Raw genomic sequence first — 72,089 nt, 5'->3', positions numbered from 1 at the left:
GTAGGTGGCATAATTATCTCTGGATGTTCTAACATACTTTCTTTAGTGTTATCATAGTCCAGTCCATTTAGTTCTATTGTAGCATTTCCATAAGTTGTTATCACCGATCCGTTTATGCAGGTCTCATTGCCTTCTGGTGTTTTTACTTTAGTTTCCTTCGCATTAAAGATAAAGATGTATCCCGTTTCTGGTTCAAATATATCTATGACCATGCCTGTATTCTGCATGTCACAATTACTGTGATTATTCTTTAGTAGATTCTGGATACATAATTCGTTTGTTGGTAATGTTTTAATGATTTCTATGTCATAAATGGATTTGTTGGCATTTGAAAGGTGTACAATTTTATAGTCGTTGTTGCTATAAACTTAGTCGCTATTATAAAAAATGTTTTGTTGAGTGGTAATGGTATAATTCTAGCAATTTTATAATTTTGTTTTTTAAATATAGGTATCATAATGTCAAATACTATTTTATTTTGTGTATTATATGTATTTAGTTTAATTAATTTGTATATCTCTTGTTTTGTTTTCTTATGATCTCTTTTGAATCTAGTATTAGCTTAGGTATTATTTTTATTTTAGCCATTATTATACTCTCTGATAGATAATTTAAATGATTTACAAGCCGATCTATATTATATATTATTCTATTAATGTATTGTAATTTATTAATTTGGTCCTGTTCTTTCGATAGTTCTTTAAAAATTTTATTTTGAGATGTTTCTAAAAATCGACTTATCATAGCTTGCTCTTGGTAAATACTTTTTGCTATATCTTGGAATCTTATTTGTATCTCATTTTTAAATGCTTATTGATCCAGTAACGCATTTGTTAAGTTTCTTTCTTTTTCTTTTAATAAGTCTTTTTTTTCTTCTATCTCTTGGCCATCATTGGCGTCCATATTACCGATTATTGATTTTACGATACTTCCTAATCCGTCAACTAAGCCCCGTTTTTGTTTTCCCGAGGGTGTAAGTATTTCTATCTTTTTCCGCAATTGGATTACCAATTACCCTCTAGGATATAACCTGGGTCAATGTGCGTTTCATATTGCTGTATCAAATTTAGTGTACTAATAAATTGTTCTACACAGCTTTCATATTCCTGTAGGTCTATTATATGTTTAATATTTTTAAAGGTTTGGATTATTAAACATTCTCCTAATTCTATTTTGGCGATGGGATTAGTGGACAAATTAATATCTTGGATCGATATGAATTGTGCCGAAACTAGCACGAATCCAAAAAAAGAAAGAGAGAAGGTCGAGAGCTTTAGTTATCTTCTTGTTTTTTTGTAGTCTTTCTGATTTTAGAAATGTGTATCTTTTGACCTTTGCCTGTTTTAAATGTAGGTCCATGTACCCTTGACACTTTATGGATTGTAAATCGTCTATTAGCTTTCAAAGCGAACGGTCGTGTTTTTTTTTGCGCCCCGGTTTTTATTTTGTGTTTGTCAAACCAGCCGTGGTTTTTAAATAATCTTCTTTAATTATCATATTTTTAAACATAATTATTAAAGATCCGTTAGCTTCGCGAGTGATTCTTTTGTGATTTGTGCAGTAGTTTAAACAAATATACAAAGTAGCATTTTTCGTCTCTGTGTTTTGTTTACTCTCCCTTTTTTTGTTCGCAGTGGTGTTTGGTGTTGTTTTTTGCATGCACATAAACTGCACTTTTCGCTCTCACTCTCTCTCTCTCTTTCGCTCTCCCACACAAAATCTAAATTTCTCAGCGTGCAGACTGCTCTAGTGCGGTTCTTTTAACAGCTCGCTTGAAAGTTTTGGTCTTGTGTTTTCGTGCACAGTGGTCTGATTTCAGTTAAACATGGAAACCGTAAATGTTGTCTGCTTTTATAAAAATTGTTGCCAGGTTATAAAACCTGAGCAGCCAAAAATGACTTGTTGACTATGTGATAGAGTGGTGCATACTAAGTGCGCTGGTTTTAATGAACGTACAAGTGATGACCTAGCAAAGGGTAAAAATCTAAATTACTGTTGTGATGCTTGCCTTGTGGTTGCAAACGAGATGAAATCGTTTATGCGCCGAACTAAAGGTGGCTTTAAAGAACTCATCAACAGTTTTGGCGTAGCTAGAGATCGTTTTCGTCGAGCCGATGAACTTCTTTCCGCGCTTAATGCACAGTTTAATGGCCTTAACCTATTAGATGAATCTCCAAAGCGCAAAAAAACCGCTGGTGGTAAGCTGCCTAAGGCCACGCAACCACGGGCAAATGATCAACAGGACTCCACAACTGATCAGCTGTCAATCGCAGCAAATCCACATATGCTGCTAAGATCGGCAGCTAAAAAAGATTCGGAGCAATCCGATCAATCAGCTGTGGATGGACCCCACCCTGTGATTGCTAAAAATTCCGAATTGTCTGCACTGGTTTCTCAACCAATGATTCCACCTGTCTCGATTAGTTTACCACCACAAGGGAACATTGAGTCCGGACTACCGGCACAAGTTGGCGCTTCAGAAATACAATCTGCAGGGCCAAAACCCCTCGCGGTGGTTCCACTAAAGAAACAAATTTTCGTTTCTCGGCTTTTCCCTGATCAAACATCGTCGGATGTATTGTCTTATATACAAGACAAAACAAAAGCCGATAATATAAAAGTGGAAAAATTTAACTTCTCTTACGCTAGGGACCTATCATCTTTCAAGAGCTCTTTTCGACCATATGTTCGGGTGATTTTGGTAAAAGAGTTTGAAGCCAAGATCAAAAATAGGAAAAAAGGGGAATTAAACTTCCCTCACTTGGCCAGACCACTGCACCATCCGCCTCTTCATCTTCTTCCTCTACAAAAAACAAACAACGAATCTTACTATCTCCTATCAAAATATTAGAGGCTTACGTAGCCAATTAATCAAATTGTATTGTGATAGTCTTTCATTTGCATCCCATATTATAGTGCTCACAGAGACTTGGTTAAAGCCGGAGATACTTAACTCCGAAGTCTTCCCAGGTATGAACACTATATATAGGTTTGACCGTCCCTCCAGACGGGGAGGTGGAGTCTTAATTGCGGTTAGATCTACCTTGCGTCGGAGGAGTTACTTTTGGACGAGTCCCGTAACTCAGAATTCATGTGCGTAAAGCAGTCATTTTCCGACAGATCATTTAGGTGCTCCTATATTCCGCGATGTTCTGTTTTTGCCAGATTACAGATTTCACATTCATTGATAATATTTTGAATTAGCTTTTGACTATCAGGGTAATAGTATTTTTCTTTAAACCAATTAAAGGTTTTTTCAATACCTGGAAGTAGAAGTTCCTTATGTTTCTTTAGGATTAAGTCCTTGAATTCCGCATAAGTATGTCAATTAGCTTGGTGGTACATCTCAATAGTTTTGTGAAATTGTTAGGGCTTATGATTTCAGTAAATGCCCTCTGGAAAATCAGAAAATCTTCATCATTAGGGAAGTAAATTGCACTTTTCTTGGTGCATACATATTCCTTAATGAGGTTTTTGGCGAATTCAAGTGTCATCTCTTTATAGATTATATTAATCTTTAATTTTTGGAAGAAGTGACTTACACTTGTTGTGTCACTCTCGCCTTTTTCTATCTCTATTTGTCTAGAGAAGAAATTGATTGGTATCTCCGTTATGGATATATAATTCAAATTATCTTCATTGGCACTATGTATAGTTGCGTCTGCGCTGTTTGCGACTTGGCTAACCATGACTTCTTCTATCTTTGTGCGGGAAAGAGCATCCGCGACAAAATTTTCTTTGCCTGGAAGATATTTTATTATATAATCAAATTCATTAAGTTTGATATTCCACCTTTGTAATTTCATGTTCGGCTCTTTGATATTATTGAGCCATACCAATGACTTGTGATCACTTATTATTTCAAATGGCCTGCCGAATAAGTATGACCTGAAATATTTTGTCGCCCAAACTAAAGCTAACAATTCTTTTCCAATAGTAGCATAGTTGATTTCGTGTTCGTTCAGCGTTCTGCTGGCATAACAAACGGGCTTATGGTTCTGTGATAGCACTGCACCAATAGCTACATTACTTGCGTCAGTTGTTAGAGAAAAGGGCTTTGAGAAATCAAGGTAGATTAATATCGGGTCTGATGTTATCAAAGCCTTTAGTCTTTCAAATGATTCGATGTAGTCTTTGCATTTCATATCTCTATTACAGCACCTTTCTTTAGTTTGAGGTCACGGGCAAAGATAGGAATGAACTTGCGATAGAACCTACATAATCCCAAAAATTATTTTATTATATATAGTATTGTATATATAGTATATAGTATATTCATAGTGCCCATGTTTAGTGGAAAAAGCAGTTTTTGCAATAGAATTTTCATCCATCTGGATTTGGTGAAAACCTTTAGCTAGATCTATTGTTGTAAAATATTGGCATCTACCCAATTTGTCCAATATCTCATCCATTCGGGGAATGTGAAATTTGTCATTAACAGTTATCTCATTTAGATTCCTGTAATCGACTACCAACCTGAATTTTTGTTTCCCAGAGGCGTCTGCCTTCCTGGGGACCACCCAAATAGGAGAACAGTAAGGGGATTTTGATTTGCGAACAATCCCTTGATCTATCATTTCTTTGATTTGTTTGTTGACATCTTGGTCAACGCTTTGGGGGTACTTGCAGGGTTTACAGTATATTGGATCTTCATGTTGAGTCTGTATGACATGTTTAATAGTACTTGAGAAGGTCAAATTTTCGCCCTCTTTGTAATGAATGTCTCTATATTCTTATAGGACCTTCTTTAAACATTCAACTTCCTCTAAATTTAAGTGTTCGAGGGTATACTCGTCACATTCGCGTAACTCATTGTTAATCGCGAAGTTGACTATATCGTCGTCAACGGACATGGGATCGAGATGTGTTACATCATTGTCCACTGTGTCACTAACAACATTTGAAATGAGGCATTTTGATGATGCGGTCTCCTTCTTTTGTTGTTGATGCATTGGTTTAAGGCCCTTAGGTGTGGTCTTAACCTTTTTCATCTTTTGATTAATTTTCTCCACTGGAGCAAAATCATTCTTTTGCTGTGGGTCGAGGCACTTGGATGCGGTCTCGCCATTCTTTTCTCCATACAAAAATTTAAATGTGTTTGAACCTAGAATTACTGTATTATTATCAAATTTTATCATAGCTTTTGTATCCTTTATATACTTTCGACCTAACAGGAAATCATAATTGTCGGAAAATTTGTGGACATCGAATTTTTGAACAGACGGACAGACCGAAGTGGGTTTTATTATTATACTTTTTTTTAGTTTAATTGGCCCTTTAATAGTGTACACTGTTAGATTCTCTTATTTTTCTTAAAATTTTTCAAAATTTTCTCTTATGATGTTTATTGATGATCCTGTGTCGATCACTCCTTTGTAAATTTTATTATGATAACTTATTTCTACATAGGGAGTTGTACGTCCTTCTGTGTCACTTAAGTGTTTACATCCATTCTGCATTGGCCACTTTGACTCTCTAGTTGTCTTTTTACCGGTCTTTGAGTATTAAGATTATTTGAAGTCGAGGGTTGGAAGTTAAGGGGATTATTAAGCGGGTTATTTTATTGGGCTTGTGTTAAATCCATTCTACATGTGTAATAATTTCCTCTTAGATGATTTTGTATGGTTCGAATTTTGAGGTGGTTGTGTATTATTGTTCTGATTCATGCCAGGATAATAATTATTATAATTGTGATTTTTATATTTGATTATTATTTTGATTATAGTTTCCCCTGTTCCTACGTTTGTTCACTTCTGATCTATGTGGACAGCAGTTTTCTGGACTAGCATCATAAAGGCCTAGCTCCATTGATGCTTGTTTTAATTTATAAATAGTGTCAATATCTTTACGTGCCAATGACATATAAATTCTATCCGGCAGTTTTCGATCTATTACAGATTTGACAGTCCTATTCAACATTTCTGTATAATTCGATTTATCAACGGGATCATTTTCTAGTTCTAACTTATTAAACATAATCCAATACTGCATTTCTAGTTTCTCTATAAACTTACAGATGCTTCCTGGGTATGATGTGTCTTCTAATTGCCTTATGAGTGTTATATATGGTCTGTGGTCCTTGAATGCCATTGCCAGTGCTTTCTTCATGTCTAGCCATGTTGTCGTTCTTTCCTGGGTTGCGACTACCAATGCTGAATCCACTAGTAAATGCTTCACTGCGCAATATATGACGTGTGCTTGTCTCGCATCTTGGGTTGGGTATAGATTGAGTAATTGTTCCACTTGATTAACGAATCCAGAAAGTCTGCCAGGTGTGCCATCATAGTAATTTAATTCTTTTATATGATTTAGTTGTTGTTTTAAATGGGTTTCCGAAAGTTGTGAAACTGCATGGTTTATTTGTTTTTGTACAAGGGATTTATTCGGTTTTAAATTTTAAGTTGAGTTTATTAAATTACGGAAATAAAAGTTTCAATTAACTTTGTTTCCGACCGCACGGGATTTTTATTTAAATTCCACTTTCACGTAGATTCTTTTGCGGATCTCAAAAATAATTTTTAGAATCACTGTTTTAATTCGCTGATCTTGGATAGCTAGTTGTATAGCATATCCTTCAGTTGATGTGTACCGTACTAAAAGGACTCTTTATTTTATGATGATCCTACCGACTGCGCCAATTAAATGTTTGCAATACTCATATGTGAAAAAAAATATAATTTTATTTCACTAAATGATTGAGGTACCTGGTTCGTTTCGCCTAAGCGGTGTGTGTATATCAAGAACCTTGTGCCCGATCTTTTCCAGCTCATCCTTGATTTGGTGATGTAGCGTACTACACGCATACCCTGAAAGGCCTGTCCTCTTTAAGCTGGTAGCAGTGGAACTCGTACTCTTCGCTCTCGGGCCAGTTCACTATGGTGCGAAATGTATTAGCGTCAGCCGCGTAAAGCCTTAGGACACCGCTCAATTGACGCCCTAGCCTCAACCTTTTTTAGGTCTACTATGTTTTCGATGCTCTGCATCATCAGGCATACGTCGTCCACTCCCTCCATTACTATAGGAGGTGGTTTGGACTGTGCCTTTTTGGCTGAGCTAGTGGTACCAGCGGAGGCTGCATCCCGCTTAGCGGCAGCAATAGCAGCTTGATGACTGGTACTGGGCTGGTCATACAGATCGCCAATTTCATTGCCTACTTGTTTGTCGGCTGTGAGATTCGCAAGTAAACCAAATCGGTTTGAATTGCCGCCATATCTAGGTTCTTTAGTCGAAGGGTTTTCCCCATGTTTGCCTATGCTTGATTTTGATTTCTTGCTTTCAGTCTCCGGAGAAGCACGAGACTTTCGCTTTATTTTTTGAAAGCGCTGCGGGGCAGCACATTGGGGGCTCGAGAGAAACGCAATATCCAATGGTTCATCAGCAGCAGCGGTTTCACTTAAAGAGTTCATATTGAAGTATGCACGAAATCACCAGGGTTCTAGCCAAAACTTGAACTCTGGGATAGAAAAGCTTTAAGCTCGCAAACAGCTGTTTGTGCGATCGCGTGGCAGCTGGGCAGCGCTGCAGCGGAGCCGCAGTTTGAATAACTTAACTTTGTCGCCAGTCAACATGTTCTTCCTAAATATTGCTGCTGTGGCAAACAATAAGGTGATCCTGGCGGTAAAGGCACTATGTCATATGAGAGTACTTATTGAGCCTCTCCGCAAGTGTAATGCTATTGTCCAGTGCCATCGTTGTTAGCAGTTTGGCCACACAGCCAAATACTGCCGTAAGACCCACATTTGTGTGAAATGTGCTGGCGAACACCCAGCCAAGGACTGTACCAGGCCACGCATCGAGCTGTGCACTTGCTACAACTGTGGCGGTCAGCATCCTGCAAACTATAAAGGTTGCAGCAAGCTACAAGCGTTCCTGCAGCGATCCAGACCCAGAAGTGGAGTGGCTGGAAGTACAGAAGTAAGCGAGCGACCACCTTCACGGCGCTTAGCTGGAGCTAAGGAGATCCCCTCTTCTCGAGGCGGAATATCTTATGCAGATGTGGCTAGAGGGTCCGTTCACCACAAGCAACCACTGAGCCAACAACAGAAGCAACAGCAACAGCCCAATGATGGAAGTCCCAGTCGTCAAAGGAGCCGCAGCCAGACAAGGGGTACACTTCAGCGCTCGACGGATGCTAGCAGCAGCATTGAAGCCATCCTGCAGACGCTTAACGAAAACATTAATTCTTTGCGCTCGATTCAAGAGAAGCAGATGGAATTAATGATGATGATGATGAAGCAACATCAACAACAGTCACAGCAGCAGGGGCAGATTATCAATCTGCTCACTGCTCTCCAAGCGCTTCAAGCGCCATAATGATGCCGCTGCGCATCCTAGTGTGGAACGCCGACGGCGTATCCACGAAGTTGCCTGAAGTAGAGTGCTTCGTGCGACGTCACGAAATCGATGTATTACTGCTCAGCGAGACACACTGCAAGGGGGCAGAGACTCCTAAGCTATTCGGATTTGTAGCCTACACTGCCAATGATCCGAGAGGTGGCAACGCCAAAGGCGGCGCAGCTATCTTAATTAAATCTAGCCTTGCCCACTTTCCGCTAACACCAATAGCCACTGCCAAGGTGCAACTTGCGCCGCCGGTTATTGAAACGGCACTTGGTCCTATAAGCTTTGGAGCGGTCTACTGCCCACCGAGATTTGCATGGACTACGGACGAGTTTAAGGACATTTTGGAAGAGTACCAGACGAAATTCATTGTTGCAGGCGATTGGAACGCGTCCCACTGGCTCTGGGGTGCGGGTAGGAGCAACCAAAGAGGCATTGCATTAGCGAATCTCGTCCTAAATTCGGAGGTGGACTCGCTAGCAACTGGAGGACCAACAAGATACCCGTACGGCAGTAGAGGCTCACCAGGGTACATCGATTTTGCACTGACAAAGGGTGTGCTGGGCATCCACGCTAACATAAGTGCGGTTGTTGAGCTTAGCTCCGACCACCTGCCTCTGGTAATAACGCTGGACGCGGGGGCAATATCCTACCCTAAGATGGAGCGGCTTATCACTAGGCGTACTAACCTGGAGGTATTCCAATCGCAACTGGAGTCCACACTGCCCCTCAACACTGCCTTAAACTCTGGACAGGACGTTGATGATGCTATCGAACTGCTCACCAACAATATCAAGGCAGCAGCTAGATTGGCAACTCGCAGAATATCTCGGCAGCCCGCGGCAGATCGAATCCTAATACCCAGGGAGATCCTGATGCTTATAGCTGAGAAGAGGCGCTTACGCACTAGGTGGATGAGGTCTCGTCACCCGTTGGACAAAACGGAATGGAATCGAGCGCTGAGTAGGCTCCGATGCGCGTTGGTGATGCACAAAGCCGCATGGTTCGACGAAAGGCTTGCCAATACTGGAGTCGAAAGCGAAGCGGCGCATTCTCTGTGGAAGGCCACGCGTGCAGTCAAAAGGCGTTGCACGAGGAAGGCGCCTCTAGTCGATAGCAACGGGACATGGTGTCGGACCGACTTGGGACAAGCGGAGGTATTCGCTGCGCACCTCGCCGAGCGATTTCAACCATTCAAGCTTGCCAGCCTGCAACAGGTTGAAGAAACTCAGGACCAGCTGAACCAAGCGCTTCAAATGGATATACCAATCACGCCGTTTGAACCCTGCGAGGTATCCGAAGTCATTGTGCGCCAGAGTAACAACAAAGCACCAGGACATGACGTCATCTGCAACGCCACATTGAAGGCCCTGCCCAGACAAGCGATCCTCTACATACCGTTGGTTTTCAACGCTATTGTGAGGTTGCAATACTTCCCTTATCAGTGGAAGCTCGGGATAATCTCCATGATCCACAAACCTGGCAAGCCGGAAAGGGAGCCCGCCTCCTACCGGCCGATCAGTCTCCTCCCTTCAATTTCGAAGGTGTTTGAGAGACTGATTGCTGTCCGGATTGTAAGGATTATGGAAGCCCAGGGGATTATCCCTGAGCACCATTTCGGTTTCCGTGCTGGCCACTGTACTGTCGAGCAGCTCCAGTAAGGAATATTGTAACAGCCTCTTCTTGGACACTCGAGAAGCGTTTGATCGAGTGTGGCACATTGGACTTCAACTGAAAATCAAGCAGACGCTACCTGCTCCATATTTTGGGTTGCTAAAATCGTACCTGGAAGGAAGGAGGTTCGCTGTGCGCTTTCATTCAGCAATTTCCACCAAGCACAACGTGGCAGCTGGTGTTCCACAAGGTAGTGTCCTCGGCCCCCTGCTCTACTGCCTGTATAGCTACGACATGCTGCAGCCGGATGTAAGCCTTTACAGGAAATCTATGCTGGCCACATTTGCCGATGACGTGTGCGTCACCTACAGGTCCCGATGCGAGCACGACGCAGCCGATGGTATCCAGGACTTTGCATACCGGTTCTCGGAATGGCAAGACGTTGGAACATTGGCATCAATAGCACTAAATCCAACAACGTCTGCTTTACTTTAAAGCGGAGAACGCCACCGCCCGTCTACATCGAGGAAGCCCCCGTACCACAGCCGAACGCAGCAAAGTACCTTGGAGTGCTTCTGGATCAAAGACTCACATTTTCCAAGCATGTGACCGACATCAGAACGCGCCTACGTGCTAAGGTGGCGAAGCACTACTGGCTACTTTGTTCGCGCAGTAAATTGTCGCTATCCAACAAGCTGACAATTTACAAACAGATCTTAGCACCAAACTGGAAGTATGGGTGCCAGATCTGGGGCTTGGCATGCGATAGCCAAATCAAAAGAATCCAGGCTATTCAAAATAAGGTAGCAAGACTCATCACCGGATGCGAGTGGTTTGTTCGAAACACCACTTTGCACAGAGACCTGAAACTAGCAACGGTATTTGACGAAATAAACAAGCACTCGAGCAGATACCATGACAGGCTGGAGCGCCACAGAAATCGACTGGCCAGCGCTCTAAACAGATCTCGCCCACCAAGGAGGCTCAATAGAAGGCAACCGAGGGATCTCATTACCCGATCTCCTTTGACAAGGGTCCGCAGAAGCCGACGCTTATCTTAAATCCTATTTGTTATATGTGATTGTTATGTAATTGTAGAAACTACTGTAAAATTGGAAAAGCTAACTATAGTTAGCCGGCGAGCCCAAATGGGCTGAATTAATAGATAAGAAGAACACAAAGGGGCTTCAAGACTTCCCCGTATGACTTAATAAATAAATTAATAAAAACAAAAAAAAAAAAAAAACTGAATGATTACAAAATTTTATTTGTTGAAGAACACCGACCGATTACAATTAGGTCTCAAGCTGAACTCATCTAATTATTCTGATTTGATTGACGTTCAAGCCTCGGTATCGAGCTTTTCTGATATGGGCTTTAGACTTTAGGGCTCTGATCAAGTGAAGAGAAAGAGCTTTGCAGTTGCTGACTTTAATTGTCTTTAGATTTCTCTTGGATTCAACTGCATTTGCTCTTGGATACTAGTGCTCTTAGATTCTTCTAGTTTTGTTTATTGAAATCTAATACTTTTGTTCTCGGGATTGCGGGTCCGAGCTTTGAACGTGGGGACATGACGATGGGGTGAGGGCTTAGGCAAGGAATGTTTAAATTAGGGGACGGATGTTTAGTCTACCAGTGGGTGACATATTTTATTATTTGGAGTTGGGATTTTTCCACTCAACCCAGTCTTGAGGATTATATTACATCCGGAGTAGTGTAGGGTGTATTTGGGTGTACATGTTGTATGTGTATTAGTGTGTAGGTATGCGCTTAAGTCTTAGGGACTTATGGATATGTCACTATATATGTGTGTAATTTTGAAAAAAATTGTTATTTTGTGCAAATAAGTGTAAGTTTTGCGTGTTCTTCTTCTTCCCACTTTCGTTCATTTCCTGCGTTTGTGTCATTTTTGTTCTCTTCTCTTTTCTTCCTTCATTGTGAGTAAAAAGGAAGGGGAGGAGAGAGACAAGCGACAAGGCAGCGAGGTGTGAGTTAATGAGAGCGATTGGTGAGTGGTGGAGAGAGTAACATAAAAAAAGTTCTAAGCACAGACAGTGTTGGCACACATAACTTTTGCGAAAAAAAAACTGACAGCGTAGGCATACAAATTTTTGAAAAAAAATAAAGCGAACTTTAAGTCACTGCCAGTACTTCTAGTACAGGGATTATTCATAATTCAAGCAAGGGACGGTTTGCGCCTCGCGTTCACTTGGGAGCCTTAACCTCGTCTTCGTCACTCAAAAGATCTCAGCTTACTGAAACTTTTGTTTCTTGCCGTGCTGTACTCTCGCTCCCCGCTGCACATGATAACGTACCGATTTTAAAACTTGCATCAGCTTAGAAAAACAAATCGTCCGCTTGTGTTACCGGAATAGGTTTATCTAGTTTTGAGACAGATGGTTTGTCAGTTAACTTAACAATTCGATCTCAAGCCTCGACTTCTATCACTGCTGTTATTGCTTCCAATATAACTGAACATCAGCCCAACTTTAACATCGACATTTACAACTGGAACATACCCCATCCTCGCGGATCTGGAGTTTAATCGCCCCAGCGCGCTATGGTCCGGAATTCGTTTTTTTGGCATAAAGTCAAAATTTTTATGTCAATATATCGTCCTTTAGCAATTATTTTCTAATAGAAAATTAATCATATAAATAAAAACCAAAAACAAAATTGACCGAAAGCTTTACTAAATCGTTTTATGAGCTTTTAAAGGTGAAGTGTTAAACAGCTGATTGAGAGAATGCAATTTCCGAAAAATTACTTGCTTACTTTTGCATGTGGTATGATCGTTAATACGCATCCATAAATTATAGTAAAATATGGAAAATAAATGCCAAGGTATGATGTTTTTAACGTATGTAGGTAATATATGTGTAGTTGTACTGTTTTTGTGTTGTGTGTGTTGTGCAATCAACAACAATAATCTGGAGTTGAAAAAAACAGAAGAGGTTGACAAAAAAATAGTACAATTTGAATTAAAACTGCCCGAGTGTAACAGACAACTAGACCGATTTACTTCCAAAGATACCAAGTGGATGGCGTCTAAGATAAGAATTCTTGTTAGTGATTTTGAAAACTCCAAGACACCCAAGCAAATGAGACGCCGAAACTTATCTTACCAATATGCAGGAGAAAGATTAAAAAGGAAACTGAAAATGCGAGTGAAGACCGGAATAAACTTTACAAAAAGGACCGACTATCACATGCAAGGAAAAATAGTCAGATCAATAGGATGAGTGATATTTTCCACAGAGCGATTGATTCCTCGGACCAACTATTATCAACAATTTGTTTAAAAGAAAGAGAAAGAAAAAATAGGAAAAACCACTTCCGAAGGCAGTAATAAGTCTTTTGGAAATACAGTCTAATTCTAAACCTGATCCATGATGCTATGCGTTTAACAATTCAGACTTCTGCCGGGATTGCCTCTTATTGAAAAGTCTCGCTTAGACTGGGTTGTTTCCGGAGGCTGCAGTCGCTCCAATGGCAAGGCTTTAATATCATCATGCGCAGGTGTTCCGCCCAAGGAGGAAACGACTTGAGGTGCTACTTCGGCGGTTTTGGTAGGTGAAGAGTTGCGCCGAGCCCTTTGTTTGTGCTACTATAGAATACATCGACTGTGAAGCGCATTTCGTTAAACACTTTGCTCGCTGGCCGGCTGGAGATTATTCTGCTCGATGGCCAGCCAAGTTCAGTTTAGATCTGTTGGCGGAATCATACCAGCAAGATCAGCAGAGATTCATATTTTTTAAGAGAAAACTAGAGCATCGCCCAGTCTTTAAGGACCAATACTAGGCTTTTATTGAGACGTACTTGCAAATGGCACATCGCATCCAGTTGCAATCACAGGAGATATCTGTAAAATGTGAATAAAATAAAATGTAAATATGAAATTACGCGTTCGCACTAGCTGAGTAACGGCTATCAGATAGTCGGTAAAGTCGACTGTAGCATTCTCTCTTGTTTTTTAATTATAATTTTTATTTTATAGACTTATATTTAGTTCATTTCATCTGAGACACCTAATAAGTGATTTATACAATTATTCCTATGGCCCAGCAAACTTTAAAATTCAACGAAGCTTTTCATTTATGTTTATCGATAAGTTAAGCTTCTTATCCTTTAACATTTGCTGTGAGGCTTTTGAAGAGTAAATCTTTTTAAAATTTAGGTTTAATGTCACTATATATATATAATTTATTGAGGTAGATGAATAAATCCAAAAAAGCTATGTTCTATGCTATGTTGTCTTAATCATGGAAAAATAATTACTAAAAGATATAATGTTGATGATTGATATACAAATTGATGTAGATACATTTTTTCTAATGCTTGAAAAATAGGCCGGTATATACAAAATCAGTCAATTTAAAGTGCCACCGTGGGAAAATATCTTTGATTACGTTTCAATTGCTCATTTAAAAAAAATGGGCAACAGTGCATTGAGAAAAGTAAGATAATAGCTAGTAATTACCGAAAATGAAGCAATTTTGTCTACGCTAGATGACGATCCAATACAGGAAGTACGAACAGGCATTTAAAATACCTTGTCTTAGATCAAAAGACATTACTATTGGAAAGCTATGTCTAAACAAATAAAAGAATACACAGAAAAATGTCAAAAATGCCAAAAAACTAAAGTCACATTGAAATTTAGATTCAGTAGTCGTCTCCGAATAGTAACGTCGCTGATACTAATACTCACAAAACTGTTATCCAAGAATTATTTAGACTAGCTAAAGTGGCACTTTTCTTAGTTAATAATATTGAATTATAACTGAAGTATGAAACGTTCGATCGAAGTGTCTGGATTCTAGGGATCTGTATTTTCGGTGCACAGTGTCGGGTCCAGCACTAGCTAATCGTCTTCAAGTGTTAGAGATCTCAATCAGGCCTTCGCGCTAACTATACAATATTAAAAAAGACTTGAGTGCTACATAAAAAAAAAAAAAACAAAAAATTTATTAAAAGAATTATAGGATGCAGAATTAAGATTTAGGAAATGGAAAAAAAAAAAGATAAAAGAACAGCGGAAAATCTACCTTTAGCAAAGCCACAAATGTTGTTGTGCTCGCCTGTCTCTAGAGCATGGCTCTGGGATCCCTTTGAAAGTTATGGGGCTGCTCAGAAAGAGCGGTCCATGAGTCCACAAAGAGGAGTCGTTAAGCTAGCTGGGAAGAGCTCTTACTGCCCTTTTTAAAGCAGTGTGAATGTAGCGCCATTCCATTTCACCACTCCTGAATTGCAGCCACTCGGTTTGGTACAAATGAAGAAAGATATTAGACTTTGTGATTTGTGATCGTAGAACCGAGAGATTGCGGATAAAACTGAACGTCGGCATGGCCTTGCTGTTGATTGAAGTGATGAATATGAGAATATGGGAACAGCTGATCAGACAGACCCGTGTGTTTGTAAAATCGCCTCCATCATGAAACTTCAAAAATACTCCTTATCATCTTCCGGAACTTCTTCCAAAACATCCGGTACATTTGAGCACCACTTCCTTAGTTTAAAAGTGGCTCTGGACAAGTGCGCGGACGTCTGATGTATTATGTTGATTTCTTCTTTTTTGGAGCTGGCGCTAGATATCAAATAATCAACATAAAAGTCACATCGAAGAATCTCAACTCCCACTGAAATGCCGCCTCCTTATCCATAGACAATTGATGAATCGACCTCACAGCTAGGTAGGAAGCAGGCTTCGTGCCATACTTAAGAGCTTCCAGCTTTAACACGCTCAGATCATATTGAGGAAAATCTCTCCACACAAGGCACTGCATGTAGCTATCCTCAGGGGAATCCCTGATACACCGGTACATTTTACAGATATCTCCTGTGATTGCAACTGGATGCGATGTGCCATTTGCAAGTACGTCTCAATAAAAGCCTAGTATTGGTCCTTAAAGACTGGGCGATGCTCTAGTTTTCTCTTAAAAAATATGAATCTCTGCTGATCTTGCTGGTATGATTCCGCCAACAGATCTAAACTGAACTTGGCTGGCCATCGAGCAGAATAATCTCCAGCCGGCCAGCGAGCAAAGTGTTTAACGAAATGCGCTTCACAGTCGATGTATTCTATAGTAGCACAAACAAAGGGCTCGGCGCAACTCTTCACCTACCAAAACCGCCGAAGTAGCACCTCAAGTCGTTTCCTCCTTGGGCGGAACACCTGCGCATGATGATATTAAAGCCTTGCCATTGGAGCGACTGCAGCCTCCGGAAACAACCCAGTCTAAGCGAGACTTTTCAATAAGAGGCAATCCCGGCAGAAGTCTGAATTGTTAAACGCATAGCATCATGGATCAGGTTTAGAATTAGACTGTATTTCCAAAAGACTTATTACTGCCTTCGGAAGTGGTTTTTCCTATTTTTTCTTTCTCTTTCTTTTAAACAAATTGTTGATAATAGTGGGTCCGAGGAATCAATCGCTCTGTGGAAAATATCACTCATCCTATTGATCTGACTATTTTTCCTTGCATGTGATAGTCGGTCCTTTTTGTAAAGTTTATTCCGGTCTTCACTCGCATTTTCAGTTTCCTTTTTAATCTTTCTCCTGCATATTGGTAAGATAAGTTTCGGCGTCTCATTTGCTTGGGTGTCTTGGAGTTTTCAAAATCACTAACAAGAATTCTTATCTTAGACGCCATCCACTTGGTATCTTTGGAAGTAAATCGGTCTAGTTGTCTGTTACACTCGGGCAGTTTTAATTCAAATTGTACTATTTTTTTGTCAACCTCTTCTGTCTTTTTCAATTCCAGATTATTGTTGTTGATTGCGGAATAAACGTTACGCCTCCAACGTTACGCCTCCAAATGTCCAAGAGGTCGCTATGTCTGAACTCGAACTTGCCTATATAAAATCAAATTTTTAAGAAAACGAGCAAAAATGGGCAAAAGATATAACTTTACCGTCAAAGACAATAGTTAAAGGTAAAAACTGACGTTTTTAACTTTTGTCAGAAATTGTCAGAAAATTAGTTATACTCCACGAAACACAGGGGACACGTTAGATTTTTCTGTTAAAATACACATAAATTGGACGTTACACAACACAAAAACAGTACAACTACACATATATTACCTACATACGGTAAAAACATCATACCTTGGCATTTATTTTCCATATTTTACTATAATTTATGGATGCGTATTAACGATCATACCACATGCAAAAGTAAGCAAGTAATTTTTCGGAAATTGCATTCTCTCAATCAGCTGTTTAACACTTCACCTTTAAAAGCTCATAAAACGATTTAGTAAAGCTTTCGGTCAATTTTGTTTTTGGTTTTTATTTATATGATTAATTTTCTATTAGAAAATAATTGCTAAAGGACGATATATTGACACAAAAATTTTGACTTTATGCCAAAAAAACGAATTCCGGACCATAGCGCGCTGGGGCGATTAAACTCCAGATCCGCGAGGATGGGGTATGTTCCAGTTGTAAATGTCGATGTTAAAGTTGGGCTGATGTTCAGTTATATTGGAAGCAATAACAGCAGTGATAGAAGTCGAGGCTTGAGATCGAATTGTTAAGTTAACTGACAAACCATCTGTCTCAAAACTAGATAAACCTATTCCGGTAACACAAGCGGACGATTTGTTTTTCTAAGCTGATGCAAGTTTTAAAATCGGTACGTTATCATGTGCAGCGGGGAGCGAGAGTACAGCACGGCAAGAAACAAAAGTTTCAGTAAGCTGAGATCTTTTGAGTGACGAAGACGAGGTTAAGGCTCCCAAGTGAACGCGAGGCGCAAACCGTCCCTTGCTTGAATTATGAATAATCCCTGTACTAGAAGTACTGGCAGTGACTTAAAGTTCGCTTTATTTTTTTTCAAAAATTTGTATGCCTACGCTGTCAGTTTTTTTTTCGCAAAAGTTATGTGTGCCAACACTGTCTGTGCTTAGAACTTTTTTTATGTTACTCTCTCCACCACTCACCAATCGCTCTCATTAACTCACACCTCGCTGCCTTGTCGCTTGTCTCTCTCCTCCCCTTCCTTTTTACTCACAATGAAGGAAGAAAAGAGAAGAGAACAAAAATGACACAAACGCAGGAAATGAACGAAAGTGGGAAGAAGAAGAACACGCAAAACTTACACTTATTTGCACAAAATAACAATTTTTTTCAAAATTACACACATATACCATATAGTGACATATCCATAAGTCCCTAAGACTTAAGCACATACCTACACACTAATACACATACAACATGTACACCCAAATACACCCTACACTACTCCGGATGTAATATAATCCTCAAGACTGGGTTGAGTGGAAAAATCCCAACTCCAAATAATAAAATATGTCACCCACTGGTAGACTAAACATCCGTCCCCTAATTTAAACATTCCTTGCCTAAGCCCTCACCCCATCGTCATGTCCCCACGTTCAAAGCTCGGACCCGCAATCCCGAGAACAAAAGTATTAGATTTCAATAAACAAAACTAGAAGAATCTAAGAGCACTAGTATCCAAGAGCAAATGCAGTTGAATCCAAGAGAAATCTAAAGACAATTAAAGTCAGCAACTGCAAAGCTCTTTCTCTTCACTTGATCAGAGCCCTAAAGTCTAAAGCCCATATCAGAAAAGCTCGATACCGAGGCTTGAACGTCAATCAAATCAGAATAATTAGATGAGTTCAGCTTGAGACCTAATTGTAATCGGTCGGTGTTCTTCAACAAATAAAATTTTGTAATCATTCAGTTTTTTTTTTTTTTTTTGTTTTTATTAATTTATTTATTAAGTCATACGGGGAAGTCTTGAAGCCCCTTTGTGTTCTTCTTATCTATTAATTCAGCCCATTTGGGCTCGCCGGCTAACTATAGTTAGCTTTTCCAATTTTACAGTAGTTTCTACAATTACATAACAATCACATATAACAAATAGGATTTAAGATAAGCGTCGGCTTCTGCGGACCCTTGTCAAAGGAGATCGGGTAATGAGATCCCTCGGTTGCCTTCTATTGAGCCTCCTTGGTGGGCGAGATCTGTTTAGAGCGCTGGCCAGTCGATTTCTGTGGCGCTCCAGCCTGTCATGGTATCTGCTCGAGTGCTTGTTTATTTCGTCAAATACCGTTGCTAGTTTCAGGTCTCTGTGCAAAGTGGTGTTTCGAACAAACCACTCGCATCCGGTGATGAGTCTTGCTACCTTATTTTGAATAGCCTGGATTCTTTTGATTTGGCTATCGCATGCCAAGCCCCAGATCTGGCACCCATACTTCCAGTTTGGTGCTAAGATCTGTTTGTAAATTGTCAGCTTGTTGGATAGCGACAATTTACTGCGCGAACAAAGTAGCCAGTAGTGCTTCGCCACCTTAGCACGTAGGCGCGTTCTGATGTCGGTCACATGCTTGGAAAATGTGAGTCTTTGATCCAGAAGCACTCCAAGGTACTTTGCTGCGTTCGGCTGTGGTACGGGGGCTTCCTCGATGTAGACGGGCGGTGGCGTTCTCCGCTTTAAAGTAAAGCAGACGTTGTTGGATTTAGGGCTATTGATGCCAATGTTCCAACGTCTTGCCCATTCCGAGAACCGGTATGCAAAGTCCTGGATACCATCGGCTGCGTCGTGCTCGCATCGGGACCTGTAGGTGACGCACACGTCATCGGCAAATGTGGCCAGCATAGATTTCCTGTAAAGGCTTACATCCGGCTGCAGCATGTCGTAGCTATACAGGCAGTAGAGCAGGGGGCCGAGGGCACTACCTTGTGGAACACCAGCTGCCACGTTGTGCTTGGTGGAAATTGCTGAATGAAAGCGCACAGCGAACCTCCTTCCTTCCAGGTACGATTTTAGCAACCCAAAATATGGAGCAGGTAGCGTCTGCTTGATTTTCAGTTGAAGTCCAATGTGCCACACTCGATCAAACGCTTCTCGAGTGTCCAAGAAGAGGCTGTTACAATATTCCTTACTGGAGCTGCTCGACAGTACAGTGGCCAGCACGGAAACCGAAATGGTGCTCAGGGATAATCCCCTGGGCTTCCATAATCCTTACAATCCGGACAGCAATCAGTCTCTCAAACACCTTCGAAATTGAAGGGAGGAGACTGATCGGCCGGTAGGAGGCGGGCTCCCTTTCCGGCTTGCCAGGTTTGTGGATCATGGAGATTATCCCGAGCTTCCACTGATAAGGGAAGTATTGCAACCTCACAATAGCGTTGAAAACCAACGGTATGTAGAGGATCGCTTGTCTGGGCAGGGCCTTCAATGTGGCGTTGCAGATGACGTCATGTCCTGGTGCTTTGTTGTTACTCTGGCGCACAATGACTTCGGATACCTCGCAGGGTTCAAACGGCGTGATTGGTATATCCATTTGAAGCGCTTGGTTCAGCTGGTCCTGAGTTTCTTCAACCTGTTGCAGGCTGGCAAGCTTGAATGGTTGAAATCGCTCGGCGAGGTGCGCAGCGAATACCTCCGCTTGTCCCAAGTCGGTCCGACACCATGTCCCGTTGCTATCGACTAGAGGCGCCTTCCTCGTGCAACGCCTTTTGACTGCACGCGTGGCCTTCCACAGAGAATGCGCCGCTTCGCTTTCGACTCCAGTATTGGCAAGCCTTTCGTCGAACCATGCGGCTTTGTGCATCACCAACGCGCATCGGAGCCTACTCAGCGCTCGATTCCATTCCGTTTTGTCCAACGGGTGACGAGACCTCATCCACCTAGTGCGTAAGCGCCTCTTCTCAGCTATAAGCATCAGGATCTCCCTGGGTATTAGGATTCGATCTGCCGCGGGCTGCCGAGATATTCTGCGAGTTGCCAATCTAGCTGCTGCCTTGATATTGTTGGTGAGCAGTTCGATAGCATCATCAACGTCCTGTCCAGAGTTTAAGGCAGTGTTGAGGGGCAGTGTGGACTCCAGTTGCGATTGGAATACCTCCAGGTTAGTACGCCTAGTGATAAGCCGCTCCATCTTAGGGTAGGATATTGCCCCCGCGTCCAGCGTTATTACCAGAGGCAGGTGGTCGGAGCTAAGCTCAACAACCGCACTTATGTTAGCGTGGATGCCCAGCACACCCTTTGTCAGTGCAAAATCGATGTACCCTGGTGAGCCTCTACTGCCGTACGGGTATCTTGTTGGTCCTCCAGTTGCTAGCGAGTCCACCTCCGAATTTAGGACGAGATTCGCTAATGCAATGCCTCTTTGGTTGCTCCTACCCGCACCCCAGAGCCAGTGGGACGCGTTCCAATCGCCTGCAACAATGAATTTCGTCTGGTACTCTTCCAAAATGTCCTTAAACTCGTCCGTAGTCCATGCAAATCTCGGTGGGCAGTAGACCGCTCCAAAGCTTATAGGACCAAGTGCCGTTTCAATAACCGGCGGCGCAAGTTGCACCTTGGCAGTGGCTATTGGTGTTAGCGGAAAGTGGGCAAGGCTAGATTTAATTAAGATAGCTGCGCCGCCTTTGGCGTTGCCACCTCTCGGATCATTGGCAGTGTAGGCTACAAATCCGAATAGCTTAGGAGTCTCTGCCCCCTTGCAGTGTGTCTCGCTGAGCAGTAATACATCGATTTCGTGACGTCGCACGAAGCACTCTACTTCAGGCAACTTCGTGGATACGCCGTCGGCGTTCCACACTAGGATGCGCAGCGGCATCATTATGGCGCTTGAAGCGCTTGGAGAGCAGTGAGCAGATTGATAATCTGCCCCTGCTGCTGTGACTGTTGTTGCTGTTGCTTTATCATCATCATCATTAATTCCATCTGCTTCTCTTGAATCGAGCGCAAAGAATTAATGTTTTCGTTAAGCGTCTGCAGGATGGCTTCAATGCTGCTGCTAGCATCCGTCGAGCGCTGAAGTGTACCCCTTGTCTGGCTGCGGCTCCTTTGACGACTGGGACTTCCATCATTGGGCTGTTGCTGTTGCTTCTGTTGTTGGCTCAGTGGTTGCTTGTGGTGAACGGACCCTCTAGCCACATCTGCATAAGATATTCCGCCTCGAGAAGAGGGGATCTCCTTAGCTCCAGCTAAGCCCCGTGGAGTTGGTCGCTCGCTTACTTCTGTTCTTCCAGCCACTCCACTTCTGGGTCTGGATCGCTGCAGGAACGCTTGTAGCTTGCTGCAGCCTTTATAGTTTGCAGGATGCTGACCGCCACAGTTGTAGCAAGTGCACAGCTCGATGCGTGGCCTAGTACAGTCCTTGGCTGGGTGTTCGCCAGCACATTTCACACAAATGTGGGCCTTACGGCAGTATTTGGCTGTGTGGCCAAACTGCTGACAACGATGGCACTGGACAATAGCATTACGCTTGCGGAGAGGCTCAATAAGTACTCTCATATGACATAGTGACTTTACCGCCAGGATCTCCTTATTGTTTGCCGCAGCAGCAATATTTAGGAAGAACATGTTGACTGGCGACGCTTTTGAGGTACCTGGTTCGTTTCGGCTAAGCGGTGTGTGTATATCAAGAACCTTGTGCCCGATCTTTTCCAGCTTATCCTTGATTTGGTGATGCAGCGTACTATGGTGCAGGCCTTTCACGCATACCTTGTAAGGCCTGTCCTCTTTAAGCTGGTAGCAGTGGAACTCGTACTCTTCGATTTCGAGCCAGTTCACTATGGTGCGAAATGTATTAGCTTCAGCCGCGTAAAGCCTTAGGACACCGCTCATTGACACCCTAGCCTCAACCTTTTCTAGGTCTACTATGTTTTCGATGCTCTGCATCATCAGGCATACGTCGTCCACTCCCTCCATTACTATAGGAGGTGGTTTGGACTGTGCCTTTTTGGCTGAGCTAGTGGTACCAGCGGAGGCTGCATTCCGCTTAGCGGCAGCAATAGCAGCTTGATGACTGGTACTGGGCTGGTCATACAGATCGCCAATTTCATTGCCTACTTGTTTGTCGGCTGTGAGATGCGCAAGTAAACCAAATCGGTTTGAATTGCCGCCATATCTAGGTTCTGTAGTCGAAGGGTTTTCCCCATGTGTGCCGATGCTTGATTTCGATTTTTTCCTTTCAGTCTCCGGAGAAGCACGAGATTTTCGCTTTATTTTTTGAAAGCGCTGCGGGGCAGCACATTGGGGGCTCGAGAGAAACGCAGTGGTTCATCAGCCGCAGCGGTTTCACTTAAAGAGTTCATATTGAAGTGTGCACGAAATCACCAGGGTTCTAGCCAAAACTTGAACCCTCGGATAGAAAAGCTTTAAGCTCGCAAACAGCTGTTTGTGCGATCGCGTGGCAGCTGGGCAGCGCTGCAGCGGAGCCGCAGTTTGAGCAACTTAACTTTGTATTTTTGAATGAAAATGTTTTCGTTTCACTATTATTTCACTGTTAGTGACTTGGGGGGTCACTATTTTCGATATGTGCCAGTATTCTGGACTTGTCCATAAGTTTATTACCGCGAAAACTAATTTCACTTTATCCACTATGTCAGGTGCGTATTGTTAGACACGAACCTAAGCGAAAATGGTGCAGAAAGTGTCGCGAAGTTTGCGACGAATTTCCTGTACCATCCGCACAATCCCATGAAACTGGGGAAGCCTTTCAAACTTTTAGGCAATGGAAAATCGGTAATCGCGGCCAACTTTTTCAGGGTCTGTGCGAATTCTACCGTCTCCGATAATGTGGCCCAAATAGCGTACTCGTCGCATACAAAAGTGACTTTTGGCGACGTTTAGCGTTAAGCCCGCGCGCTTTATCTGCAGGGCTAACTCCCTCAGTACATTCAAATGGCTCTCAAAACAAGAAGATACTATCAGTAGGTCGTCTAAATAGATAAAAACCTCGTTTCTCAAATGAGCCGGCACTACTTTGTCCATTAACCGTGACATAGTGCTCGTGGCGTTACACAACCCGAAAGGCATGACTCCAATACAACTAATCGATGCGCCTGAATCCAACAATCCATAGACCAGGCGATTCAATAAGCGAATCGGTAAGAACGGTCGAGGGTCTCGAGGTCCTGTCGGAATAGAACTGATGTAATCCAAACTGGCTTTAAATTTTTTGACATTCTTCCAGAACAATTTCAAGCGTCGAGCACTACGAGATTTTCGGTTAAGAATTGCAGAAGTTTTTCTGGAATCCGAAATGCAGACGTTCCGTAATTCCGAAATTTTGCTGTGAAGCAGTCTAATAGCCGGTTTAATTGGTACGTCAGGGAGGGGTAGAGACACACTTTTATCGGTGTTCTCTACTGATCGGTCATTGTTGACTGATTCCGTGTTGATTCATTCGAAGTCTTCGGTTTGACTGGCAACTTCGACATGCCGACCTTGAAATTTTTTGAGCATTTTCTACAACTTGGTTTGTAGGTGTTTGCTGCACCACACCCGTAACAAAACACTCGTCTTTCAGCTATACATTCTTGGTATCGGTGTCCTTCGACTCGGCAATTCCAACACACTAGGGAAAAAGCTTCGTATCGTTCTCAGCTCCGTATGTTGACCTCGCCTCATCTTCACTCTCCTGACAGACCTCGGAGATCTCACGTTTAAACGGAGTATCTTTCTCGTAGTTACTACATCATCTGACGTCAGCCAGGAATGCCTCCCTTCGCTTACAAATCTCTCTCAACTCCGACACCGTTCGGACATCTAAGTTTAGAATTTCGTGGCGAATCTCAGGACGAAGGTTACTTCTTAGCACGCGGACAAGTTTGTTGGCTGTCCAAGGCTGTTCTAGCTGGTCGACTAACTCGTATACCGTGTCGTAGAAACTATCAAAAGTTTCATTTGGTTTTTGTTTGGTATTCCTGATCAGTTCTTCTATGTCCCCATCGTCGCGACTCTGTCGAAATTACAGTCGTAGGGCTGTACAAAACCTCTCCCACTGAATTTCACCGTTGGCTTTATGATAGCGCCAAAAGAAGTCGTTAGCCTTGCCTTCAAACAATACACTTATGTTCCTACATAACAAGTTGAAATTTCCATTCAACGTCTGCCTTGTAAGCGCTTCGACTCTGTATATAAAGTTGTCCACTGACACTCCTACACCAGAATATTTTATTTTCCAACCATTTAATATGTGGACGACTTTATCTGGCCGATCGAACAAATCGGAAGAAGCGCTTCGTGGAGTAGGAACTGGATTTGGCGATGCTAAATACTGCCTCTCATAGGAATTTGGGTGATCAGCGGACATTTCACTGGCTGTAACGAGTACAGCTGGACTCGGAGTGGGCATTATTCGCTGCATGCTTGAGGTGATAGCGTTTTGTACTAAATCAGCCATCTTCTCTGACAACGTTGCTAGAACACTACGCTCCATGGCTAACAAAGCTACTGCATTAGCACTTACAGCGCTTGAACTAGCTTCATTTGCGTTAGCACCGCTGGCTGATGTCGAAGGACCCCCGTCTACTGTTGCGGGTGGAAGATTTTTAGTTTTACTACGAGTTTCTCTCCCTACCCTTTCGGTCGCTTCGGCTGGAGGCCTACAGATTAGTTTGCACCTCGGACAGATCTCACTTTTTTTAAAATGATTGCCAATGCACTCCCTGTGAAATTCATGGTGACAGGATGTCACGTACAAATCTTGTGTGCTGATCTCGGCTGCACATAATTTACAAACAGGGTTTGAGACACTAGGAGATTTCCTAGTTGGTGATCGGTCTAACCCCATCATACTTCCGAAAAATTACAGGTTCAAAATGGCGAGCAAACAAAAATAGAATAAACCTATACGTAAAAATATCAACGATAAGGTGCGAAAAGATAATAAAACTGAACTCTTGGCTTGATGTTCTCCTTTCGTAGGGCTGTCTATTATTTTGGCTCAAAATTCTCACGAAGGCGTAGAAGGAGTTTCGTTAAAATAAGATATTCCATTTGTTAGACTAAATTTCAACACCACCAGTAGGTGTATCAGTGAAGTCTTGGATCGTGCCTCTTCCTTGGCACGAATATTCCAACCTAGAGGAAACTCTATCTTATTTAAGACGAATAGTAAAAAAAAAGGAAAATCGTCAACTATATGAGGATCTTGCATTTCTCTTGAGTAACGCAAAGATTTTCCGTCATGTTACGTTAATGATCTTTTTTTTTTAGAATAGCGTTTAGTTAGCTCAAGGAAGTAGATAAAACCGGGACAGAAACCTAACCGAAGTTACTGTTACTCTGTTTTCCTCAGCAAAATCCACATTTCCTTTTGCTACACTTAGGAAAATTTTTGGGATCAGTCTTAGTTATGGCCAGTCAGCAATATTAGTATTGACTTAACGTGTACACCACAACCAATTCTAAACACAAAAATTTTTGGAAGTGAGACGGAAAATGTAAAGAAAGGATTGAAGATATTAATTCGCGAGTCTTAATGAATTTAAAAAAAAACTCACTAAGGCCCCACACGTTGGGCGCCACTTTATCTTATTTATTATTATACTTAACTAAACTGTAACATGTAACGAATTAAACTGACGGTTGACTGGAGTACCTGTACTTGCGGGCGCACGCTTTAGAGGCCGGCTCTAGCTCATGGCGTTGGGTGTGGTGGTCTTGCTTGTACAGATATCTTTTCGTTACAGGCAATAGTGAATAAGACCAAGAAATTGAGCGTGCTTACAACAACAACAAAATGAAGGAGCTAGTATACAAAATCGGAGGAAGCAAATTAATACTTTCGGAAGCGGACAGTTCTAGAATGGGGGGAAAGTTTGAGAATTTTGTCGCCTGCGAAGCACAGGTGGAATCGTGTTCGCGTATTGCCCTACCCTACCTAAGACCACTTTCCTTAAGAGCATAGCTCTAGTGGCCCCTTTAGTACCCTACGTCCGGAGAAACATCAGCCGAGTCAGTATTTAAGTTTTAAGAAATTCATATTTTCAATATTAATAGTTACTTAATAATTAATAATAATATTTATATCTAAAAAATAAGTACATACTAAAGGAATCAAGTAAATATGGAAATACAAACTAGAGTAACTCAAAAGAATCTAAAGCAAGGTTTTTCTTAGTTGCGAGATCAGAAAAAGAAGGTTTATGTCGATATTCGAGACCGTTACAATTAAAGAGTTAAAGTTACTAGCGGCTAAATATATTTAAGGGAAGGAACAAAGCATTCATTTAAATCTTCCATAATTTTTAGAGTTCTCTCTATAATCTTGTTTCATGAATTATTATTTTTTTTGGGTTTTATCGTTATAAAGAATCCTTAACGAGAAGAAAAATTAATTTTGTTTAAGAGTGAGCCGCGAGTAAATTCGGTTAGATTTTCTCCTTTCTTTTTTTTCTTTATATTTCAAACGGCTGCTCTCGCCACTCCATTAGTATTAATTGTTTATTAGTAGTGTGTATGAAATATATGATACTTGGCACGCCATAAAAATGATGACCTCCAGTTAAATTTTATCGGCGTACTACCGAATATTTCCAATAAGAAACTATAGTTTTATAAATGAAACTCACTCAACTTTTCACTCCTCGGCGAAAGATGAATCTCCCGGCGCAGATGAGCTGAAACGAAATAGTGGCATTTTCCGCAACCACTTCGAGAAGGTATAAATTTGGATCACACGACTGCGAACAAACTCTCATGAATTCCTACTCGAAAATTCAAAGGAGCACTCACAGAAAATGAACTCTTCTAAAGAAATGACTAGCTTAGGTTAGCTTACCTACTATATAAAAATTTTAAGTACGAACGGGAATTCAATTCAAATGCAAGAAAAATTACAAAACGGCATGACTGAGTCTCCTACTCGAGTACATATTCTTATAGCTTATTGTTAAACTTAAATTACATACAAAAATTTAACTTCTTTCTCTCTCTACGTTCAAGATGGCGGTTCGGGAATTAATACATCCAAGTACAGGTTAACTCAGATATTTAGCGTCTTCCCGCATAAATTCAGAATTTAGATCAACTTAAACTCACTATAGTTTTTAATTTTCTTTATGTCCATTTTTGACTACCAATCGCGCTATAAATGTAACTTCCATTTGGGCACTGTGTATTCCGGACTATATCCCGCTAAATTTTTCGCCTCTTTTAACCTCACTTTCGGAGTTGTTGCTTTTTGGCTATTTATTTAAACAATCCTCCTAGGGTCCCGGTTTAGGTCGGTTGCGGTCCTGCTTCTGCGGCTGGTCCTTCGCTCCTCCTCGCTGGGAAGGCGCTCCACTTCACGGCCTGGCGTAGTTATCGTCTCTCCTTCTGCCCGCCGGTGGTGGCGGGCCGTAGAGCTGTGGGACCAGGGCAGTGATGCGGATACGTAAAAGATGCCAAGCGAAGACCCTCCTGCCTTCCATTTCAGCTGTGATTGTATTTCCCGCATCAAACCACAGTTCACCGTTTTCTGAAGTTTACTAACCTGTGATTGACCCAGTCGAAACTGGGGTCTGACGACAAGGCGGCGGTGAGATGGCTGCGCCAAACGACGATCTTTTCGGCCTCATATTGCCGGGAAACACACGCCGGACTTATCTCGCGCACCACTATTGTCGAAGAACCGCAGTACTACAATATTTCACGTGACAAGAAAACACGTATGCCCGCAAGTTACAACTTTTCAAACGCACTTTCGCAACTTGACTCGTCGACTGTTCTATTTGAAAAAAAAAAGCAAACAGGAAACACTAGGAAAGGAAATTCTTTGTTACCCATGCTACTCTTCGTCGAAAAAAATTGACGTAGTCAGAATCAAACTCGGCTATGGCATCGTCGTCTATTTTCGATTCCGCTTAGGAGGAGGCGGCGGCATATGCTCCTATCTTTTCTTCCGCATCCTGCGTAATGAAGTTAATTTTTTGCTGATTCCTCACGGCGCCTGTGCGCTCAGAGGTGGCTGGTCTTATATTCTGGTAGCCATTTGCCTGGGTCGGCTGCAGCAATTTAGAAAATAAGGGATCGTCCTACATAGGCTCTGGTGTGCCATTGTTTTGGTAATTTTTGACATTTTGCGGGTCGGCCTTATGCTGCCTATTCAAATACGGATGTTTGTTTATTATAAGGTGGTGGGTCATGGGGGTCGTACTTGTCAAGTTGACGACCCTGCGCTTTTGCAGTAGGTTTGTGATCTTTGTCTTCCTGACATTTTACAAAACTGGCTGCAAAAACGTACCTCTCATGGTTAGATTCCACTTCGTGCGCTAAAGCCTGACATGTCTAAAGACGGCATGTCTTTCGGCTTTGCCGCGAATAGCACTTCAGTGAGGTTGCGTTTAAGTCCCGAGATGAAAATACGCAATGCGTCCTCTCGGAATTTTTCACACAATATTTTTGCCGTCGATGGATCGTGAGACATATGAGCTTTATTTGTGAGTAAGGTGATTTTTTTCTCGACCTCATCAGGGTCATGTTGTTTCCCTGTCTAAAGTGCTCATGTCTTGCTTAATCACGTGGATTAGACGCTTGTTACTGTAAGTGAAATCGAGCCGATAGCATCGAAATTCAGTACAGTGCCAAACGAGGATAAAACGTTATCGGCCCCGTCCCTAATGGCGAGAGGTGCCGTTGAAAATTTTAAATATGCGATATGCAGCTATCGCCGCTTGTCGCAACGAAACATATGATTCCTGTGACCCCGAGAATTCAGACAAATATTTACCGGCTTCTAAAGTCACGCTACATGGAGAATTATTAGTTATATCTATAGGTTCGTGGTTGGCTCAGCCACGGCTGGGGTGGGCACGACATGTGCTGCTGCCGACTCGCTGGCCAGCTCCTGACTTTTCTGACGCATTTCATTTTGTGCGAGTTCGTTTTTGGCGGCCTCCTCCGCTAAAGTATTGGCCACAATTGCCTGTATTACGGTTTTGAGCTGTTCTGGATCTATCGCCATTGCAGGGGGATTCGTGGTTACCGTCTTAGAGGGGAGCTTGATGTTCGCTATCGGAGTATGTGGAGTGTGGTTTATTATTCCTACACTCTGAGAATCCGGGCTGCATGAGCAGTCCAACTCGCTTAGGTATGCAAAAGCTGCCTGTGTGGGTGGCAGTTGACCAAAGACAAACAAACAATAAATAAAGACAAAGGCTGCAGCGTCGAATGAAAATATAATACTACAATAATAAATGAAAAGCGAACGTACGCGCTGTTATAAAAAATAAGTATATGTTTTTGTTTTTATTCACATTGATTTCTGTTGAAAATATATTTTTTGTTTAAAATACTTTCTGTAGAAAATCATTTTTTGTTCAAAATAATTTGTGTTGAAAAAATTTTTTTGTTTAAAATAATTTTTGTTGGAAATAATTTTATTTTCACTGTAACGTTGATTAACAATATATGTTTTTAACGCTTCTGTGCATCGGTTTACGACACTTAGTCGGAGTTGACGAGCTGTCGCTCTTTATTCTGGTAAATGCAAATTCAAACTGAAACTTAAAATGATTCTTAAAGCTAGCAAAGACTCACAGCGGCGAGTCTACATTAAATACATTAAGGTGGGAAAAAAAGGCACATAATAAAATATAAACCGCAAAGTCAATCAAAATTTGAAAGTTAACATTTCCTCAGCGCGTCGGTTGAAATATTTTAAATTTTATAATAATAACACATTAATATAGTATACGAAATATATAGATGCTTTAATTATTATAGAGATGCATAATCACTTTTTGCAGTGTAATGCCTTTTTATTAAAACCGAAAAAATATTTAAATATTTTTATGTATTAAAGGCGGCTTGAAGGGTGAATTTACGTGTTGAAGCTCACTTACATACTTTAGTGTCGTGGGTTCTGTTAGTTGGGTGCCAATTATTATATATGGAAATCCTATAGATTGAATAATTAAATCGTTTGGTTTCCGTGAGGTCCCACGCGGCAGTCCGTGATTGGCGGGCTTGCCGATTTTGCGGGATGATGGATGTATTTCGCCAAGTGGGTGTTCTTCTCGATTTCCCACGCAGATGTCTTTGCACCAAGAGTGCAAGGTGTAAATCTAAACGTAGAGTTAGGACGATTCGAACGACTTCTGGCCTTGAGACTCAGATAGCGTGATAATAAAAAGATATAACGGCGAATCGTCGGACTTTCGGTATATGAGCTTGTGCTCTTTATTGAATGAGTAAAAAATTTCGTCTATTAGCTTTCAAAGCGAACGGTCGTGTTTTTTTTTTTTTTGCGCCCCGGTTTTTATTTTGTGTTTGTCAAACCCGTCTTTGTGTTTTGTTTACTCTCCCTTTTTGTGCGTTGTTCGCAGTGGTGTTTGGTGTTGTTTTGTGCATGCACATAAACTGCACTTTTCGCTCTCACTCTCTCTCTCTTTCGCTCTCCCACACAAAAGTCTAGGGAGGGAGATACTATTTTCAGAAAAGAAAATAGAAATAAATGAACTCCCTGATTCACTAAGCACGAAGTAGCTAATGACAACGCGGTAACATTTGCAACAAACAAACAGGATGCAGAGGACGCATCCACAATTGATACCAAATTTAACCAAATATCTGAGATCGAAAAGACCATAAACAACAATCTTTGGCAACAAATAGCCAACAACAATGATATAATCATAAATTTTAATAACATTTTCAAACACTTTTATAAGGAACAGGAAAAGATTGAAGAATATATTAATAACTTTAAGAATAGCATTTCGAAGGAATTAGTAGTAGAAGACAAAAGAGTTAGAACTTTACAAATATTAAATATAATAAATAACAATTTAGAAGTTTTGCAGAACCATATACACGATATAGCAGAAAGTATATTATTGGCCAAATTCAATATAATTCCAAACTTTATCTTACCAATTGACGAGTTAAGATATATTGCACAGACTTTCAAACTTCAAAATTTCTCAATCAATTCAGAAAAGCATATTTACAGACTACTCAAAATAGAGATAGAATCCGAACAAACTAAAATTATATTTCACATTAAAATTCCAATATTTGAAAAATACACTTTTACATTTAATTAAGTTACCAATTAATGGCACAAATTTTCTCACTCTACATAAATTTATATTATATGATGATAAATTTAATTATATGATAAGTTTTCAAGAAAAATGCCCTAAAGTACATGGCACATATATACTGCGATTTGCGAGGCAAAAGTTATCAACACAGACGAGACAGTAGTGTAACCTGAGCATCAATGGATCGTAATTATTAGCAAAAATCAAACAAGTGCTGAACCAAGTTGTGCTGAACCATTCCTCATTGAAGGAGCGACAATAATAAACCATATAAACTGTTCCATATTTATAGAAGGAACCAAATACGATGACAGCGAGTTGTTTTACGAAGAAAGGGTTAAGTTATCACTACCTGCAACGCAGAATATATCAATAAATACAACAATGGAGGATCTAAGCCTGAACAAAATAGTACTTCACCTTCAGGAAAATAAACCCAAAATACTTGTAACGTGTAACGAATTAAACTGACGGTTGACTGGAGTACCTGTACTTGCGGGCGCACGCTATAGAGGCCGGCTCTAGCTCATGGCAATGGGTGTGGTGGTCTTGCTTGTACAGATCTCTTTTCGTTACAGACAACAATTAATAAGATCAAGAAATTGAGCGTGCTTGCAACAACAACAAAATGAAGGAGCTAGAATACATAATCGGAGGAAGCAAATTAATACTTTCGGAAGCGGAAAGTTCTAGAATGGGAGGAAAGTTTGAGAATTTTTCGCCTGCGAAGCACAGGTGGAATCGTGTTCGCGCATTGCCCTACCCTACCTTAGACCACTTTCCTTAAGAGCATAGCTCTAGTGGCCCCTTCCGTGCCCTACGTCAGGAGAATCATCAGCCGAGTCAGTATTTAGGTTTTTTTAGAAATTCATATTTTCAATATCAATCAGTACTTAATAATTAATAACAATATTTATATCTAAAAATAAGTACATACTAAAGAACCAAGTAAATATAAAGCAAGGTTTTTCTCTTAGTTGCGAGATCAGAAAATGTTGTTTTAATTCTATATTCGAGACCATTACAATTAAAAGTTAAAGATACTAGTGGCTAAATATATTTTTAGGAAGGAACAAAGCTTTCGTCTAAATCTTCAATAATTTTCGTTCTCTCTATAATCTCGTTCTGTGAATTATTAATTTTATTTATTTTTTCTTTGAGTTTAACGAGAAGAAAAATTAATTCTATTTGAGAGAGAGCCGCGAGTAAATTCGGTTAGATTTTTTTTTTTTTTTTGTCTTTTTTCTCTTTATATTTTAAATGGCTGCTCTTGCCACTTCATTATTATTACTTTTTTATTTGCAGTGTGTATACAATATAAGATGACCTCTAGCAAAATTTATTCGGTTTACTACCGAATATTTCCAATAAAAATAAAGTTTTATCAATGAGACTCACTCAACTTTTCACTCCTCGGCGAAAGATCGATCTCCCGGCGCAGATGAGCTGCAACGAAAAGGTGTTATTTTTTTTTTCCACAAACACTATAAGGAGGCATAATTTTGGATTACACGACTGCGATCAAACTTTTATAAATCCCTACTTGAAAATTTAAATGAGCACTTTCCGAAAAGGAACTCTTCTAAAAAAAAAATTTAATTAGCTTAGGTTAGATCACTTACTATATAAACATTTTAATCACTAATAAGAATTCAATTTAAATCCAAGAAAAATCATTAAACCGCATGGCCGAGTTTCCTACTCGAGTACATATTCTTATAGCTTAACGTTAAACTTAAACTACATAGAAAAAAAATTTTAATTTCTGCCACTCTATGTTCAGGATGGCGATCCGTTTGGATTAATACTCTCTAGTAAGGTTAGGTCTGACTTTCAGCATTTTTTTACGTATAATTAGAAATTTTGATCGATTTAACTTTTAATTTAGTTTCGGGCATTCTGGACTGCCAATCAAGCAAAAAAAATTTTCCATTCACTCTAACCTCACTTTAATCACTACTTAGGCTGCATTTTGATTAGTTTAAATATCCCTCCTGGTGGCCCCGGCTTAGGGCGGTCGCTTTCCTGCTGCTGCGGCTGGTCCTTCGCTCCGGCTTGCTGGAAAGGCGCTCCACTTCTCGGCCTGGCGCAGTTGCCGTCTCTCCTTCTGCCCGCCGGTGGCGGCTCCGTAAAATCGTGGGACTCGGGCAGTGATGCGAACGTATAAGCTGTCCAGCGAAAACCCTCCGGGCTTCGATTTCGGCTGCGATTATATTCCCGCATAAAACTACAGTTCACCAATATTTCGAAATTCACTAACCTGCAATTTGACCCAGTCGAAGCTAGGATTTGGCGGCAAACGGCATTGAGATGGCCGTGACCAACGCCGATCTCTTCGGCTTAATATCGCCGGGAAACACACGCCGGACTTATTTCGCGCACCACTATAGGCGAAGGAACGCTGTCTTTTCGATATTTCGCGCGACAAAAAAAAAACTCCCGTATGCCCGCAAGTTAAAATTTTTCGACGCACTTCCGCAACTTGTCTCGTTGACTGTTCAGATCGAAAAGAAGGCAAACCGGAAACATTAGTCGAGGCGTAGGCCATCGGCGGAAACCACGATCAGCTGAACAACACTTTTTCTCCGATAACCGAATTATACCAAACTTATCGGGTGCAGCTAATAAGGGTTGCATCCAGTCTGGTATATTCTAGCTACTTCTTGCTACATCTAGTAAGACCTCACTTAAGTGTGTCACAGCTGACCGCCCTATCGATTATTCATCGAGATTTTTCTCACCCATTGCTTCAGTCGACTCTACAATGCAGCCCGGATTCTCAGAGTGTAGGAATAATAAACCACACTCCACATACTCCGATAGCGAACATCAAGCTCCCCTCTAAGACGTGTAACCACGAATCCCCCTGCAATGGCGATAGATCCAGAACAGCTCAAAACCGTAATACAGGCAATTGTGGCCAATACTTTAGCGGAGGAGGCCGCCAAAAACGAACTCGCACAAAATGAAATGCGTCAGAAAAGTCAGGAGCTGGCCAGCGAGTCGGCAGCAGCACATGTCGCGCCCACCTCAGCCGTGGCTGACCCAACCACGAACCTATAGATATAACTAATAATTCTCCATGTAGCGTGACTTTAGAAGCCGGTAAATATTTGCCTGAATTCTCGGGGTCACAGGAATCATATGTTTCGTTGCGACAAGCGGCGATAGCTGCATATCGCATATTTAAAATTTTCAACGGCACCTCTCGCCATTAGGGGCGGGGCCGATAACGTTTTATCCTCGTTTGGCACTGTACTGAATATCGATGCTATTGGCTCGATTTCACTTACCGTAACAAGCGTCTAATCCACGTGATTAAGCAAGACATGAGCACTTTAGACAGGGAAACAACATGACCCTGATGAGGTCGAGAAAAAACTCACCTTACTCACAAATAAAGCTCATATGTCTCACGATCCATCGACGTCAAAAATATTGTGTGAAAAATTCCGAGAGGACGCATTGCGTATTTTCATCTCGGGACTTAAACGCAACCTCACTGAAGTGCTATTCGTGGCAAAGCCGAAAGACATGCCGTCAGCTCTGGCTTTAGCTAAAAAAGTGGAATCTAACCATGAGAGGTACGTTTTTGCAGCCAGTTTTGTAAAATGTCAGGAAGACAAAGATCACAAACCTACTGCAAAAGCGCAGGGTCGTCAACTTGACAAGTACGACTCCCATGACCCACCACCTTATAATACCAAACATCCGTATTTCAATAGGCAGCATAAGGCCGACCCGCAAAATGTCAAAAATTACCAAAACAATGGCACACCAGAGCCTATGGAGGACGATCCCTTATTTTCTAAATTGCTGCAGCCGACCCAGGCAAATGGCTACCAGAATATAAGACCAGCCACCTCTGAGCGCACAGGCGCCATGAGGAATCAGCAAAAAATTAACTTCATTACGCAGGATGCGGAAGAAAAGATAGGAGCATATGCCGCCGCCTCCTCCTAAGCGGAATCGAAAATAGACGAGAGATGCGCAAGTAAACCAAATCGGTTTGAATTGCCGCCATATCTAGGTTCTGTAGTCGAAGGGTTTTCCTCATGTGTGCCGATGCTTGATTTCGATTTTTTCCTTTCAGTCTCCGGAGGAGCACGAGATTTTCGTTTTATTTTTTGAAAGCGCTGCGGGGCAGCACATTGGGGGCTCGAGAGAAACGCAGTATCCAATGGTTCATCAGCCGCAGCGGTTTCACTTAAAGAGTTCATATTGAAGTGTGCACGAAATCACCAGGGTTCTAGCCAAAACTTGAACCCTGGGATAGAAAAGCTTTAAGCTCGCAAACAGCTGTTTGTGCGATCGCGTGGCAGCTGGGCAGCGCTGCAGCGGAGCCGCAGTTTGAGCAACTTAACTTTGTATTTTTGAATGAAAATGTTTTCGTTTCACTATTATTTCACTGTTAGTGACTTGGGGGGTCACTATTTTCGATATGTGCCAGTATTCTGGACTTGTCCATAAGTTTATTACCGCGAAAACTAATTTCACTTTATCCACTATGTCAGGTGCGTATTGTTAGACACGAACCTAAGCGAAAATGGTGCAGAAAGTGTCGCGAAGTTTGCGACGAATTTCCTGTACCATCCGCACAATCCCATGAAACTGGGCAAGCCTTTCAAACTTTTAGGCAATGGAAAATCGGTAATCGCGGCCAACTTTTTCAGGGTCTGTGCGAATTCTACCGTCTCCGATAATGTGGCCCAAATAGCGTACTCGTCGCATACAAAAGTGACTTTTGGCGACGTTTAGCGTTAAGCCCGCGCGCTTTATCTGCAGGGCTAACTCCCTCAGTACATTCAAATGGCTCTCAAAACAAGAAGATACTATCAGTAGGTCGTCTAAATAGATAAAAACCTCGTTTCTCAAATGAGCCGGCACTACTTTGTCCATTAACCGTGACATAGTGCTCGTGGCGTTACACAACCCGAAAGGCATGACTCCAATACAACTAATCGATGCGCCTGAATCCAACAATCCATAGACCAGGCGATTCAATAAGCGAATCGGTAAGAACGGTCGAGGGTCTCGAGGTCCTGTCGGAATAGAACTGATGTAATCCAAACTGGCTTTAAATTTTTTGACATTCTTTCAGAACAATTTCAAGCGTCGAGCACTACGAGATTTTCGGTTAAGAATTGCAGGAGTTTTTCTGGAATCCGAAATGCAGACGTTCCGTAATTCCGAAATTTTGCTGTGAAGCAGTCTAATAGCCGGTTTAATTGGTACGTCAGGGAGGGGTAGAGACACACTTTTATCGGTGTTCTCTACTGATCGGTCATTGTTGACTGATTCCGTGTTGATTCATTCGAAGTCTTCGGTTTGACTGGCAACTTCGACATGCCGACCTTGAAGTTTTTTGAGCATTTTCTACAACTTGGTTTGTAGGTGTTTGCTGCACCACACCCGTAACAAAACACTCGTCTTTCAGCTATACATTCTTGGTATCGGTGTCCTTCGACTCGGCAATTCCAACACACTAGGGAAAAATCTTCGATGTCGTTCTCAGCTCCGTATGTTGACCTCGCCTCATCTTCACTCTCCTGACAGACCTCGGAGATCTCACGTTTAAACGGAGTATCTTTCTCGTAGTTACTACATCATCTGACGTCAGCCAGGAATGCCTCCCTTCGCTTACAAATCTCTCTCAACTCCGACACCGTTCGGACATCTAAGTTTAGAATTTCGTGGCGAATCTCAGGACGAAGGTTACTTCTTAGCACGCGGACAAGTTTGTTGGCTGTCCAAGGCTGTTCTAGCTGGTCGACTAACTCGTATACCGTGTCGTAGAAACTATCAAAAGTTTCATTTGGTTTTTGTTTGGTATTCCTGATCAGTTCTTCTATGTCCCCATCGTCGCGACTCTGTCGAAATTGCAGTCGTAAGGCTGTACAAAACCTCTCCCACTGAATTTCACCGTTGGCTTTATGATAGCGCCAAAAGAAGTCGTTAGCCTTGCCTTCAAACAATACACTTATGTTCCTACATAACAAGTTGAAATTTCCATTCAACGTCTGCCTTGTAAGCGCTTCGACTCTGTATATAAAGTTTCCACTGACACTCCTACACCAGAATATTTTATTTTCCAACCATTTAATATGTGGACGACTTTATCTGGCCGATCGAACAAATCGGAAGAAGCGCTTCGTGGAGAAGGAACTGGATTTGGCGATGCTAAATACTGCCTCTCATAGGAATTTGGGTGATCAGCGGACATTTCACTGGCTGTAACGAGTACAGCTGGACTCGGAGTGGGCATTAATCGCTGCATGCTTGAGGTGATAAGTTTTGTACTAAATCAGCCATCTTCTCTGACAACGTTGCTAGAACACTACGCTCCATGGCTAACAAAACTACTGCATTAGCACTTACAGCGCTTGAACTAGCTTCATTTGCGTTAGCACCGCTGGCTGATGTCGAAGGACCCCCGTCTACTGTTGCGGGTGGAAGATTTTTAGTTTTACTACGAGTTTCTCTCCCTACCCTTTCGGTCGCTTCGGCTGGAGGCCTACAGATTAGTTTGCACCTCGGACAGATCTCACTTTTTTTAAAATGATTGCCAATGCACTCCCTGTGAAATTCATGGTGACAGGATGTCACGTACAAATCTTGTGTGCTGATCTCGGCTGCACATAATTTACAAACAGGGTTTGAGACACTAGGAGATTTCCTAGTTGGTGATCGGTCTAACCCCATCATACTTCCGAAAAATTACAGGTTCAAAATGGCGAGCAAACAAAAATAGAATAAACCTATACGTAAAAATATCAACGATAAGGTGCGAAAAGATAATAAAACTGAACTCTTGGCTTGATGTTCTCCTTTCGTAGGGCTGTCTATTATTTTGGCTCAAAATTCTCACGAAGGCGTAGAAGGAGTTTCGTTAAAATAAGATATTCCATTTGTTAGACTAAATTTCAACACCACCAGGTGTAGGTGTATCAGTGAAGTCTTGGATCGTGCCTCTTCCTTGGCACGAATATTCCAACCTAGAGGAAACTCTATCTTATTTAAGACGAATAGTAAAAAAAAAAGGAAAATCGTCAACTATATGAGGATCTTGCATTTCTCTTGAGTAACGCAAAGATTTTCCGTCATGTTACGTTAATGATCTTTTTTTTTTAGAATAGCGTTTAGTTAGCTCAAGGAAGTAGATAAAACCAGGACAGAAACCTAACCGAAGTTACTGTTACTCTGTTTTCCTCAGCAAAATCCACATTTCCTTTTGCTACACTTAGGAAAATTTTTGGGATCAGTCTTAGTTATGGCCAGTCAGCAATATTAGTATTGACTTGACAACCAATTCTAACCAACCAACCAATTCTAAACACAAAAATTTTTGGAAGTGAGACGGAAAATGTAAAGAAAGGATTGAAGATATTAATTCGCGAGTCTTAATGAATTTAAAAAAAAACTCACTAAGGCCCCACACGTTGGGCGCCACTTTATCTTATTTATTATTATACTTAACTAAACTGTAACATGTAACGAATTAAACTGACGGTTGACTGGAGTACCTGTACTTGCGGGCGCACGCTTTAGAGGCCGGCTCTAGCTCATGGCAATGGGTGTGGTGGTCTTGCTTGTACAGATCTCTTTTCGTTACAGACAACAATTAATAAGATCAAGAAATTGAGCGTGCTTGCAACAACAACAAAATGAAGGAGCTAGAATACATAATCGGAGGAAGCAAATTAATACTTTCGGAAGCGGAAAGTTCTAGAATGGGAGGAAAGTTTGAGAATTTTTCGCCTGCGAAGCACAGGTGGAATCGTGTTCGCGCATTGCCCTACCCTACCTTAGACCACTTTCCTTAAGAGCATAGCTCTAGTGGCCCCTTCCGTGCCCTACGTCAGGAGAATCATCAGCCGAGTCAGTATTTAGGTTTTTTTAGAAATTCATATTTTCAATATCAATCAGTACTTAATAATTAATAACAATATTTATATCTAAAAATAAGTACATACTAAAGAACCAAGTAAATATAAAGCAAGGTTTTTCTCTTAGTTGCGAGATCAGAAAATGTAGTTTTAATTCTATATTCGAGACCATTACAATTAAAAGTTAAAGATACTAGTGGCTAAATATATTTTTAGGAAGGAACAAAGCTTTCGTCTAAATCTTCAATAATTTTCGTTCTCTCTATAATCTCGTTCTGTGAATTATTAATTTTATTTATTTTTTCTTTGAGTTTAAGGAGAAGAAAAATTAATTCTGTTTGAGAGAGAGCCGCGAGTAAATTCGGTTAGATTTTTTTTTTTTTTTTGTCTTTTTTCTCTTTATATTTTAAATGGCTGCTCTTGCCACTTCATTATTATTACTTTTTTATTTGCAGTGTGTATACAATATAAGATGACCTCTAGCAAAATTTATTCGGTATACTACCGAATATTTCCAATAAAAATAAAGTTTTATCAATGAGACTCACTCAACTTTTCACTCCTCGGCGAAAGATCGATCTCCCGGCGCAGATGAGCTGAAACGAAAAGGTGTTATTTTTTTTTTCCACAAACACTCTAAGGAGGCATAATTTTGGATTACACGACTGCGATCAAACTTTTATAAGTCCCTACTTGAAAATTTAAATGAGCACTTTCCGAAAAGGAACTCTTCTAAAAAAAAAATTTAATTAGCTTAGGTTAGATCACTTACTATATAAACATTTTAATCACTAATAAGAATTCAATTTAAATCCAAGAAAAAGCATTAAACCGCATGGCCGAGTTTCCTACTCGAGTACATATTCTTATAGCTTAACGTTAAACTTAAACTACATAGAAAAAAAATTTTAATTTCTGCCACTCTATGTTCAGGATGGCGATCCGTTTGGATTAATACTCTCTAGTAAGGTTAGGTCTGACTTTCAGCATTTTTTTACGTATAATTAGAAATTTTGATCGATTTAACTTTTAATTTAGTTTAGTTAAATATCCCTCCTGGTGGCCCCGGCTTAGGGCGGTCGCTTTCCTGCTGCTGCGGCTGGTCCTTCGCTCCGGCTTGCTGGAAAGGCGCTCCACTTCTCGGCCTGGCGCAGTTGCCGTCTCTCCTTCTGCCCGCCGGTGGCGGCTCCGTAAAATCGTGGGACTCGGGCAGTGATGCGAACGTATAAGCTGTCCAGCGAAAACCCTCCGGGCTTCGATTTCGGCTGCGATTATATTCCCGCATAAAACTACAGTTCACCAATATTTCGAAATTCACTAACCTGCAATTTGACCCAGTCGAAGCTAGGATTTGGCGGCAAACGGCATTGAGATGGCCGTGACCAACGCCGATCTCTTCGGCTTAATATCGCCGGGAAACACACGCCGGACTTATTTCGCGCACCACTATAGGCGAAGGAACGCTGTCTTTTCGATATTTCGCGCGACAAAAAAAAAACTCCCGTATGCCCGCAAGTTAAAATTTTTCGACGCACTTCCGCAACTTGTCTCGTTGACTGTTCAGATCGAAAAGAAGGCAAACCGGAAACATTAGTCGAGGCGTAGGCCATCGGCGGAAACCACGATCAGCTGAACAACACTTTTTCTCCGATAACCGAATTATACCAAACTTATCGGGTGCAGCTAATAAGGGTTGCATCCAGTCTGGTATATTCTAGCTACTTCTTGCTACATCTAGTAAGACCTCACTTAAGTGTGTCACAGCTGACCGCCCTATCGATTATTCATCGAGATTTTTCTCACCCATTGCTTCAGTCGACTCTACAATGCAGCCCGGATTCTCAGAGTGTAGGAATAATAAACCACACTCCACATACTCCGATAGCGAACATCAAGCTCCCCTCTAAGACGTGTAACCACGAATCCCGCTGCAATGGCGATAGATCCAGAACAGCTCAAAACCGTAATACAGGCAATTGTGGCCAATACTTTAGCGGAGGAGGCCGCCAAAAACGAACTCGCACAAAATGAAATGCGTCAGAAAAGTCAGGAGCTGGCCAGCGAGTCGGCAGCAGCACATGTCGCGCCCACCTCAGCAGTGGCTGAGCCAACCACGAACCTATAGATATAACTAATAATTCTCCATGTAGCGTGACTTTAGAAGCCGGTAAATATTTGCCTGAATTCTCGGGGTCACAGGAATCATATGTTTCGTTGCGACAAGCGGCGATAGCTGCATATCGCATATTTAAAATTTTCAACGGCACCTCTCGCCATTAGGGGCGGGGCCGATAACGTTTTATCCTCGTTTGGCACTGTACTGAATATCGATGCTATCGGCTCGATTTCACTTACAGTAACAAGCGTCTAATGCACGTGATTAAGCAAGACATGAGCACTTTAGACAGGGAAACAACATGACCCTGATGAGGTCGAGAAAAAACTCACCTTACTCACAAATAAAGCTCATATGTCTCACGATCCATCGACGTCAAAAATATTGTGTGAAAAATTCCGAGAGGACGCATTGCGTATTTTCATCTCGGGACTTAAACGCAACCTCACTGAAGTGCTATTCGTGGCAAAGCCGAAAGACATGCCGTCAGCTCTGGCTTTAGCTAAAGAAGTGGAATCTAACCATGAGAGGTACGTTTTTGCAGCCAGTTTTGTAAAATGTCAGGAAGACAAAGATCACAAACCTACTGCAAAAGCGCAGGGTCGTCAACTTGACAAGTACGACTCCCATGACCCACCACCTTATAATACCAAACATCCGTATTTCAATAGGCAGCATAAGGCCGACCCGCAAAATGTCAAAAATTACCAAAACAATGGCACACCAGAGCCTATGGAGGACGATCCCTTATTTTCTAAATTGCTGCAGCCGACCCAGGCAAATGGCTACCAGAATATAAGACCAGCCACCTCTGAGCGCACAGGCGCCGTGAGGAATCAGCAAAAAATTAACTTCATTACGCAGGATGCGGAAGAAAAGATAGGAGCATATGCCGCCGCCTCCTCCTAAGCGGAATCGAAAATAGACGACGATGCCATAGCCGAGTTTGATTCTGACTACGTCAATTTTTTTCGACGAAGAGTAGAATGGGTAACAAAGAATTTCCTTTTAGACACCGGTGCGTCAAAAAATTGCATCCGACCTCGCAAAGATCTAAAGCACACCTTGCTTACCAAAGCCACTATGTGGTACGACACGTCCTGTGCAAGCAACTTCGTTTGCAAGAAGCCAGTGACCGAAGACAATATCCAAAAGTGCAGGAGCGCCAACAGGCCCCTCCACAAGCTAACTCACAGGGAAGTGCCGGGAAGAAGCCGCACTTTGCTAGCCAGCACCGGACACAGGTGCACTCTGCCCCAAGAAGCGACAGAGTGGCTCGACGAAACACGCCGGATCCCATTGACGTTCGGAAATTCCCAGCCACAAAGTTTTGGCACTGTGAGAATAGGGTCACCGACATTTTCGCGGTCGAGGAAAGAAAATAAATCCTCACCGCTGAGCACAACAGAGCTCACAGGTCGGCCTAAGAAAACGTGAATCAGGTACTCTTCGAGTACTACTTCCAAAAGATGAGAAAATTATCGAGATAGCCGATATTTTACAAACTTGCTCCACAGACGAAATGTCTGTCACATCCGAGAAAACAGGAGCACAGCGAGACACCAGTCCCAACCTATGTAGGGGAAATATTGCACATCGAGATTTTTTCGACGGATAAGAAATACTTCCTTACCTGCATAGAAAATTTTTCGAAATTCGTTATGGAACAGCCGATTCCGTCTAGGACCATAGAGGGTCTCAAACCACCCCAGCTTGCGGTTTACTCGGAACTTTTTATATTTTTCATTACTTGTAGCCACTTGGCATAAGTTTTATTACCTTTGATTATTCATAGCCACTTGGCAAATTTTTTATTAGATTTCTTACTATAATTGCTTTTACATCCTTTATTTACTATAATTAAGGCAACTCCTTTCCGAATACGTATTAAACAAAACACACAAATAACAGGTTGTTACCAACGCTTCTGCTCTGTCTCCTAGCCGCAACATCCGCACATGTCACTGATATCGTAATATATCGTTACAGAATTATTATCATGGAATTGCAGAATCTAATGTTGGCCATAATAGTCGCAGAAATTTACATAGTTAGTCCAAGTATTTTGGACCATGCAGATCTGGTGAGTGCTTGGGATATTTTGTCCGTTGCGTCTGTAAAAGTTTTACAATCCCCTAACATGTTGCACCTTGTTATAAAATTCCCCAGGGTTAAAATAGCCTGCAACAAGATCGCTGTTCTTTGGTGTTGAAGCTAGAGGATAAAGTGGTGGAGTGTAATGGAGAAGTCCGCACCGTCAAGAACTGTCACCAGGGGCCACGTTCTGTCTGTTATTTTCGGTGAGCTCGTGCGAACAAAAGCTCCACGCTGGAGTCGTGACACATTGCGATACGCAGCAGAGCGACTTACACCCAATCACCTATGTTGACGAAGAAATTATCGTTATTAACGATAGACCAGCGTTCGTCCGTGTGGATAACGAACATACACCTTAAAGGTAGGTACCAGAGAACTGCAAGGGTGGAATTTTTTGCCACTCGACCCACACAACAATTTTGAGTGCGGCTGCCACTCACCACTAACATCGCGGGTACTTACAAACACCCAGTAAAAAACCTGCATGTGCAGGCAAGCCGCCGGTTGTGCGCGAGTCACCATCAGAGCGGGAGTCCTCTTGGTTCTGTCAATCGTGGCCCAGGTGACGTAGATAGTTGCAATATCCAGTTATGTATTGCTCCTCTAGTCAAATTTCCGATTGCCTTCTTCAATTATGCAGCACTTTATTTCGTTTGTGATATTTTTATTTTAAGTTTACAAAATACGACTGGACAATACACGTCCGTTCGTTAGCAATGATGAATAAAAAGTGAGTTGAATGCTGAAAAATGTCCTTGTCTTATATATCTTAGCTAGCACAATTTGTTTACGTCATAATTTTGCAGCCGGCCAACTGTCCAATGTTTGACCTAGTCATATTCTTGCTGATGTAGCTTCTAAGCGGATGTGTCTGCAGTTGAGACATTCGCTTATTGGATACAATGTTTCCCGGTTCAATAACATTGTTAGTGAACTTGGAGCGATCGTGGGGGTTTTGGTGGGGAGTGTAGGCGTGGTACCGATGGGTCGGTAACGCGACCATGGGTACATGATGTTCTGGATTTGGTGTAAAAATTGTGACAGGCCTTCGTGCTTTCCAGACAATGGTTGTTGCTATGGATAGTACTGCCTCTATCATATAAAGGATGGATGTGTGCTGTGTTGTTGTGTTACTTGCGATGATTACCCTCTTATGTGTCTCTATTGTTTCTAAATGTAGTCTTTGCAGTGTCAGTGTTTCCACCGTGTTGTTTCTTGAAATTCCTCTTGTAGGTGGCATAATTATCTCTGGATGTTCTAACATACTTTCTTTAGTGTTATCATAGTCCAGTCCATTTAGTTCTATTGTAGCATTTCCATAAGTTGTTATCACCGATCCGTTTATGCAGGTCTCATTGCCTTCTGGTGTTTTTACTTTAGTTTCCTTCGCATTAAAGATAAAGATGTATCCCGTTTCTGGTTCAAATATATCTATGACCATGCCTGTATTCTGCATGTCACAATTACTGTGATTATTCTTTAGTAGCTTCTGGATACATAATTCGTTTGTTGGTAATGTTTTAATGATTTCTATGTCATAAATGGATTTGTTGGCATTTGAAAGGTGTACAATTTTATAGTCGTTGTATGCTATAAACTTAGTCGCTATTATAAAAAATGTTTTGTTGAGTGGTAATGGTATAATTCTAGCAATTTTATAATTTTGTTTTTTAAATATAGGTATCATAATGTCAAATACTATTTTATTTTGTGTATTATATGTATTTAGTTTAATTAATTTGTATATCTCTTGTTTTGTTTTCTTATGATCTCTTTTGAATCTAGTATTAGCTTAGGTATTATTTTTATTTTAGCCATTATTATACTCTCTGATAGATAATTTAAATGATTTACAAGCCGATCTATATTATATATTATTCTATTAATGTATTGTAATTTATTAATTTGGTCCTGTTCTTTCGATAGTTCTTTAAAAATTTTATTTTGAGATGTTTCTAAAAATCGACTTATCATAGCTTGCTCTTGGTAAATACTTTTTGCTATATCTTGGAATATATCTTGGAAGCATAGCTCTAGTGGCCCCTTCCGTGCCCTACGTCAGGAGAATCATCAGCCGAGTCAGTATTTAGGTTTTTTTAGAAATTCATATTTTCAATATCAATCAGTACTTAATAATTAATAACAATATTTATATCTAAAAATAAGTACATACTAAAGAACCAAGTAAATATAAAGCAAGGTTTTTCTCTTAGTTGCGAGATCAGAAAATGTAGTTTTAATTCTATATTCGAGACCATTACAATTAAAAGTTAAAGATACTAGTGGCTAAATATATTTTTAGGAAGGAACAAAGCTTTCGTCTAAATCTTCAATAATTTTCGTTCTCTCTATAATCTCGTTCTGTGAATTATTAATTTTATTTATTTTTTCTTTGAGTTTAAGGAGAAGAAAAATTAATTCTGTTTGAGAGAGAGCCGCGAGTAAATTCGGTTAGATTTTTTTTTTTTTTTTGTCTTTTTTCTCTTTATATTTTAAATGGCTGCTCTTGCCACTTCATTATTATTACTTTTTTATTTGCAGTGTGTATACAATATAAGATGACCTCTAGCAAAATTTATTCGGTATACTACCGAATATTTCCAATAAAAATAAAGTTTTATCAATGAGACTCACTCAACTTTTCACTCCTCGGCGAAAGATCGATCTCCCGGCGCAGATAAGCTGAAACGAAAAGGTGTTATTTTTTTTTTCCACAAACACTCTAAGGAGGCATAATTTTGGATTACACGACTGCGATCAAACTTTTATAAGTCCCTACTTGAAAATTTAAATGAGCACTTTCCGAAAAGGAACTCTTCTAAAAAAAAAATTTAATTAGCTTAGGTTAGATCACTTACTATATAAACATTTTAATCACTAATAAGAATTCAATTTAAATCCAAGAAAAATCATTAAACCGCATGGCCGAGTTTCCTACTCGAGTACATATTCTTATAGCTTAACGTTAAACTTAAACTACATAGAAAAAAAATTTTAATTTCTGCCACTCTATGTTCAGGATGGCGATCCGTTTGGATTAATACTCTCTAGTAAGGTTAGGTCTGACTTTCAGCATTTTTTTACGTATAATTAGAAATTTTGATCGATTTAACTTTTAATTTAGTTTAGTTAAATATCCCTCCTGGTGGCCCCGGCTTAGGGCGGTCGCTTTCCTGCTGCTGCGGCTGGTCCTTCGCTCCGGCTTGCTGGAAAGGCGCTCCACTTCTCGGCCTGGCGCAGTTGCCGTCTCTCCTTCTGCCCGCCGGTGGCGGCTCCGTAAAATCGTGGGACTCGGGCAGTGATGCGAACGTATAAGCTGTCCAGCGAAAACCCTCCGGGCTTCGATTTCGGCTGCGATTATATTCCCGCATAAAACTACAGTTCACCAATATTTCGAAATTCACTAACCTGCAATTTGACCCAGTCGAAGCTAGGATTTGGCGGCAAACGGCATTGAGATGGCCGTGACCAACGCCGATCTCTTCGGCTTAATATCGCCGGGAAACACACGCCGGACTTATTTCGCGCACCACTATAGGCGAAGGAACGCTGTCTTTTCGATATTTCGCGCGACAAAAAAAAAACTCCCGTATGCCCGCAAGTTAAAATTTTTCGACGCACTTCCGCAACTTGTCTCGTTGACTGTTCAGATCGAAAAGAAGGCAAACCGGAAACATTAGTCGAGGCGTAGGCCATCGGCGGAAACCACGATCAGCTGAACAACACTTTTTCTCCGATAACCGAATTATACCAAACTTATCGGGTGCAGCTAATAAGGGTTGCATCCAGTCTGGTATATTCTAGCTACTTCTTGCTACATCTAGTAAGACCTCACTTAAGTGTGTCACAGCTGACCGCCCTATCGATTATTCATCGAGATTTTTCTCACCCATTGCTTCAGTCGACTCTACAATGCAGCCCGGATTCTCAGAGTGTAGGAATAATAAACCACACTCCACATACTCCGATAGCGAACATCAAGCTCCCCTCTAAGACGTGTAACCACGAATCCCGCTGCAATGGCGATAGATCCAGAACAGCTCAAAACCGTAATACAGGCAATTGTGGCCAATACTTTAGCGGAGGAGGCCGCCAAAAACGAACTCGCACAAAATGAAATGCGTCAGAAAAGTCAGGAGCTGGCCAGCGAGTCGGCAGCAGCACATGTCGCGCCCACCTCAGCAGTGGCTGAGCCAACCACGAACCTATAGATATAACTAATAATTCTCCATGTAGCGTGACTTTAGAAGCCGGTAAATATTTGCCTGAATTCTCGGGGTCACAGGAATCATATGTTTCGTTGCGACAAGCGGCGATAGCTGCATATCGCATATTTAAAATTTTCAACGGCACCTCTCGCCATTAGGGGCGGGGCCGATAACGTTTTATCCTCGTTTGGCACTGTACTGAATATCGATGCTATCGGCTCGATTTCACTTACAGTAACAAGCGTCTAATGCACGTGATTAAGCAAGACATGAGCACTTTAGACAGGGAAACAACATGACCCTGATGAGGTCGAGAAAAAACTCACCTTACTCACAAATAAAGCTCATATGTCTCACGATCCATCGACGTCAAAAATATTGTGTGAAAAATTCCGAGAGGACGCATTGCGTATTTTCATCTCGGGACTTAAACGCAACCTCACTGAAGTGCTATTCGTGGCAAAGCCGAAAGACATGCCGTCAGCTCTGGCTTTAGCTAAAGAAGTGGAATCTAACCATGAGAGGTACGTTTTTGCAGCCAGTTTTGTAAAATGTCAGGAAGACAAAGATCACAAACCTACTGCAAAAGCGCAGGGTCGTCAACTTGACAAGTACGACTCCCATGACCCACCACCTTATAATACCAAACATCCGTATTTCAATAGGCAGCATAAGGCCGACCCGCAAAATGTCAAAAATTACCAAAACAATGGCACACCAGAGCCTATGGAGGACGATCCCTTATTTTCTAAATTGCTGCAGCCGACCCAGGCAAATGGCTACCAGAATATAAGACCAGCCACCTCTGAGCGCACAGGCGCCGTGAGGAATCAGCAAAAAATTAACTTCATTACGCAGGATGCGGAAGAAAAGATAGGAGCATATGCCGCCGCCTCCTCCTAAGCGGAATCGAAAATAGACGACGATGCCATAGCCGAGTTTGATTCTGACTACGTCAATTTTTTTCGACGAAGAGTAGAATGGGTAACAAAGAATTTCCTTTTAGACACCGGTGCGTCAAAAAATTGCATCCGACCTCGCAAAGATCTAAAGCACACCTTGCTTACCAAAGCCACTATGTGGTACGACACGTCCTGTGCAAGCAACTTCGTTTGCAAGAAGCCAGTGACCGAAGACAATATCCAAAAGTGCAGGAGCGCCAACAGGCCCCTCCACAAGCTAACTCACAGGGAAGTGCCGGGAAGAAGCCGCACTTTGCTAGCCAGCACCGGACACAGGTGCACTCTGCCCCAAGAAGCGACAGAGTGGCTCGACGAAACACGCCGGATCCCATTGACGTTCGGAAATTCCCAGCCACAAAGTTTTGGCACTGTGAGAATAGGGTCACCGACATTTTCGCGGTCGAGGAAAGAAAATAAATCCTCACCGCTGAGCACAACAGAGCTCACAGGTCGGCCTAAGAAAACGTGAATCAGGTACTCTTCGAGTACTACTTCCAAAAGATGAGAAAATTATCGAGATAGCCGATATTTTACAAACTTGCTCCACAGACGAAATGTCTGTCACATCCGAGAAAACAGGAGCACAGCGAGACACCAGTCCCAACCTATGTAGGGGAAATATTGCACATCGAGATTTTTTCGACGGATAAGATATACTTCCTTACCTGCATAGAAAATTTTTCGAAATTCGTTATGGAACAGCCGATTCCGTCTAGGACCATAGAGGGTCTCAAACCACCCCAGCTTGCGGTTTACTCGGAACTTTTTATATTTTTCATTACTTGTAGCCACTTGGCATAAGTTTTATTACCTTTGATTATTCATAGCCACTTGGCAAATTTTTATTAGATTTCTTACTATAATTGCTTTTACATCCTTTATTTACTATAATTAAGGCAACTCCTTTCCGAATACGTATTAAACAAAACACACAAATAACAGGTTGTTACCAACGCTTCTGCTCTGTCTCCTAGCCGCAACATCCGCACATGTCACTGATATCGTAATATATCGTTACAGAATTATTATCATGGAATTGCAGAATCTAATGTTGGCCATAATAGTCGCAGAAATTTACATAGTTAGTCCAAGTATTTTGGACCATGCAGATCTGGTGAGTGCTTGGGATATTTTGTCCGTTGCGTCTGTAAAAGTTTTACAATCCCCTAACATGTTGCACCTTGTTATAAAATTCCCCAGGGTTAAAATAGCCTGCAACAAGATCGCTGTTCTTTGGTGTTGAAGCTAGAGGATAAAGTGGTGGAGTGTAATGGAGAAGTCCGCACCGTCAAGAACTGTCACCAGGGGCCACGTTCTGTCTGTTATTTTCGGTGAGCTCGTGCGAACAAAAGCTCCACGCTGGAGTCGTGACACATTGCGATACGCAGCAGAGCGACTTAGACCCAATCACCTATGTTGACGAAGAAATTATCGTTATTAACGATAGACCAGCGTTCGTCCGTGTGGATAACGAACATACACCTTAAAGGTAGGTACCAGAGAACTGCAAGGGTGGAATTTTTTGCCACTCGACCCACACAACAATTTTGAGTGCGGCTGCCACTCACCACTAACATCGCGGGTACTTACAAACACCCAGTAAAAAACCTGCATGTGCAGGCAAGCCGCCGGTTGTGCGCGAGTCACCATCAGAGCGGGAGTCCTCTTGGTTCTGTCAATCGTGGCCCAGGTGACGTAGATAGTTGCAATATCCAGTTATGTATTGCTCCTCTAGTCAAATTTCCGATTGCCTTCTTCAATTATGCAGCACTTTATTTCGTTTGTGATATTTTTATTTTAAGTTTACAAAATACGACTGGACAATACACGTCCGTTCGTTAGCAATGATGAATAAAAAGTGAGTTGAATGCTGAAAAATGTCCTTGTCTTATATATCTTAGCTAGCACAATTTGTTTACGTCATAATTTTGCAGCCGGCCAACTGTCCAATGTTTGACCTAGTCATATTCTTGCTGATGTAGCTTCTAAGCGGATGTGTCTGCAGTTGAGACATTCGCTTATTGGATACAATGTTTCCCGGTTCAATAACATTGTTAGTGAACTTGGAGCGATCGTGGGGGTTTTGGTGGGGAGTGTAGGCGTGGTACCGATGGGTCGGTAACGCGACCATGGGTACATGATGTTCTGGATTTGGTGTAAAAATTGTGACAGGCCTTCGTGCTTTCCAGACAATGGTTGTTGCTATGGATAGTACTGCCTCTATCATATAAAGGATGGATGTGTGCTGTGTTGTTGTGTTACTTGCGATGATTACCCTCTTATGTGTCTCTATTGTTTCTAAATGTAGTCTTTGCAGTGTCAGTGTTTCCACCGTGTTGTTTCTTGAAATTCCTCTTGTAGGTGGCATAATTATCTCTGGATGTTCTAACATACTTTCTTTAGTGTTATCATAGTCCAGTCCATTTAGTTCTATTGTAGCATTTCCATAAGTTGTTATCACCGATCCGTTTATGCAGGTCTCATTGCCTTCTGGTGTTTTTACTTTAGTTTCCTTCGCATTAAAGATAAAGATGTATCCCGTTTCTGGTTCAAATATATCTATGACCATGCCTGTATTCTGCATGTCACAATTACTGTGATTATTCTTTAGTAGCTTCTGGATACATAATTCGTTTGTTGGTAATGTTTTAATGATTTCTATGTCATAAATGGATTTGTTGGCATTTGAAAGGTGTACAATTTTATAGTCGTTGTATGCTATAAACTTAGTCGCTATTATAAAAAATGTTTTGTTGAGTGGTAATGGTATAATTCTAGCAATTTTATAATTTTGTTTTTTAAATATAGGTATCATAATGTCAAATACTATTTTATTTTGTGTATTATATGTATTTAGTTTAATTAATTTGTATATCTCTTGTTTTGTTTTCTTATGATCTCTTTTGAATCTAGTATTAGCTTAGGTATTATTTTTATTTTAGCCATTATTATACTCTCTGATAGATAATTTAAATGATTTACAAGCCGATCTATATTATATATTATTCTATTAATGTATTGTAATTTATTAATTTGGTCCTGTTCTTTCGATAGTTCTTTAAAAATTTTATTTTGAGATGTTTCTAAAAATCGACTTATCATAGCTTGCTCTTGGTAAATACTTTTTGCTATATCTTGGAATCTTATTTGTATCTCATTTTTAAATGCTTCTTGATCCAGTAACGCATTTGTTAAGTTTCTTTCTTTTTCTTTTAATAAGTCTATTTTTTCTTCTATCTCTTGGCCATCATTGGCGTCCATATTACCGATTATTGATTTTACGATACTTCCTAATCCGTCAACTAAGCCCCGTTTTTGTTTTCCCGAGGGTGTAAGTATTTCTATCTTTTTCCGCAATTGGATTACCAATTACCCTCTAGGATATAACCTGGGTAAATGTGCGTTTCATATTGCTGTATCAAATTTAGTGTACTAATAAATTGTTCTACACAGCTTTCATATTCCTGTAGGTCTATTATATGTTTAATATTTTTAAAGGTTTGGATTATTAAACATTCTCCTAATTCTATTTTGGCGATGGGATTAGTGGACAAATTAATATCTTGGATCGATATGAATTGTGCCGAAACTAGCACGAATCCAAAAAAAGAAAGAGAGAAGGTCGAGAGCTTTAGTTATCTTCTTGTTTTTTTGTAGTCTTTCTGATTTTAGAAATGTGTATCTTTTGACCTTTGCCTGTTTTAAATGTAGGTCCATGTACCCTTGACACTTTATGGATTGTAAATCGTCTATTAGCTTTCAAAGCGAACGGTCGTGTTTTTTTTTGCGCCCCGGTTTTTATTTTGTGTTTGTCAAACCAGCCGTGGTTTTTAAATAATCTTCTTTAATTATCATATTTTTAAACATAATTATTAAAGATCCGTTAGCTTCGCGAGTGATTCTTTTGTGATTTGTGCAGTAGTTTAAACAAATATACAAAGTAGCATTTTTCGTCTCTGTGTTTTGTTTACTCTCCCTTTTTTTGTTCGCAGTGGTGTTTGGTGTTGTTTTTTGCATGCACATAAACTGCACTTTTCGCTCTCACTCTCTCTCTCTCTTTCGCTCTCCCACACAAAATCTAAATTTCTCAGCGTGCAGACTGCTCTAGTGCGGTTCTTTTAACAGCTCGCTTGAAAGTTTTGGTCTTGTGTTTTCGTGCACAGTGGTCTGATTTCAGTTAAACATGGAAACCGTAAATGTTGTCTGCTTTTATAAAAATTGTTGCCAGGTTATAAAACCTGAGCAGCCAAAAATGACTTGTTGACTATGTGATAGAATGGTGCATACTAAGTGCGCTGGTTTTAATGGCCGTACAAGTGATGATCTAGCAAAGGGTAAAAATCTAAATTACTGTTGTGATGCTTGTTTTGTGGTTGCGAACGAGATGAAATCGTTTATGCGCCAAACTAAAGGTGGCTTTAAAGAACTCATCAACAGTTTTGGCGTAGCTAGAGATAGTTTTCGTCGAGCCGATGAACTTCTTTCCGCGCTTAATGCACAGTTTAATGGCCTTAACCTATTAGATGAATCTCCAAAGCGCAAAAAAACCGCTGGTGGTAGGCTGCCTAAGGCCCCGCAACCACGGGCAAATGATCAACAGGACTCCACAACTGATCAGCTGTCAATCGCAGCAAATCCACATATGCTGCTAAGATCGGCAGCTAAAAAAGATTCGGAGCAATCCGATCAATCAGCTGTGGATGGACCCCACCCTGTGATTGCTAAAAATTCCGAATTGTCTGCACTGGTTTCTCAACCAATGATTCCACCTGTCTCGATTAGTTTACCACCACTAGGGAACATTGAGTCCGGACTACCGGCACAAGTTGGCGCTTCAGAAATACAATCTGCAGGGCCAAAACCCCTCGCGGTGGTTCCACTAAAGAAACAAATTTTCGTTTCTCGGCTTTTCCCTGATCAAACATCGCCGATAATATAAAAGTGGAAAAATTTAACTTCTCTTACGCTAGGGACATATCATCTTTCAAGATAACTGTCCCAAACGAGCTCTTGTGATGATTTTTGGCCGGATAGTATGGTGGTAAAAGAGTTTGAAGCTAAGATCAAAAATAAGAAAAAGGTGCCCGTGGGAATTAAACTTCCCTCACGTGACCAGACCACTGCACCATCCGCCTCTTCATCTTCTTCCTCTTCAAAAAACTAACGACAAAACTTACTATCTCCTATCAAAATGTTAGAGGCTTGCATAGCAAATTAATCAAATTGTATTGTGATAGTCTTTCATTTGCATCTCATATTATAGTGCTCACAGAGACTTGGTTAAAGCCGGAGATACTTAACTCCGAAGTCTTCCCAGGTATGTACACTATATATAGGTTTGACCGTCCCTCCAGACGGGGAGGTGGAGTCTTAATTGCGGTTAGATCTACCCTCGCGTCGGAGGAGTTACTTTTGGACGATTCCTGTAACTCGGAATTCGTATGTATAAAGCTGTCTTTTTCCGACAGATCAGTTTATATTACGTGCTCCTATATTCCGCCATCTTCTGAATTCCCAGAATATCAGAATCATCTGTCCGCTATCCAGTCCATCTTGAATAAACTGTCGGACAGGGACCAATTGGTAGTTCTAGGTGATTTTAATATACCTGGCACAATGTGGTCCCCAGAAAAGCAATCGAACATCCTTCTCCCTCTAGCACAACATGACTTTATTGACGGCTTGCTCGACTTATCGCTGTCGCAAGTTAATTATATTCCAAATTCTCTTGGTCGACTTTTGGATCTATGTTTTGTAACAAGTCCTGAAAGTGTGTTTCTGTCCAGGGTAGTACCTCTTACTCAACCTGAAGATCAAAATCATCCTACTTTCGAGGTGGAAATCGACTTAGGTACGGTATTAAAAGTAAATTCAGAGAAGTCAACAAAGCGAATTCCCTGTTTTCGCAAGGCAAATTTTCGGAGGCTAAACAATTTTATAGCGTGCGTTAATTGGTCCGATCTTTACTCCTGCAACATAATGGCGGAAGCAATTAATATATTTTATACCGCAATTAAATCATTTTTTGACTCTTGTGTTCCGATGTACTATCCGTCAATCTCTAACCCTCCTTGGTTTAATAAAGAGTTGATACACCTAAGAAATGTAAAGTCCAGAATCTATATGAAATTTTAAAATACCGGTTCTCAGTCCATCCTTTGTAAATATTTAAGCGCTCGGTTGTATTTAAACCGTTGTAAGTTCCAGTTTGCACAGGATCCGAAACAGTTTTATAATTTCGTTAGCACTAAGCGAAAAACAAGTTCTTACCCTTCCTCGCTATTTTTTGAAAACACTACGGTTACATCGTATCAGGCAATAGCCGATCTATTCGCCAAGTTTTTTCAAACAACATATTCAACTTTAAATCATTCCGAACAGCCATACTCTTATGCGGTATCTAAGTCGAATCTAATATTTTGCCCCACTATAAACGAAAGCTCACGGCTTAACGATCTTCAGCGTGTTAAACCGGTCTATTCGCCAGGTCCCGATGGAATCCCTGGCTGTGTGCTCAGATTCTGTGCGGAAGCCTTGTGCCAGCCTCTACTGAAACTGTTTACCTTATCTTTGGAATCTTCACAATTCCCTCATATATGGAAGGAGTCCTTTGTGATTCCTCTTCACAAAAAAGGTAGCAAACTGGATGCAAGCAATTACAGAGGAATCTCTAAATTGTCGGCTATCCCAAAACTTTTCGAAGATGTTATCACTCCTCATTTGCAGCACCTTTGTAGATCATATCATATCAATCATATCACCGTGTCAACACGGTTTTATGAAACGCAGATCTACAACCACTAACCTCTTGGAGCTAACTTCTTTCGTAATACAGGGTTTCAAAAATAATCTTCAAACAGATGTCATCAACACTGATTTTAGTAAAGCATTTGACTCTGTTAATCATTACCTTCTAACAAAAAAACTTGATTTCTTGGTTTCCCTGTTGATCTTCTAAATTGAATTTCAAGGTATCTGAATGGCAGTTCACAACAAGTCCTCTTTAAAAATTCGTTATCTTTTATTCTCCGAGTCACATCCGGTGTCCCACAAGGGAGCCATCTTGGTCCGCTTCTTTTTACCTTATTCATTAACGACCTCCCCTTAATAATAAAACATTCGCGTGTACTTATGTACGCAGACGATGTTAAATAATGCCTCCAGTACAAGGACACTTCTTGCCATTTGGACTTACAATCCGATCTAGACCAATTTCAAATATGGTGCCGTGTTAACATATTAAACTTAAATGGCTAAAGTTGGTTGTAAAGTTATGACCTTTTGTCGTGCCAACCCAATACGCACGACTTACATTCTAAGTGGGTGCTCTCTGGACAGAATAACACAATTTGATGATCTTGGTGTTCTTCTGGACCCAAAACTAAAATTTTCTGACCATATTTCGTCTATTGTCAATAAGGCCAGGGGTGTGCTTGGTTTTATAAAAAGGTGGTCTAAGGAATTTGATGACCCTTACTTGTCTAAAACCTTATTTATTTCGTTAGTCCGTCCGATTCTTGAGTACGGATCACCTGTTTGGAGTCCACAATACGCAGTCCACTCGGACCGCATTGAATCGGTCCAAAAAAACTTCTTACTTTTTGCCTTGCGGCGCCTACATTGGGATGCAAACCGTATATTACCTCCGTATTACAGTAGACTACTTTTAATTAATTTACCATCCCTAGCTAACCGTAGAACTATGCTTGGAACAATCTTTATTTGTAAGCTTATTCGTGGGGATGTTGAGAGTCCGGACTTGATTAGTCGGCTTAACTTTTCGGTTCCAAGTAGATTCACTAGAAACTATATACCCCTTATCTTAAATCATTGTAGATCTAATTATGAGTTGCATGACCCTTACAGAGTTTTATGTTCTGACTATAATAGACTTTATCCTATTATCTGTAATCTTGACTCTCTGCCGCTATTAAAGCAATCGATTTTATCTTTTCTACATCTTAGATCTTACATAATTAGATCCTACTAACACTAATATTTAACATAGTTATTCCACATTATATTCATTTCCTCGTTCCTGTTCTCTTTTTTATATCGCATCTATATCTTCTCGCGAATCGAGCCGTGGCAGCGCCCCTCGGCCGGTTGGGCGGGAGGTGTGGCCGTGAGACCCGTGCGAAAAAAAAAAATAAAATAAATCAAAATATTTCTTAACAATTGATTTGGAATCAGGATTTCACCAAATCTTAATGAAAGAGTCAGATATTGAAAAATCAGCCTTTTCTTTTAACAACGGGAAATTTCTTACGTATGCCATTTGGGTTAACAAACGCACATAGAATATTTCAAAGAGTAATGGATGCTATATTAAGAAAACACGTCGGAAAAACTTTCCATGCTTATATTGATGATATAATAATCTTGTTAAATAAAGCTGAACAACATTATACCGATCAAATTCAAAAAATTAATATTTTACATCAAGCAAATATGAAAAATCTAAATTCTGTAAATTAGAAACAGCATTTCTTGGTGTCTTGGTGTTTCTCACAATGTAATTAAAACAGGTCCTGAAAAAATTTCCACAAAACTTTAGAACGCTTTGAAGTTTTTTAGGCCTCGCTGAATATTACCGAAAATTTGTCCGAAATTATGCAAAAATTGCCAAACATGACCCAGTTTTAAAAGCCTTTATCAAACTCAAAGATAATTTAATAGCACGAGATGAATAAGTTCAACCTGATTATAACAAAAAATGCACTTTGACAACAGACGGATCAGATGTAGCTTTCGGAGCAGTTTTATCACAGGATAATAAACCAATTACTTTCAAATCTAAAACTTTAAATAAAACCGAACAACTTTACGCTACAAATAAAAAAGATTGTTATCCATAGTTTGGGCTCTTAAAAATCTCAGAAATTATTTATGTGGAGTAACCGGTATTAAAATACAAAGAGACCATCAATCTTTCTCTTTTACAATCTCAGATAAAAACCAGAACGTAGATATGAAAAGATGGTATTCTTTCATAGAAAGTTTTACCCCAAAAATAATATATAAGCCCGGAACAACAAATGTCGTAGCTGACGCATTATCTCGAAAAAAATATATATTACAAACAACGATATAGAACAATCAAGCTCTGATCAAAATACACACCATTCTGCTGGAATTAGTTTTTAATATGTAATATATGAGACCCGTAAACCGTTAAATCAGTTTCAACAATAACTGTTATTAACAACGTGGAGGTATACAATACATGAGTCATTGAGAATTTTTTCTATGACACGACATATAATCGAATATGATACACCAGAAAATTGGGAATATTAAGAGATTATCTACCACCAAACATTCATTGCACATTAGAAAATCTTTATCATATTAAATTACTATTAAAAAATAATTTTACTAACAAATTTCGTTTTACTAAAACATTTCTGCAAGACGTAGAGAATAACGAAGATAAGTCTATTATAATAGGACAAACACACATAAAAAACAAATAACAAACAAATAAATTATATTATTTGACAAATTTATTTTTCAAATTAAAGGAATACATAAAAAATTGTACAATTTGCAACGCAAATAAATATAACAGGCATCCAATTAAAATTCCGAAATTCCAAAATAAACTAAACATCGAGAATAAAGTAATGGAATTACTTCAACAATTTCCCCACGCCAAAGTAATTAGAATTGATAATAACCCAAGCTTCACCTCTGCTAAATTTAAATCCTTTGCACAAAGATGTGGTTTAACTCGAAATTTCGCAGACCCCAGAAACAGTACCTCGAACGGACGAGTTGACAGGGCACATTCAACATTAACAGAATTAGATCGTTGCATAAAGGGAGAATTTAAGCTCATTAACTATTCAGGAATAATTATTAGAGCCGCCAAAGAATTTAAAAAGATCATTCATTCTACAACAAATCAAAAACCTTTTGATATTCTCTATAATAAAATTGAACACGAAAATATTTCGAAAATTCTAAACAACACTCAAGAAAAAATGTTAGAAACACATAATGAAAGTCGTAAGGAAAATAATATCATGTAGGGCAGGCAAGTAGTTTATGAAAAGAAAGATAGAGAAAGAAATAAACTAAAAACAAGATATAAGAAACAGGTTGTTAAGGAAAACTTGCATAACAAAATAATAATCAATATTAGAAATAGAATTAGTCACAAAAACAATATTAAGACTTAACAAATATTATATTTCTTTTAAAATTACAGAAAATGCATTTCTTATTACTTTTAAAATCATTCGTAATGATAGCCACTTCAGAAATAATTGATTACTCCAATCACGAATTTTTCCTGTTCAAGGACAAAAAGGATGTACTTTCTTATGAATCATATGCCGACTTCCACGTAACTAATTTAAGTTTTTATAAAGAAATAATCGATTTAGAATCCGGATATATAAAAAAGAATACAAATAAAAGGTCACAATGGGAAATTACTTACGAACTTCAATTAATCGAATTAATTTTGTCACAGCTAATATAAACTAGATCAAAAAGGGCAATACATGAGTTAGGAACTGTTTGGAAATGGTTAGCTGGAACTCCAAATTGTTTAACGAGATAAAATCATTTTCCGATCACTTTAAAAACGTTTTTAGATCAAGAATTAAGAAAACATCGTTAACGATTGTTAGCATTCGACTTGCAAAACATAATTGATACAATTACACTGGCAAAAATTGTTGCATTTAACTTAAAAATGATAAATAATGAAGACATTAAAGAAATATTAAATCACCAACAAAATCCTGTAATTATTGGAGATCTAATTGATATCTCCGTATTCAAAATTGTACTACATAAAGAACTATTAACTTATCAAATACCCTGTAAAAACAGATAGATGCGAAATATATTATGCCAGATCCATTTCACATTATGATGGAAAATTATAATAAGTAAGTAATCAGGTCGCATAATGCGAAAATGATTTTTTATGAAATATCTAATTTTAAGAACGAACTTTTTAATAAATCAAGAGAGAGAAATCAATTTGCACTAAAATACGAGAAAAAAAAAGAATATATATATCATTTAAGAAGGTGTCATTCTAATAAATGGAAATAATATTGTAAAAAAATTCTCATTTAGACGGGTCATAATTGATAACATTGAACGGCACAACTACAATAAATAATATTTCATACACCAATTTAGAAAACAATATACTTGAGTACATAACCACTAACCACTTTAAGAATCTGGAAATATTAGATTATATAAAATCCTACAACTCAAAACTCACTCTTGACAACATTAAAAACCCATTTAATATAATTCACGATTGGAAAATATCAATTTCATTTATATTAATAATTTTGTATTTGATTACTACATTAACAATAAAATTCAGATATATTATATTTGTAAACAAACTAAAACGGGCAGAACTAGATAAACCAAATACTGAGAAAGAATTTTTAACAGAATTAAGAGAGCTTTTAACCGAAATTCATAATGAAGCGGGCGCGTCATTTTAGAAGTGGGAGAGTTATCCAACTCGTAAATATAACACTCTGCCCCAGTTGATAAACGACTTTCAAATTCCCACCTCGGCAGCATTTCCTTGTTTTTGTCGCCAGCAATTAGCCACCCGGTAAATAACCAAACTTAAGGAGAACACCATTTTGCAAGTTTGAATTTCACAATGCCGTGAAATAATTTCAGTATAAGGCTTTTATCTTAAACATATTTTAAAGTTCAAGAAAATCCTAAAGAAAAAATTCTGGCCGAGGTTAAATGGGTTAGGATTAAGATTTAGAAGATATCAGTCTGACGAGATCGTGAACAGTTTCAAATCAGATAAGCAATTAATAAAGTGCCTTGTAATAGTATAAGTGAAAAAGTCTATCACCAAATAAATATTAAAATAATACAATGAAAATTATTATTTTTTAAATAACTAAACAAACACACTTTTAACATGTAAGCATCCCGCTTTCTCTAGTATTAAGATCGTGCTCACGAACACTACTTCGTATATCTGCAACCGACACACCAATAGACATAATTAAATAGGCTAAGAATGAAACGGAATGAATATTTTGAGTCGCACTAATATCCCGTCTTTTGACTAAGGGCAACGCTAAGAAATAAAAAATTATTATAGAAATAGTTTTCACGTCTTTATTCTTTTGATCTAATTTTATGACTAAATGTAAGTGACAAAAATCTTTCTTATACTGTCCTTTTGTTTACATTATTTCTGGAGCGAGATCGCCAAGATCGCCTAGGATATTGATTGTATACAACTAGCGGAAGTGGATTGTGTACAGGTGGCCTGAAAACATGATTCGGCGACTTCGTCGACTTCAGGTCTCACAGTCATTAATGTATGCTTTTATGTCATGTCGATGCCAAAACAAGTCGAGTTCTCTGACGACTATCAGATACCCGTTACTCAGTTAGTGTGAATGCGAACGCGAAATTTCATAATTTTTCTGGGAATAAAATAAGAAAAAATTTATGATTTTTTGTATTGGCATAAGTATTTTGAAAAGATAAAGCCTAAATAAATAAATTTAAATGAAGTTGGAGCCTAGGAGTAGTGAACAAATTATCACGAAAGAAAGGGGCAGACTAATTCGTGGTAGAAGGCTCGTTTTATTCCGTAAGAATTCATGGCTATAACAATTGAAACTAACTTAACTCTAGCTCACCGCAGTGTGTCCTCCAGACTTTCGCACGACATTGAAAATGTTAAGTTTTTCCGGCTAACACTGCGATGGCGAAAAACAGAGGTCCTGCACACATTTAGCTAACGAACTGTTAAACTGGTTCACAATATAAATTCATTTAAACATACTGACTAACGAATCAAATTTTCGATCCGCGACATCCCCGACCCCGTAAAGAACATCTTCACTCAAATCTAGAATTGCAAGTTTGAAGACGGGTCGAATTATTGTAATCGATAGGCCATTGTCGTTCACACGAACCTCCTCCACGATACCCTTGCACAAAGGTAAGGGGCAAGGCAGGATCGCAGACGAAGACTAATCACCCTGGTGGATGGGCTCCGCTCTTCGGCACCACTTTCGGACCCACCTCCAAAGCTTTCTCGTAGAACCCTCCTTGTTCAGCTCCGCATCCAATGCAGGCGTATCCGGCAGATTGGCCACACCCTCGAGTAGGTCATCGACGCCTCCTGGTCCGCATCCACGCAAATGGGTAAGCGGTACTCTCTTGACGCATTGAACCATGCGCTCCAATTCTCCGCACTTAGACGGGTTCACAGGACAATTAAAAATCCATTCTATGCTTCTGCTGAATCTATGCACCTACCCTGAATCTTTTACATCTCAAACACGCCTCCAAAGCGTTAGGTTTTCTTGTCAGCTCCCATAAAGTTTTTGACGTTGTAGCTGCGCAGTCTATGTACCGGACCTCTACGGCAGACGAAATTCCTGATCGCAATTATGCAGGAATCCGTTGACAGGTCATGCGCCAGCTCCAGATGAATCGCACTTGTCGTCAAGCACGTGAATAAGGCGACCCAACGCTTCTCCTTGTGACGTTACACAGCCACCAACAGTGGCCCAAAGTAGTCCAATCCGGTATATTTGAATGGCCATCCACCCGCATCTAGTCTGTCTTCCGTGTGTTCCCCTGTTATCGGCGTCATCGGCCGCGCTCGCTGCAACTTGCACACGTTGCACGATGAGATGACTCTCCACATCACACTCCTCATCGTCGTGACCCAGAGTCTCGTCCGCATCTCGGCAATTTTAACATCCACGTTTTGATGCGACATGGAAAAGTGGTACAATCAGCTCTGTAAGACTGTGCCTGTATGACAGTATTACGGTCCTCCTTGCACTGTTCGGCATGCACAGTGCAGCATTAATTCTGCCCTAAGCTCGCGGAATCCTGTTCTCGTCCTAAAACATATTGTTTTTTTTTTCTTACATAATTAATTTACTTTCAATTTCCATTTCTTTGTAAGGTGAGATTGGACCTGATCACCCCGAAAATTAAAAAGAACTACGATTATATTTGATCGTTCATGGCTAAGCACGTAAATAAGAAAGTGGGGCTATGTCCGATATGACTCGCAGGTCAAGGTTCGATTCTCACGACAACAGAAAAGCTGGAGAAATCCCTATCTGGCTGGGGTGCTCTTTGCTGAGACGCGTTCTATCCGTTGATGATGCGCTGCGGAATCAGTCCTCCTCCGAGTTTTGGCAGCGAATCTGCGCTAATTTGTCTTCTTTCCGAACTAAGAAACCTCTCCTAGGAGATCACACTGAGGGCACTCCTCGATACGCTCCAGCCGAAGTTTTAGGTTATATTTTCCCTTGCTTCTTCTTAGTGAGCCTCCTTAAATCCTCAAGAGTCTAATACTTGGAGCACCATCTGTGAAAACGAACTAATTTTTTTTTTTTTTTTTTAACTTATTGCGTTATTTATTGGATCTTCTCTTTTTGTGAGACTAACAATAATTATTCAAATCTTATTATATAACTTATATTAATTACAATGTGAAGTAATTGTATTAGTTAGAGACGGCCCTAGGATTTCTTTGCTGGGCTGGGAATCTTTGCGCTTCAGTCGGCTCTGACTGTAGACTCGCGTAAGCGTTTTCATGTGCGGCGAGCTTTGCTTGATGTTTACTTTTTTTCATCTGAATTTCCTCATAGACAAGCTTTATGTGGAGGTCTCTATGGATGCTTTCGCTGCGTAGATACCATGGTGCCCCAGTGATAGTTCGCAGAATCGTAGACTGAGCTCGCTGTATGATTTCAATGTTGGTTTTTGAAGCGTTTCCCCATAGTTCACAGCCGTATGTCCAGATGGGTTTCAGCACGGTATTGTAGAGGAGTACTTTGTATTCCAGACTAAGGGGAGAGTTGTAATTAATAAGCCAGTGAAGATTGGCTGCTTTAAGCTTCATATAAGTCCTCTTAGATTCTATATGTCGCCGCCAGGTGACGCTTCTGTCTAGGTGAACGCCGAGATATGTTACAACGTCTGCTTGTGGGATAAATGTATTGTTCAGGGTACAGGGTGGGCAGGTTTGTCTGTTCAGTGTGAAGGTTACATGTCTGCTTTTGGTCTCGTTTATTTTAATGCGCCAGTCCGCAAACTATCTTTCCACTATTTTAAGATGGCAGGCAAGTTGCTCTGTTGCCTTTGCTGGGCATCTAGATCGGCTAAGTATTGCGGTATCGTCAGCAAACGTAGAGGTTGTGAGCTGATAGTTTGTAGGCATGTCTGCTGTGAATAGGGTGTAAAGAACGGGGCCCAGTACACTACCTTGGGGGACTCCAGCATTGATAACGCGGTCGTGTGAAGTCGAACTGTTACACCTGGTTGAGAACACTCTTTTGAAGAGATAAGATTCGAACACTTTGTGCGTGTTCTGGGAAGCAGTTTTGTTATCTTGTACATTAGTCCTTCCAGCCAGACTCGGTCAAATGCTTGTGCAACATCTAAGAATATAGCTGAACAGTATTCCCGGTGACCTGTTCGATCGTTCCGTGATTTTTGCTAAAGCCAAACTGATGCGATAGTATTGTATTTCGCCTTCTTAAGTAGGGAGTTCGTTGTTTTAAAAATGCCTTTTCAAACAGTTTCGAGAGACACGTTAGGAGACTGATTGGTCTGTAGGATGAGGGTTGCGTTTTGTCTTTGCCTGGCTTGGGAATCATTACTAAACCCGCCTTTTTTGGGTAGTATCCAAGTTTCGTAATAGCGTTGAAGAGATGGCATAAGGTCAGAACCGCACACGGTGGATCTTTTATGATAGATGCTATCTCACTTTGGCTGAATGTTACTGGAAGCTTTTAGTTACTACAGGGAGGACAAATGAGTTGCTAGCAGGATTTGGTTGGAATACTTTCTGAAGGTGATCGGCGAACGCATTAGCTCTATCTTCGTCGCTGCGTATCCAGCTTCCAGAGGGACCTCGCAGTGGAACGACTGTTTCTGCCGGTGGCTGAATGCTTTTGTGTGCTTTCCACAAAGGGTTCCTTTTGCTGGTGGGCGATAGTTGTTTGATATACAGATGCTGGGCGTTGGCTTCCTCAAGCTTAAGTGCCCTGTTTAGTTGCTATTTTTAGATGTTCTTTAGCCGTTGGGGATCTATGATTCTGCCATTCTCTTCTTAGTCTTCGTTTTTCAAGTACTAGCTGTTCGATTTCACGATTTGTCTTGCTATGATTTGTCATTTTGTGTGTGTCTGGAGGCTGGGCTGCAGCAACAAGTGTTTCCTCTATCGATTTGACCAGGCGATCAACATCCTCGTCGGTGAATACTGTTTGAGTTGGTTCCATGTGAGTACAAACATATTTCGCGTACCTTGCCCAGTTGGTCCTGTTGCCTGTCAGCCTGTAGAGCCGCTCAGTTATATGTGGTCGGTGCCAGAGAGTAAGTAGAACTGGACAGTGATCAGATGATAGTTCTGCAAGTGACTCGGCCGTAATATTATTTCTTGGAATCTTTCTTGTTATTGCGAAGTCAATGAGATCCGGTAGCTTATTTGGATCTGCTGGCTAGTGGCCTAACCGGAGTCACATGATCGAGCTTGTTTCGCGGCTTAATGAGCGCGTTGTAAAGTTGTTTGCCCTTTGGGGTCAGAAGACGTGATCCCCAGTGCGTATGCTTGGCATTGTAGTCACCGGCCGCTATGAATCGCTCACCGAGTGAGTTGAAAAATTCCGAGAATTGGTCCTCAGAAACTACAAAACGAGGTGGGCAGTAGACTGCGGCCAGAGTGACGGGGCCGCTGCTGGATTGCATGCTTATGGAAGTGGATTGCAGGTAGTCCATTTCAGTTCTCTTATAAAGGTGGTGTTTGATGCGACTTCTGATAAGTATACCAGTGCCCCCATGGGCTTTGCCGTCCGGATGGTTTGTGGCGTAGAATAAGTATCCTGGGATATGGAAGTTGTGCTTGTCTGTTAGATGTGTCTCGGAGAGGAGCATGACGTCAATATTTTTAGATGTCCCGGTCTGTTGACCGCTCGCTGTCTGCAGAAGACGCGGAGACGTAACTAATTAAAATCCTTTTTGTGCATAACTATATTCGCTAATGCTAGGTGGAAAAAGGAGCTTCCGGAAACTCTTCTAGATCAGCGATGGCAAATCAGACATACTTGAAAAGTGATCAAGGACAATAAATATTCCTATATTGCCACTTCTAGACCGTGGATACCGTCCAAGAAAATCAATGAAAATTCACAGTTTTTGGAGCTTTGCCTAATGGTGGGCTGAGAACACGATTCGGCGACTTCGTCGACTTACAGGTCTCACAGTCATTAATGTATGCTTTTATGTCATGTCGATGCCAAAACAAGAGGTAATGCTATAGTCGAGTTCTCTGACGACTATCAGATACCCGTTACTCAGTTAGTGTGAATGCGAACGCGAAATTTCATCAGTTCAGATAGATATTGGGGAATAAAATGATAAAAAATTTAAGAATTGTTCAAAAGTGTTTTGGCAAATCGATACAAATTTACACGACTAATAAAATGATGAAACAATATCCAATAATTTTTTTTGTTTAATTCCAATTAATAAAATTTAAAAAAAGAAAAAAAAGAAAGAATTTTTCAAATATGTAGGCGTGACAGTTTTGGGCGGTTTTAAAGCGTTCAAGTGGGTGTCGATAGAAATTTACAAGACTAATAAAAATGTTGAAAGTATCAACCCGTTTTTGAAAAGTTGTTGTGCAGTTTGTGGGCGTTAGAGTGGACGTGGCAAAAAATGTTTTTGGCAAATCGATAGAAATTTATAAGACTAATATAAAACCTTGCGCTGCGCCTATGTCTCTAGAATCGGAACCTTCTAGCTTTAAAAGTTCCTGGGATCTCGACGTTCATACGAACAGACGGACAGGGTTAGATCGACTCGGCTATTAGTCCTGATCAAGAATAAATTAGTTGTAATAGTTTTTTATTTGAGTCGAATAAATGTCCCGTCAGTTGACTAAGGACAACGCCGAGAAGAATTATTTAACGAAGGATTTTATTGAACTTCTTTATTCTGATATCAGCTTAAGACTAAAAATCAAATGTAAATTGGATTAAGAAGAAGCCTCAGTATTTTTACAATATTTGTATTTCAGGAGAGCCTCGCTCTTGGATTCTTAAGGTTAGGAAAATATTCAAAGAGAGCAGTCAAATTTGTTTAGGTCAGGCTTCAGGATGTTTACATGAACGGCTAAGTGCCGCTGCCAAAGAATTCTTTATTAGAAACGGATGCTGCGCAGCTGGGATACATTATGGTATAGTTCTTTGAAAGAATTGAAGTGGCCAACTTGGACCACCCAAATACGTCACTCCCCTTCCCTTAAAGAGAAGCCTATACTTGGGCTGGGATTGATGGATATAGTATGGGAAATGGAGTTTCTTCTATTTCCATTTGTTGTGTTTTGATTTTTTCTTATTTTTAATTTTGTATACAGCACCATAAATGGCTTAAATGATACATATTAAATATAAGTACAACAAAGTAGTGCAATTACTACAATGGTCATTAGAATGTAAAGTGTAATATTGTTCTCTGAAATCAATTGAACAATGTCCTTGTGCTTTACAATTTTTATTTTTTTTATGTTATGTGGTGTGTATAGTGGTGTCAAATCTATTTTTGGTTTTTAAAAGATTTTCACTTAAAATTATACTATTGATTTCTATTTTGCATTGCGTTACTCTTATCATTTTGTTTCCTTATATTTTTATATTATTAATTGAATTTTGGCAATTTTGGTTAAAAATGGTTTGGATTAAGATCCAGGTTACAATCTTGTTTGGTTCTATGTATTTTATAATTTCTTTCGTGTGCACTGGCTTAAAATTAGAAAATGGTTTTAAGTGTTCAATAATATTGGTGACACATTAATTATTATTTCTTTATTTTCGGCATTATAAACATTATTTTCTTTTTCAAAATATAATTATGTGTCTTTGTAATCTATCTGATAGCCATTGGAGACCGGGTAAGGGAATATTTTAATTGTGTTTATTAGCGAAAATTGAATGGGTATGAGGGATATGATTTATAATTGGTTATCATTATAGTTAATCCAAGTGGATTTTGTAATGTTTAAAATATTTTACACTTACACTTTCAAGTTTGTCATAGTTTAGTAAATTTAGTTTAAACAGTCCGAGTCTGGAAAGCTGCATTTCTATTGCAATCGGTTCGTAGTCTTTGCTCAAAATAGTCAACCACGATGTCTATTTAAGTTAAATAGATTTTTAAGCAATTATGTTCTGGCTTATCAGAAAAAATGAGATATTCGTTGTTAGTGGCAATATTATTGGTTTGGATTTGTTGTCCATTAATCGCTGTGATCAGTATAAGCAAAAATGTTATCAGGTCCCAGGTGCCTGAGAAATTGGAAGTTGATTAGGTTTTAGGCCTTCCTGTAGTCGACCTTTTCTGTAGTTAGTATCAATATTAAATTCCTGTCTGTCTTCATTTATTTTATCTATTTTCTTCTCTTTAATTTTTTGAGTGTCTAATATTGGATGCCCAGCGTATAAGAAAATTTGAGCTGGTCCAGTAGTGTCATGTTTAATTTTTTGGTTGTATGTGTAGAGGATTGTTTCTATCTTCCTTAATTTGACTTATTCATCATCAGATGAATTGATTATACGAATTTTTTCATTTATGGTTTTGTGTAATCTTTTGACGTCTGCTACCCCGTTTTTTGCTGTATTGAGCTGTAATTTGATTTCTTCTTCTTCAAGCCATCGCTTGAAAGCTAAACTGGAGAAAGCTCCGTCTCTGTCTGCCTTTAGTAATTTGGGTTTACCTAATTGATTAAAAATGCGCATTAATGCGTCTCTGCATTCTACCCAATCCTTAGTTTTAATTTGCTCAAGTGTAGCGAATTTAGAATAAATATCAATGCAACTAATGTATGTAATGTAATGTTTTCCCTCAGATGAATAAATATTAACTACAAATTTTTCTCGGCAATGTTCCGGTTTAGGTGTGATTTTTAAAGGCATTTTGGTGTTTATATGTTCTGTTTTACCCAAATTGCCTATGTTGCATTTATTTGGAAAGAAGTGGTTTTCTTTAAATAATTTTGTAATTTTCTGTATACCAGGGTGTAAAAGTTTTTCATGTGATTGAAGTATGATTTCGTCACAGAATCCACGTGATGGATATACATTAGAGGAAATAACCTCACAATTGGACAAGCTCGGTTCAATTTGTAAAGAATTCGAAAAATTGGGAAATAAAATGGCTATTAAGGATGAGTGCGAAGGCAATATTGATCCATTTAACAACGAAACATACAAAGATAAGTACCTGCAAGCTTACTCTATTTCTATGTGTGCTCTTTGAATAATTTCAAAATCTACATCGCTTTCAATATAAATGGTAATGTTTGTATGGATAAAGTGATCGAGTAAAATTTGTTTGGTCTTTTCAAGTGTTATTACATCATATTGAATTGTGGTAATGGAGTTACCGAATATTATTGAATGCTCTACTTTATTTTTATCGGATTGAATAAAGATTATTTGTTTTTTAAAATAATTTATTGGTTTTTCTTGTTTAAATGAATAAAGTTGCTATTGTCTTCTTCTGCAGTATGTTGAATAGCTTCACTAATTCACTAATTCTTGATAATGCAAACTATGGCAAGTAATTCTTTTTCGATAGCACTGTAATTTAATTCGCGATCGTTTAGTGTTTTACTAATAAAAGATATGGGATGACCGTTTTGAGAATGGACAGCCCCGAGTGCCAAGGTACGTCTGTGCGTCTGTGGTTAAAACAAATTTCTTTTCAAAATCAGGTAATTGTATAATTGGGTCTCGAATTATCAAAGCCTTAAGTTTTTCTAATGCCTCTATGTACTCAAGTTTATGCGTATCTATCTTTGCCCCATTTTTTTTAGCAGCTGATCATGGGGTTGGCTATGTCTGCGTAATTTGGAATAAATTTGCGATGATAACCTGTTAATCCGAGGAAAGCTCTAATCTCTTTTACTTTTGTCGGAACTGGGTATGAAACTATGGCTATAACTTTAATAGGATTTGGCTTATAACCATCAGGAGTTACTATGTTATTAAGAAAGTTAGCTTCCTTTTTTAAGAACTCACATTTGTCTAGTTGCAATTTTAAATTTGCTTCTGCAAGCTTTGAAAAAACTAATTGTATTGAATTCAAATGTTCTGCAAGGGATGTTGAAAAAAATATAATATCATCCAGATACACCAATCAGTGTTTGTTAAGCAACGGTCGAAGGATATTATTCCTGAACCTTTGAAAAGTAGCGGGTGCATTCCTAAGGCCGCTTTTGGTGGAGAATGCAGTTGGAATTGATTCCTCGTCCATTTCTATTTGATGAAATCCTTTTGCCAGATCGTTTGTTGTAAAATATTGTCATTTACTTTGGTTTCTTTCGGATTCCGAAGTAATTAATTTGTATGTTTGATCAAAAAGGGTATCTGTATTATTTTTGTAATTAATAACTGATTGTGCATATCGTAATTATTAGAAAATCTGTGCACATAAAATGGTTCGGTATTTTTGAAAATACTATTTCTGTATTATTTTGATTTTGGTCATAATACTGTTGTTCGTAATAATTAGGGTGGACTTGTTCGACTTCATGCGCGTCTTGGAATTTTATTTCGTCAATAGACATTTTCGTTTGTTCACTGTCTGATGGTCTTAGTCGTTTAGTTATCGGGAAGTTTGTATTCTAAGATGTAGATGGTTGTTGTAGTTGAGGGTATGTATTCCTTCTAAAATGTATTGTTTGGGGATTTTGTTGGTATGTTGTTGGAGAGGATTGTTTTGAATAATGGGTTGTAAGTTTATGTATTGGTTGGATTTGAAATAATTATGTGCGTGTCACATTGGTGGGTTGTTAGTTATCTGATGGGTATAGCTAGGTCTAAATGGTTGCATGTATTGATTAAAATTAGGTTGGAAGGGTTGGGAATATTTTCTGTAACTTGGGCAATATTGAGTTTGAATATTTGTATTGAATTTATGTGCTTTCGAATTCTGATTAGAATTTGAGTTTTTATTACAGTATTCTGGGTTTTATAAAATTCAAAATGAATATGATCTTCATAAATTCCCTTATTTTGTGCAATGGTAATTAAGGATCTTAAGCTGCTGTCGGGCTTCGGCAAGGTTGTTTTCGCTCAGCGCAACGATTTGGGGTGCGGCTATAATTGCTTTTGTATATTTTTGATTTTGGTGTTGTATTTTAAATTGCTTTATAGTTCTTTTTTTTATTTTTATAAAATTTTAAATTAAATTAAATTTAAATTTTGTTTTTTTTTTTTTTTGTTTTGTTTCGGATTCAATGTTATTGTTATTTTTAAGTTTTCTAGTTTCACTTTTTTTTTTATTGTAAATTTTTAATTTTTGTGTTGTGTTATTAAATTTTATTGTTTATTTATATTCTTTTTTTTTTTTATTTTTATAAAAGTGTTTTTTTATTTTTATTTTTTTTTTATTGCACTTTCTTATAATTCTATATGTTGTTTTTAAAACTTAGTTACCTTTGGACTTAATGTTTTTGTTTCGTATTTCACTTCCACTTTTTTTTGGATAACCGAATTGGAATTATAATCCAAGCTTAAGAGTTTTCACGAATTTATTTTGGGAAATGTTTTGAGCACTGGATTATAAAATTTAACTTATTTTCCACTCGAAGGTTCTTTTTTCGGGTACTTTTTGTAAAATTAGATGTAATATTTTTTTTATTTAAGTCGAATGAATGTCCCGTCAGTTGACTAAGGACAACGCCGAGAAGAATTATTTAACGAAGTTTTTTTTGTGACCGGTTTGGACCAACCAAATACGTCACTATATATACTTTATATGGTCGGCAACGCTTCCATCTGCCTGTTACACACTTTTTATTTAGTATACCCTTTTACTCTACGTGTAACGGGTATAAATATTATGTTCGAACTCGCTCTATAGTCTTATGTATTCCACCGTGAGAAGCTAACGGACTATTGTGCGCTTGGAATACCACTCTTGATACTAATCAGTGAGTTTTCATGCATACTCATCATGCTTTTGCTAGCCAGATAGATGTTCTGCCTTCCTATACACA

General features: G+C 39.9%; 3 protein-coding genes across 3 annotated transcripts; all 3 read right to left on the bottom strand.

The window, feature by feature from the left end:
• Positions 1-33,252: 33,252 nt before the first annotated feature.
• Positions 33,253-34,437, bottom strand: LOC116802413. Its single transcript, XM_032726891.1, has 2 exons — positions 34,022-34,437; positions 33,253-33,964 (listed from the first exon to the last, which is right to left on the bottom strand). The coding sequence occupies exons 1-2, from the start codon at positions 34,307-34,309 to the stop codon at positions 33,770-33,772; spliced, it is 483 nt and encodes a 160-aa protein (XP_032582782.1). The 5' UTR covers positions 34,310-34,437; the 3' UTR covers positions 33,253-33,769.
• A 5,788-nt stretch (positions 34,438-40,225) lies between these two features.
• LOC116802431 lies at positions 40,226-41,385 on the bottom strand. The gene is made up of 2 exons (XM_032726911.1): positions 40,970-41,385; positions 40,226-40,912 (listed from the first exon to the last, which is right to left on the bottom strand). Exons 1-2 carry the CDS (start codon positions 41,255-41,257, stop codon positions 40,718-40,720), a joined length of 483 nt encoding a protein of 160 aa, XP_032582802.1. The 5' UTR covers positions 41,258-41,385; the 3' UTR covers positions 40,226-40,717.
• Positions 41,386-46,546: 5,161 nt separating this feature from the next.
• On the bottom strand, positions 46,547-47,684 carry LOC116802427. The gene is made up of 2 exons (XM_032726907.1): positions 47,269-47,684; positions 46,547-47,211 (listed from the first exon to the last, which is right to left on the bottom strand). The coding sequence occupies exons 1-2, from the start codon at positions 47,554-47,556 to the stop codon at positions 47,017-47,019; spliced, it is 483 nt and encodes a 160-aa protein (XP_032582798.1). The 5' UTR covers positions 47,557-47,684; the 3' UTR covers positions 46,547-47,016.
• Positions 47,685-72,089: the final 24,405 nt, after the last annotated feature.

This window comes from Drosophila sechellia, unplaced genomic scaffold (assembly GCF_004382195.2).
Source record: "Drosophila sechellia strain sech25 unplaced genomic scaffold, ASM438219v1 2R_2, whole genome shotgun sequence".
Classification (NCBI taxonomy): Eukaryota; Metazoa; Arthropoda; class Insecta; order Diptera; family Drosophilidae; genus Drosophila; species Drosophila sechellia.
The sequence above is the reverse complement of the archived record's forward strand: the minus strand, read 5'-3'. Positions and strand labels throughout refer to the sequence as shown.

Coding starts and splice junctions, on each gene's coding strand:
- LOC116802413 (XM_032726891.1), bottom strand. CDS start 34,309: ATGGCCTACGCCTCGACTAATGTTTCCGGTTTGCCTTCTTTTCGATCT. Junction 33,965..34,021: donor TCGACTGGGTCAAATTGCAG/GTTAGTGAATTT, acceptor ATATAATCGCAG/CCGAAATCGAAGCCCGGAGG.
- LOC116802431 (XM_032726911.1), bottom strand. CDS start 41,257: ATGGCCTACGCCTCGACTAATGTTTCCGGTTTGCCTTCTTTTCGATCT. Junction 40,913..40,969: donor TCGACTGGGTCAAATTGCAG/GTTAGTGAATTT, acceptor ATATAATCGCAG/CCGAAATCGAAGCCCGGAGG.
- LOC116802427 (XM_032726907.1), bottom strand. CDS start 47,556: ATGGCCTACGCCTCGACTAATGTTTCCGGTTTGCCTTCTTTTCGATCT. Junction 47,212..47,268: donor TCGACTGGGTCAAATTGCAG/GTTAGTGAATTT, acceptor ATATAATCGCAG/CCGAAATCGAAGCCCGGAGG.